Source organism: Acartia tonsa, chromosome 4, assembly GCF_053477335.1.
Source record: "Acartia tonsa isolate MP-2025a chromosome 4, ASM5347733v1, whole genome shotgun sequence".
NCBI lineage: Eukaryota > Metazoa > Arthropoda > Copepoda > Calanoida > Acartiidae > Acartia > Acartia tonsa.
The window spans coordinates 42,515,031-42,585,528 of NC_137263.1; the positions used below are offsets into that span (position 1 = coordinate 42,515,031).

General features: G+C 32.5%; 7 protein-coding genes across 8 annotated transcripts; 2 read left to right on the forward strand and 5 right to left on the reverse strand.

Annotated features, from left to right (window-relative positions):
* Positions 1-853: 853 nt before the first annotated feature.
* Positions 854-4,273, reverse strand: LOC145317298 (uncharacterized). Its single transcript, XM_080158314.1, has 3 exons — positions 4,125-4,273; positions 3,386-3,491; positions 854-1,471 (listed from the first exon to the last, which is right to left on the reverse strand). Exons 1-3 carry the CDS (start codon positions 4,187-4,189, stop codon positions 1,169-1,171), a joined length of 474 nt encoding a protein of 157 aa, XP_080014440.1. The 5' UTR covers positions 4,190-4,273; the 3' UTR covers positions 854-1,168.
* Positions 4,274-4,438: 165 nt separating this feature from the next.
* On the reverse strand, positions 4,439-9,347 carry LOC145317300 (uncharacterized). The gene is made up of 10 exons (XM_080158317.1): positions 9,189-9,347; positions 8,599-8,719; positions 8,084-8,254; positions 7,669-7,797; positions 7,197-7,396; positions 6,638-6,788; positions 6,159-6,364; positions 5,754-5,847; positions 4,901-5,018; positions 4,439-4,557 (listed from the first exon to the last, which is right to left on the reverse strand). Exons 1-10 carry the CDS (start codon positions 9,316-9,318, stop codon positions 4,510-4,512), a joined length of 1,368 nt encoding a protein of 455 aa, XP_080014443.1. The 5' UTR covers positions 9,319-9,347; the 3' UTR covers positions 4,439-4,509.
* A 1,537-nt stretch (positions 9,348-10,884) lies between these two features.
* Positions 10,885-15,016, reverse strand: LOC145317299 (serine hydroxymethyltransferase, mitochondrial-like). Of its 2 annotated transcripts, none has more exons than XM_080158316.1 (7): positions 14,890-15,016; positions 13,608-13,816; positions 12,851-13,299; positions 12,386-12,540; positions 11,891-12,234; positions 11,486-11,580; positions 10,885-11,143 (listed from the first exon to the last, which is right to left on the reverse strand). In XM_080158316.1, the coding sequence occupies exons 2-7, from the start codon at positions 13,803-13,805 to the stop codon at positions 10,930-10,932; spliced, it is 1,455 nt and encodes a 484-aa protein (XP_080014442.1). In that variant the 5' UTR covers positions 13,806-13,816; positions 14,890-15,016; the 3' UTR covers positions 10,885-10,929. The 2 variants fall into 2 exon arrangements, with proteins under 2 accessions (XP_080014442.1, XP_080014441.1); XM_080158315.1 differs by lacking the exon at positions 14,890-15,016 and adding an exon at positions 14,273-14,440.
* LOC145317301 (uncharacterized) lies at positions 14,988-20,146 on the reverse strand. The gene is made up of 7 exons (XM_080158318.1): positions 20,024-20,146; positions 19,805-19,929; positions 19,356-19,541; positions 19,127-19,272; positions 18,825-18,951; positions 18,414-18,537; positions 14,988-18,146 (listed from the first exon to the last, which is right to left on the reverse strand). Exons 1-7 carry the CDS (start codon positions 20,039-20,041, stop codon positions 17,598-17,600), a joined length of 1,275 nt encoding a protein of 424 aa, XP_080014444.1. The 5' UTR covers positions 20,042-20,146; the 3' UTR covers positions 14,988-17,597.
* On the reverse strand, positions 20,067-21,765 carry LOC145317302 (sodium/calcium exchanger regulatory protein 1-like). Its single transcript, XM_080158319.1, has 2 exons — positions 20,724-21,765; positions 20,067-20,347 (listed from the first exon to the last, which is right to left on the reverse strand). The coding sequence occupies exons 1-2, from the start codon at positions 21,037-21,039 to the stop codon at positions 20,241-20,243; spliced, it is 423 nt and encodes a 140-aa protein (XP_080014445.1). The 5' UTR covers positions 21,040-21,765; the 3' UTR covers positions 20,067-20,240.
* Positions 21,766-22,623: 858 nt separating this feature from the next.
* Hel89B (histone acetyltransferase 1) lies at positions 22,624-37,111 on the forward strand. The gene is made up of 28 exons (XM_080158321.1): positions 22,624-22,722; positions 23,825-23,923; positions 24,117-24,237; positions 24,416-24,549; positions 24,661-24,732; positions 25,041-25,217; positions 25,377-25,481; positions 25,558-25,649; positions 26,080-26,236; positions 26,383-26,491; positions 26,596-28,065; positions 28,265-28,466; positions 28,575-28,935; positions 29,054-29,173; positions 29,416-29,520; positions 29,611-29,824; positions 29,991-30,127; positions 31,159-31,472; positions 31,611-31,773; positions 32,079-32,255; positions 32,518-32,580; positions 33,328-33,430; positions 33,593-33,783; positions 33,897-34,018; positions 34,181-34,387; positions 34,493-34,544; positions 35,081-35,157; positions 35,830-37,111. The coding sequence occupies exons 1-28, from the start codon at positions 22,636-22,638 to the stop codon at positions 35,921-35,923; spliced, it is 5,325 nt and encodes a 1,774-aa protein (XP_080014447.1). The 5' UTR covers positions 22,624-22,635; the 3' UTR covers positions 35,924-37,111.
* On the forward strand, positions 37,080-53,275 carry chm (lysine acetyltransferase chameau). Its single transcript, XM_080158322.1, has 23 exons — positions 37,080-37,217; positions 37,433-37,479; positions 42,225-42,306; positions 42,633-42,686; positions 42,793-42,993; positions 43,210-43,348; positions 43,848-43,920; positions 45,148-45,222; positions 45,579-45,665; positions 45,932-46,010; positions 46,147-46,335; positions 46,478-46,547; positions 47,017-47,121; positions 47,459-47,630; positions 47,843-48,012; positions 48,893-48,980; positions 49,420-49,552; positions 49,859-49,949; positions 50,558-50,605; positions 51,016-51,091; positions 51,716-51,800; positions 52,202-52,316; positions 52,890-53,275. Exons 1-23 carry the CDS (start codon positions 37,121-37,123, stop codon positions 53,023-53,025), a joined length of 2,412 nt encoding a protein of 803 aa, XP_080014448.1. The 5' UTR covers positions 37,080-37,120; the 3' UTR covers positions 53,026-53,275.
* The last annotated feature ends 17,223 nt before the right edge of the window (positions 53,276-70,498 follow it).

A 70,498-nucleotide genomic window follows, 5' to 3' on the forward strand; every position in this document is an offset into this window, starting at 1 on the left:
TGCCGTTTTTCGGCGATGATCAGAAAAAGTATTTTTTTTGTTATGAAAAATAAAAGTTCGTCCTAAAATTTTGTCATCCTAGCTGCAAAATTGGCCGCTGTACAGCTGTTTTAAAATTTAGCGGCTGGCCGCTAAAAAGCGGCTAAGGAGCGGTCTGACTGCTATGACTAGAAAAAGTAATTTTCTCTAAAAATTCACATGAACCACCAGAAAAAAAATTACGTCTTTATCTGTACCAGGAGCCGAGATAGAGGGGGGGGTTCTTGGAGCCCCCCCCCCCCCCCCCCCCCCGATCTATTAAGGTGGGAATTGGGGCCCGATCTGTAAGGGTTAACATTATGTTTATACCTTTGATATCATATTTATACTATTTTTAACATAATATTGTATTTTTTAATAATATAAACAAAAATAGAATCTCATTTAACACATGCATTTCATTATGTTCATGAAATATAAATTTCATAATCACCATGAAGTATTAGACAAAGTGTAAAGTACCAAAAAAATATGTCTGCAATAGAACTTTTTATCTGGGTATAAAGCAAGGTTTCTTTCATAATATACAAAAAATATGCGCCAAATAGTCTTCATAAAACCATCCTTTTCAATACACTCAATAAATTCAATAACTAAAAATTATCATTTAGTTGCCAAATTATTACTATCATATTTTTTTCAATATTTTTTCCTTTATTTGTTGCTATTAATTTTTATTTAAGGAAAGTTGGTATAACTTCAATTGCCTAGAGGTACTAACAGTTGCAAATGAATTACTAATTTGGCTTGTCAATCAAAATGTCATAGAAAAGTATCTAAGATATTCCGAAAATTGAAGTTATCCCAAAGCTACCTCAGTTGATTGTATCCATTAAAGTTGGTTATAAATAAACACAGAACAGAAAAGATTAAATAGTGTTAGATTAGATAGTTAATTATCTTGTCTTTTCTTTTAATTGCTTTTATTATACAGTTTTGATAATCTTATAATAAACTTTCCTGGTTTTGTAATTAGACTATAAATTCCTATAGTTACCTGGGTAATTTGGGTATCCTGGTGGTTAAACAGAAAATTTAAGTATTCTTCTATTCGTTTCCTTCATAATATTTCCTTTTACTTACAAATACAAAAAAAAATACAATTAATGTTAAAGTTGTGATGACTAGTTTAAGCTCTTAACTTTCTAGTTAAAAGCAAATTGTAATTATTTTCACTGACAAACTTGACAAGATTATTGAACTCTTCGCCGCTGATGTTCCAGTCCGACATCCTGAACTCTGCCAGGCTGGAGCACTTGTCTATGAAGGCCTGCACTGTGACGAGGGACAGGGGGACCCTGCCCTGGACGCCACCGTGGTCGTTCACCGAGATGTCGAGAATGCGGAGACAGGGGAAGGTGTTCTCTCGGAGGATGGATCTCATGTAGTCGTCCGTGATGAATGTACCGAAATTTCCCTCCATGTTAAGAACCTAGGGATTGATAGAAAATGTAACAAGTCTTTCATAAGCCTTATGATTAATAACACATTAAAAAGCCAAGGAATATATCTAATGAAATAGGAAAAAATGTATTTTGCCACCATTTTTTCGCTAGTCGAAAATTTAAAAGTAAAATTTTTCTCTTACTTTGTTGATTACAATGACAATATGAGCAGAGCACGTGATTAAATATACAAAGAAAAATACAATAAGTTTTTTGTCAAGAATGATACACCCTGTGTTATATTTATTCTGTAAAGTTTGAAAGCAACAAAAGGGGGGGGGGGTAAAATGTGGTGACTCGTGCCACGACATACCAGCAATTTTATTTTGGGTGCTACTCCCTTAGTTTTAGAGATAATTGGATGAAATCTTTTGGGCTGGGTCACTAATTACCCCAACTATTGGTATCTTTAAAAAAAAACGGCGGCGGGACCGCCGCCCGCCGCCGTTTTCCGCCGACACCAAAAAAAAATTTTTTATTGCATTTCTCGCCGAATTAGGCAATTTGGAATCATTTAAGACAATGTTATTTTTTTCAAAAATTTTTCCCATTACAAGCACCCCTTTTTCAAATTCTCGCTTATCAAGGCATATCTTAAATTCAGTGCTACTCCTGTGCTTTTAAAGATATTGAAACAAAATCTTTTTAGGTAGGTCAGTAAAAAAATATTTGAAAATATTTGAATAAAAAATGGCGGCGGGACCGCCGCACCCGCCGTCCGCCGCCACCAAAAAAAATTTTTTTATTGCATTTCTTGCCGAATTAGGCAATTTAGAATCATTTGAGACCATGTTATTTTTTTCAAAAATTTTCCCCTTACAAGCACCCCTTTTTTCAAATTCTCGTTTATCAATGTATATTCTGAGCTACTCCTATGCTTTTAAAGATATTCAAACAAAATCTCTTTAGGTTGGTAAGTAAAAAATATTTGAATTAAATTTTTCATTTCTCGCCGAATTAGGCAATTTAGAATAATATGAGACCAAGTTATTTTTTTCAAAAATTTCCCCTTACAAGCAACCTTGCTCCCGCCATCCGCCGCCGCCGTTTTCCGCCACCGCCCCCCAAAAAATTTGAAAAAATAACATGGTCTCATATGATTCAAAATTGCCTAATTCGGCGAGAAATGCAATAAAAAAATTTTTTTTTGGTGGCGGCGGAAAACGGCGGCGGACGGCGGTGCTGCTGCCGTTTTTTTTTGAAAGATACCAAAACTTGGGGTAATTAGTGACACAATCAAAAAGATTTCATCCAATTATCTCTAAAACTAAAACTAAAAAAAATTGAAAAAATAACATGGTCTCATATGATTCAAAATTGCCTAATTCGGCGAGAAATGCAATAAAAAAAATTTTTTTGGTGGCGGCGGAAAACGGCGGCGGACGGCGGGAGCGGCGGTCCCGCCGCCATTTTTTATTCAAATATTTTTTTACTGACCTACCTAAAAAGATTTTTTTTCAATATCTTTAAAAGCACAGGAGTAGCACTAAATTTAAGATATACCTTGATAAGCGAGAATTTTAAAAAAATGACTAAGTCCTCCGCAGGGGTGCTTGTAAGGGGAAAAATTTTTGGTGGCGGCGGAAAACGGCGGCGGGCGGCGGGAGCGGCGGTCCCTCCGCCGTTTTTTTTAAAGATACCATGCAATAGTTGGGGTAATTAGTGACCCAGCCCAAAAGATTTCATCCAATTATCTCTAAAACTAAGGGAGTAGCACCCAAAATAAAATTGCTGGTATGTCGTGGCACGAGTCACCACATTTTACCCCCCCCCCCCCTTTTCATTAAGATGAAATATCTCTATTGTGAATTTGAAATCGTTATAAATTTTGGCTTGTCTCTCCTGCAAACAACTTACTGTTGAAGGAGGGGTTACATTTCTGAGAAATAAAACATCCAAACCTGAAGAAGAGGAAGGTTGCGTAGCACATGCTGCAATAGCACCGAGTGGATGGTCATTGACGGCATCGTGTCCTCGTACGACATCAGCATCAGGTGGGTTAGTTGCCTACAAACAGTTTTCTTAGAATTATTATCCCAAGACTTTAGCATAGTGTTAATTAGCCAGATTTTTGTTTTATAGTTTAAATATTAAATTAATAATCATTATGCCCTGCTGCCGTGTCCGACGCGTGACCAATAATTTGATATGATTTTATAATTTTACCTCTAAAAAATATTTGACAAGGAAATTTTTAACATTATATATGTAAGTTTTCTTAGAATCTGTAGGTATGTCTCTTAAAAAAAAAAATTAAATTTAAAACGAATTTTTGTTTTTAAAACTAATACAGATTTGTGTAACTGAGGTTTGAATTAATAAGATTTTCTTTGTTTCACTCTTTACTAAAAAATCAACTAACTACAATTTCACTAATATGCCTAAAGTTTATTTTGTAAAATACACATCAATTAATAAATGATTGATGAATGTTCCATTTTTATTTCATAGCAATAAATCACAAAAAAATATTATTAAAGTAGGTGAAAGATCCTTTTTGTTTTAAGGTTTTATACCTACATTTATAATGGGGCTAGATTTGAAATAAATTTTAAAGTTTAGTTCGATAAGCTTATACAAAAAAAGAACAAAGAAATAAAAAAGAGAAGCTACTGTACGTCAATATGTGTACCACTGTACCTGAACCAAGATTGTGCGTTGTTTTTGATCCAGCTAGTTGAATTCAGCCTAAATGTGAGTTGCATGTCATCATTCGCCTCCTAGAGTCAATAAACAACAATTTCTTACAAAGTTCTGTTTACACGTTTATTTTTTCAAACTAGATTGAAACCATACTAGATTATAACATTTATATGAAATTGATTAATAAAAATGCGCCAGTGTGTGCGTTCGCTGGTTACTTCAGATTAAAAAACAGCTAAGTCATTGGGCTATGTTGTGTGCGTTTTTTTATTGGTGGGGGGGGGGGGGGTATTAGAATGTATATTTCTATGATGAAATAACCAATCCTCAAATATTCTAATTGAGAATAGTGTTAAAGTCATTTAAATAATAATTTCGTTGTTTATTCCTTAGATACTAAACCACATCCTGATACTGATAACTTCTTCAACTAAAATAATAAATAATGTTTTCAATTTGATTATGTGCCATCTCATTCATAATATAATAATTCTTTTAGGTAATATTCGAATTAAAATTTAAATGTAAACATATTACATATTAATATTACATATAATAAAAGGAACATTTGACTGTAAATTATAAACATACCCAAAGTTATAAAAGTTTTCTTTAAAACTTTGGTAAGTTTTATTAAAACTAACAGAGTCCAAACTCTTGAAACAGTAGTAATTTAAATCTACATAAGGGTTAATTTTGTTTATTATATTTGGACGTGTAGATCAATTCATCGCCCATTGTCTTATCCCTCTAAATTCCTGCCAATGACTAACCTTAGTACAAAACATGCCGGCAGCAACTGTGACAATATTAAATAATTGACCCTGGTGTCCTCCTTCCACTGTACTCAGAGTACTCTCGGGGTCTGTACTACACGAGACATACAGTTCACTAAAATATATAATATCTGTTAGCATCTTGTACTTTACACTGTACTCAGTGTACTTTCTGAGTCTATAGTACACGAGACATTCAACTAAGTTACCTTTTTTTCTATCTGAACTAAAAAAGCTATTAAAAGAGCAGAAATTTGGAAGGTTCCACGCCAAACGTAGGAGTCCAAAACGTAGGAGTGGACAAACGCAGGAGTCCCAAACGTCGGAGTGGGACAAGCGTCAGAGTGGACAAACGCAGGATTTTTGGGACAAACGTCGGAGTGGACAAACACAGGAGTCCTAAATTTTTTTTTGAATTTTGAATTTTTTTATACAACCCACCCCCTCCCCTCTCGGTCCCGTTATTTTTCTTAGTTAGGTTAGGTTATAGGCCAGGGGGCCGAGCGCTGCGGCCATAGTCATTAATAATTATTTTGTAGACAGGGGTATAAAAAATTTCAAAATTGTCATATTATTAAAATAGCTGACACTCCTAGGTTTTACTTAAGCAATGTCCACTCCGACGTTTGTCCACTCCGAGGTTTGTCCCACTCCTACGTTTGTCCACTCCGACGTTTGGGACTCCTGCGTTTGTCCGCTTCGACGTTTGGGACTCCTACGTTTGGGGTAGGAACATTTGGAACCATTATGAAGAACCTAGCCTCTGGAGAGATATGTGATCTATCAGTCATACATACTAGCTATTACTATAAGTAGGTAGAATATTTGAAAGCACAAAACTTAAGTTTACCTTAGTTCAGAACCTTTTTGTTTGAGAAATGAAATAAATCCTTCACCGATACAATCTTCAAGCTCGACAGTTAGGGTCGTCAAATTACAAAATCCTTAAGAAAAAATGTATAAAAATTAACATTCACAGAACAACTAAGATTTTTGTTGTTGCATTTCTCGTATAATAAAACTAATGGGTATGCATAAATCATTCTTTTACCAAAACAACAGTTTTCTGTTTTGATAGGTATTAATTAGGGGTTTTTAATTCTATTGATGTTAATAATTAATCAGTCAATTATTTCGTATAAACACACTCTTTAATATCACTTAAATTACTTTCCGAATGTGTGATACTTGTAGACCAAATAACCAACAAGCGAATTTAAAAATCTGCTATGCATCCAAAATCTAACAAACTCACCAACTAAATGAGGTAGGACAAAGTCTTCAGTAACAATATTAATAGTTGTGACTTTGGGACAAATAATACGGAGGGTAGTCAGCTGTTCAGAGAATGGTGCAATACTGTAGGGAAAGGCGTGCTCCAGGTGTTCCAGCCTCAGCTCTGGCGTCTTCTCAGAGTCGTTGTGCTCCGTCAACCATTTCAATAAGATCTCAAGAACAGACCTGAGATCAAAATTGATTATGTTACAACAGTTGCCAGGACAGGTTTTATCATCAATTACAAACTTTTTTTTATTAAATGACTATGTATAGGTAAGTAATTGCAGAATTTGGCAACCGCCTTATGTCATCGTTAATAAATCGTTAATTAATATGGCCATAATGACGGCTCCAGGACCCCAACAAACCTGTCGGGGTAATTAAGGTAGAAAAGGTCAAAAAGGATTAAAAAGGATCCATGTAAAGTTTAGACTATTTGAAATAACAAATACGTACCTACGCTGGTGGTAAATAAGAACTTTAAGGTTAGAGAAATGTTCCAGAATAAATCTGACTCCAGAGTCTGTCACAGAGTCACAGGATTCCAGCTTCAATGTTTCTAGCTGTTTGGCCAAACACTTGTCGCTACGTGGCTCAAGTGATAATCCTGTATAAACAAACAATTCTCTGGTTAGAAAATTTAAATATATTTAAAATTTAAATGTATCTATCTAAAAATAAACACATGTAGCCTGGTGCAATATTTATATTAGAAGTCAAATATTTTAAGAATTGCACAGCTAAATAAATACCTTCAGAATAGTGGCCAATAAACTGTTCAAAAACTCATTATGCTATTTGTTGACTAAAAACTTTGGAAGGCAAATATTTCTATGTAACAGACTTTTCTATCCTAATTTATACTGAAGTTTTTAAGGTTTTTAAGTTTTTAAGCTTCTCATGTCCAAGGATTGTTATAGGCTATTTTTAAAGTCTTGGGATGTAACATATTCCTCCCGCTCCTTTATGTACTGTACCCCCCTAGATGCTTGTATTTAAAAAACCATACACTTACTAAAATTTGAAGAATAAACTCTTTCTGGTGAATCCAGGAAAGATGTGAGGTTTCTAATTATATTTGGGTTAGGTTGATCAGGTCTGTGAAGGACGCACAGGGGGCTCATCAGGTGTCTCAACCCCTTGTCTGTGATGCAGCTGTGAGAGACGTCCAGATTGGTCAGACAGGGTAAATACTTTCTTATCACGTTCATTATTCTGAAATAGCACATTTTATTTGCAAATTTCAATTTACATATCATTAATCAAAGCACAGGTTTAACTGCAGTATGCGTTGGCACTATTAAAATATTGTGGGTGAAGGTAATCATGTGAGAAAACGAGTGGAATTTTTTTTTAATAACAGAAACTTTAAAGTCTTCAAAGGTTAGATATATATGGTTAAAGTCTAACTAAAACATCACAAAGATAAAATGCAATGAATTCTTTGCAAGCCTTTCTGTTATTTTTTAAAATTTAAATATACATACCTATCATCAGCCAAATATGGAAGACTGAGTGAAGAAATAGAAGCAAAATGCGGCAGTGCTTCTGAAATAGCTTCTTTTAAAAGGCCCTGGTGCAATATTTCTTCATATTCCCATAAAATCAACCACAGCCTATGAAAAAAATATCTATTCTAAATATGTTAAAACAAAGACAATCAATTTTAACTTAAGAAGCTAATATTTGCCTTTAAAAAAAAATATTTATTTGTAAAAATGGTAGGTAAAAAAAGCTTATTATCTCAGACATTGTTTACATGAGTGTCTTTTTTAAATCAGAAGATAGTATTATTAGTATCGATCGCTATATTCTGATTTAATTATAACCAATGCATTTTTAGATATGTAATGTATTTAATTATTGGTTTTTATTCAGAGCTGTTTTAAAAACATTCATTACCTTTTAGAAATGTTGAGATCAGTAATGGAAAAACCTCTTAATATTTTAAGCAGAGAATGGACGCCAAACAAGAAATCACTCATCTTGATGGACTCGATGTTGATGAGAGTGAGGATCAACTTCTTGTCCTTGTCGATCATGAGCTGTGACTCAAGCTGTAGCATGGCCAGTCTACATAATATGATTATTATATCAATTTATAAATCTAAAAGGCTACGCGCCTAAAGCCTCAAGGTACAATTGACATAAAAATTGATCTTACCTACATAATATTAAATAGTTCAAAATTCTGCCCTTTGAAGCTCTATTTGCCTCTAATTTATCATTTACTTATTATTTATAGTTTTCTTCTAAAAAAACAGGGGACTTTACATGAAAAAAAAAGTTAATATTGCCTCAAAAATGTCAAAGCTGAGTAGGTACATAAATTAGAAATTTGTACATTGTATTTATTTTGATGGTAGGACAAATACATATGATATTTTATTGACCTATCCCTAACAAATGTCACCCACCTGAAAACATCCTGAACGACAGTGTCAGGCAGGTTGCCCACCCACACCTTCAACACCCGTTGCTCCGCGTTAAGGTCTAGGTCCTCTACCTCTCGGGATGGTGAGATCTTCAGCGGTGAGTCTACAACGATTTATAGCAAGTTAAAACTTATGTCAGTATAGAGAGGGAGGGGATATTGACTGTAAATAATACTGGTACTCAAAGGTTTACAAACATGCTCATTCATTCAAAACCTTTAAGTACATTAATTAAATCCGGATTGGCTGGTTCAGAATCAATGTCCAAGCAATTAAACCTATAATGTTAACTTATAGATAGGGTAATTTTTTTTAACAAATGGATGTGAACACCAATTAATTGTCCATCGTCTTATTCCTTTAGATCGCTCGGTCTATAGTAATAAGAATCTTATTCTATGACAATAGTATAACTTATATTAGATAGACCATACCAAGCAATAGACATATATGAATTTTGGGCAGAATTGGTTGTCTCTAATGGTTGAAATGAATAGTCAATTGGATCTTTAACGTTGGCTGTTCATGAGTTGATGTTTGATTAATAAGTTTATTCTAAAACAAAAGTTTACCTCTCAACTTATTATATTGGCTAAAAGGTTCTGTTTTTGAATCAATAAATTGACATCCTTTCAATAATTGTTTCGCTGTTTCTTTTAAGCTTAACGAATATAAACAAACACACTTTTTCCTTCTTGGCATTTTTAATCATATGTCATTAATTCATATCTGAAAGTTTTAAAAAATATTTTTACTTATACACTGTTTTAGCTTGAATATAATATACATATATGCAGCTGCACTTTTGATATTTTCGTATGAATAGAAAGTTCTCAAAAATATATATGTTTTCTTTTTAGAAAACCCAAATAAAAAGAGGTGGGGGGGAGGGGGGGAATAGGATATAAACCCTAAAGAGCTATATGGTCCCCTAAAAAAATATTTCCTTTTTTTCATTTTTTAAAACAAGCAAGCTTTTATAAGGGTGTACCTATCTTAATTGAAGATATGAATAAAATTTTAAAAAATAAGACATCTTTAAAAAGCTTCAATTAAAAAATGCATGAAAATAAATAAAAGAAAACTGAAGAATAGACACAACAAAGAATAGAAAGTTAACGTAAATAAAAATAGTTTACAAACATTGATCAGCTGTGCAGTGTTGTTTACCAAATTACGCAGAAGGCGAAAGCGTCAAAATATGGTTTGGTGCGGCAAATAATTGAATAAGGATTTAAGGACCTTTTTCATTAATTAAAAAAAATATTTTTATTACAGAATGTTCCTTTTTTACTTTAGAATTATCCCAAATAGAAGTTAAAGTATCAATTAATTAAAGGCTTTTCATAAATTAAATATACTTTAAAGCTATATTGCGTATTAGAATCATTTTCAAGGTTTTTTAACGTTGAATTCAAGATTAAAAGCGTGCGCGTTATTTTAAGGCCTATTTTACAAGCAAGCGTTTCAGGGCATTTTTTCAATAGGCTTGTCCTATTATATTCAGTAGTAAGGAATTTTTGTCAAAAGCTTAAGATTTCAACTACTGAATTGATTTGAGTTCTCCCTTTAAAGTTGTAAATTAGATTCCAACACTTTAAGGAGAGCATCACAAAGGCTCCGGAATAATTTTGGGCTATACATATGTATAGAAGGCCATATGATTGAATCGTTTATGCTATACTTTATGTTCAACCGCTTAACTAGCTAAGAAAAATTGCCCTTTAACTCCTCCCCTTAAAGATTTATATTCATGCATGCCGAATATGATATTTTAAAAATAATCCACTAAACTAAATTTGCAGGGTGTATGTATTTTTAAAAATATTTTTGAACTGATAGATCAGGTTTTCGGCTATTTTATCCAAGGAAGCGATCTTGAGTCTTTCGATCGTTGACACAGAATAAAATTAATCAATCCCTACCCTACCACAGAAGGCTTAGTTGAAATAAATAAAGATAACATATATATTTATACTCTTTTATTACATAGTAAAAAAGGTAGATACATTAAAAAATATATTTTTTATTATTTATATATCTATTTCTAATAGCAAATATTAACTATTTTGATTAATTTTATTTAAACAAAAAAGGCACTTTACTTTTTGCAAAACGATTTTTTTATCTTTTGAGAATTTATGAATTTTTGTTAAGTTAAATAATTATGATTATTTTAAGATCTAATTGAAGCTCCCAAATTTTTACAAAATTATCTACTCGTTTCATAATACAAAAAGACATGGTCAGCATCAAATTCTTAATAACCGGTTTGCTGTCAAATGACTATAAAACGAGTGGACGACTATTTAATTAGATATCACTGTGTCCCGGCATGGGATATTGAGCCGCCATAGCGTTCACTCGACTCTTCAGATCTTCACACTTTGCCTTAATACCCGCGTCATTGTCAAGGTACTCCTTGAAATCTTTCAATTTTGATGTCTTGGATTTGATTTCTCTTGCAATTTCCACAGCCTCGTCAATGAATGCGACAACTTTGACAAAGTCAGCCTCGGTGAAACCTCTGAAAAATATAAAAAGAATTTTAGCAATAAGATTAGCTATCTATGAAATCTTAAACTTGAGCTAAACTGTTTTTTTATTCCAAAGTGCATTAGAGGCACAGAATAATTTTTATAATGAATTGAAAATAAGCCCTTCGGTTCTTCCCTGTACTTAATATAACCTAACCTGATAAGATCTCCAATAAAAAAAAAAACACGAAAAACTACCGAGGGAAAATGTAATATTTTTCTAAGTATTAGTTTTACTAGACTATAGCTTTTTTTCTACTTTGTATAATATTTTTTGCTATTCATCATCCGTGTTTCTCAGAAAGGCATGTTAAGAATGAAACATATCTTACCTGGAAGTTAATGCCGGAGCTCCAAGCCTGATACCTCCAGGTACCAGAGCAGAGGTATCACTGGGAACACTGTTCTTGTTTAGTGTAATGGACACCTGTAATATCACATTAAATTAAAATTAATCATTTCGCAGCTCTGATTTATCAAAAATCTTTTAAAATCACTCATTATAAATATCTTAAAAACACAAACTGACTCAATAAGATAGAAGAAAAATATTAATATACAGGCAAACAAAAGATTCGTTGTTGTCAAAAAAAAAACATTCCCCGTGATCGAGCTCACACCTGAAAAATCAATTTACACTTTCCCACAATTCTATATTTCAAAAATAGACTACGAAAATCTTTTTTAACTGTTGTACAATCATGTGATCTCTTGTAGATTTGGCTATAATTGTTTACCTTATTACAAACAGTTTCAACCCTGGCACCATCAATACTCTTGCTTGCCTTCAGGTTGACCAGCACCAGGTGATTCTCTGTTCCTCCAGACACAAGAGCATAATTTCTTTTCAACAGCTCATCTGCCATAGTCGCAGCGTTGGCCATGACCTGTTTCTGGTAAGCTACAAAGTCCGGCGACTGTGCTTGCCTTAGCGCGACGGCTACGCCACCTATGGCGTGGTTGTGGGGTCCGCCCTGCAGGCCAGGGAACAGAGCAAAGTTGATTCTGTTCTCCAGGTCATACATGATGGGGTTCCCCTTCTTGTCCTTCCCCTTCTCTCCCTTTCTGTAGAAAATAAGACCTGAAAAAATAAATGTAAAAAATATTGTCGTCATAAATATCTTTTTTCTTTTCATTCTGTAGCAAAATAATTTCAGATAGTAACTGAGAAATGTTTATCTGTTAATGGAAATTTTTTCTACAAATGAACACAAAGCCAAAAAAGCGTAAACCTGATCTAACTCCACGCAAGCTCTTGTGTGTTGTTGATGTGACGACATCAGAATGTTGGAATGGTCCAGGTATAACCTTGGCCGCCACCAGGCCGCTTATATGCGCCATGTCTGACAACAGATGCGCGTTTACAGCGTCACAAATCTTGCGGAATCTAAATTTTACAATATTATCAAATTAAATAAAAAAATGTACCAGTATTTACTGCTGGATTACTTTAAGAATTTAACACTTTTAATTAAACAATTTACTTATCTTTCTTATAAAACAGGTTTTGCTCGGTTGTTACTTAAAAATCTACAAAACAGCTGGACCAAGAGTTAAGAACTTTGCCTACAGAAAAGCTTTACAATGAAAATGGAAGTTTTAAGCTTTTGCATCTTTGAAGTTAAGAGAAATTGACCGACAAAAAAACATTCTTATCACAAACAAAAAATCTAAATAAAAGGAAACAAATATCATACCTGGCATAATCAATAAGCCTGCTGTAGGCAGAAAATCCCGCAATAATTATCCTGGGCCGAAACAGAGCCGCCGTCTTCTCCAGCGTGTCATAATCTATCAACCCTGTCTTCTCATCCAACCTGTAGGGCATGGACTCGAAATAAATACTGGTGGCGGAAATTCTCTTGGTATCGGTCATAAAACCATGTGTAAGATGACCGCCATGCGGCAGATCTAACCCCATAATACGGTCGTGTGGATTGAGCAAGCCTGTGTAGACGGCAAAATTAGCGGGTGAACCAGAGTAGGGCTGTACGTTGACCCCCCATTTTTCTGGATCCAGGTCGTACAGGTCCAGTGCCCGCTGCTGGCAGAGAAGCTCGATTTTGTCGACAGTTTCAGTGCCTCCATAATACCTTTGGCCAGGATAACCTTCACTGTATTTGTTGTTCAAACAAGAACCAAGAACCTAAATAATATTTCATTGAAAAGATATTTATTTTTTCTTCAAAAGCTATCATCCTTATTTCATTACGAGGCGCAAAAAACTAAAATATCCAAATACAAAAATCCCATGAAAAAATATATATACAAAAGAGGGTTGGTTGTCTGTTAGGGGATAGATAACCATATCTTCTGGATGTAAGAGAGGGATAGCTTTAAACAGAAACATTAAACTAGATAGGGACAATTAACAACAAATAATAGACCTCTTATGGTATTGATTGGAATTATCATATCTGTAATCAAATAGAGTACAGTGTATGATATACTAACCTGTAGAGCAGCTCTGCTGCAAAAATTTTCTGAAGCAATTAATTCCAACCCAGATTTCTGTCTCTCCTTTTCTTCTCTCAGCAGGCTCCACATCTCTGGGTCATCCTGATCCAGGTTTGCTTGGCCGTTCCATGCTGACCGCCAGGCAGTTTTCAGGCCGCTGGAATCGCGCAGCAATCTTGCGCAAGGCCGCAACATCTTTCTATGCACTAAAATAATAATATAGTTATTCTCAAAAGCGTGTCCTAGATTTGTATATATTTTTTATATCGAAGCTACTTTATTCGAATTGATCGTATGTCCGTTAGCGGGAAAACGTGACTTTCTCGGCTGCTATTTGATATACACGGATGAAATATGTAAATATTCCCTATACCAATAATCATCAAACTTATAATTTCCTTGGTCCTAACCGCTGGACCGATAGGGCTCTCCTTTACAGTGAAGCTTTGGATAGGTCGATGGTTTAAAAAACAGTTTATTTTAAAGTAACAAGATGTCATACTGTCTAACTGTCGGTATGTCTTTAGCTTAGGATCTCGTTAAACGCTGGACTGATATGGTTCTCCTTTGTCAGAAGCTTCTTATGGGTCTTATGAAGGTTTTTATGTTTTTTAGGGAGGTTGAGGGTTAGAGAGTAGCCGCTAGATTTAAATAAAAAGTACCTTTTTCGGATATTAACAAAAACAAATCAAATCAACAATAACAAATTAAATACGCTTATAACGAAAATTGTTTCACAACTGAAGAAATTAAATTTCGAAGTGAAATCTTGTTTTGAAATCAAGTTTCAGAGAATACATGTTATCTGATTTTATACAGGATTGGGACTTTGTACTATTATGTAGAGGGGGAGAGAGAGATATAGTTATGTTTGGCGGAGCAACTTCATAGCAATTTAAATAGAGAAGCTTCTAGACCTACTGTCCGTTCGTCCTAAGGTTATAATGTGATTTACTCGGCTGCTATAAGAGATAGACAGACTATTTTTATTTGATGAAATTCTGCTCATTAATGAGTATCTATTCTATTATTTTCTTAATTCGTCTGTCTGACTGTAACGCTCTGTTGGGACATATAAAATTTTAATAATAGGGAAAAGATGTTTTCTGAATTATGATTTTAATATTCAACTGCCGAATTGGACTTTGATCTATAAACCACTAGGTCTGTACGTCTGTCTATATTTACATAAAAAAAATTTCTACGGAATTGATTTATCACCATGATGAAGCACATTTCAATGCTGTTTATATGCTACGTCATCAGATAAGAAACAAACCTTATTTTCCGCGTAGTTCCAATCCTTCCTCTTATACACTTCACCATTATCTAGAATTCTTCAAACATTATACGCAGTCAAGCCCCCATTTTTACGCATCTTAAATATTATCATATGTGTATAGATTTATTCAGATAAAAAAACTGATGATAACATAACAATGTTTTTATATATAAATGCACAAGAACAATATGTGACAATATGATTTTTAAATTAGTGTGAAATCACTTCCGCAAACTACTTTGCATAATCAACAAAATACTATATTTATTCTACAGAGCAAATTTACCCTTACACATGGTTAATAAAAATAATAAACAATCGCATTTATTTTATCGCGAATATGAAACAAATTAGACAATATCCGGAAGTTGATAACGCACTTTTAAAAATTTATAGAATTGCATCATGAATAAAGAGATTATCAAATTTACAAAAATAATAATAAACTCAGGGAGGGCCTGGCTGTGCAGGGTGCCCAAATGGCGAGGAACTGGTTGATACCCCCCCCCCCCCAAAAAAAAAAAAAATAGTGGAGAAGGGGCTTGTGCACATTAGACTGTAAATTACACTGAATAGTTCCAAGTTTAATAAATACGAGCTCGCATTCGTTGGCTCAAAAATTACTAAATCTTGAAATCTTGATTGGGTTGTAAAAACTAGCAATGTTCAAACTTTTCCACAAATATTTAAGATCTACATAAAGTGGTAATTATCCTTTCTGTAGATTAAAATCAGTAGTTTAAAGGTTTGGACACTGTTAGTCTATAACAACCGATCAAGATTTAACAAAATCCCCTTAAGTTTAAAGGCTAGCGAATGACAGAACTTGATTATTTTGGTACCAGTAAAATATACATCAAATCCTTGATTCAGAAATTCTTTTCAAATCTTTTTTCAAGATCTTTTTTGATTAACAAAACAACGGCTAAAGATTTTGATTTGTTGCTTATTTTAAATATCTCTTTATCCCTTAAATATTTTTTATAATCCATAACTAGATGATACTAGTTTCATCTAAGATTAAAAATAACATAGTTGGAAAAACATAGCACTTAGTGTACAAATTTTATTATGAAATGTATACATTTTTTCAAACTACATATTTAACCTTTTTTCAGAGTAAAGTTTCAATATAAAAATTAAATAATTATTTGCTTAGCAACAACGCAACTGGTTCAAAACCAGTATTGGTAAAAAAATATACCGTCCACAATAAATGCTCAAAGTTTACATAATTATGAGAGAAAAGGGAAATGTTAGTGGCTTGTAATTTAAAAATTCTCTACAATTTAAGAAAAAACTCTCGAGAAACATCCCTTCCACATCCACTTAGTTTCAACATTGAAAATCATACATTGAAAATAATTTTAAATATTTCGTTTTATTCTTTTAAGATGGAGAGAAGGAATGGTTAAATTTTATTTTTCAAATCTGATTATAGATAGATGTTAAGAGGTTGGAAAATATAAAATAAGGGCTAATTTGAATTATTCCTTTTTTGAGGTAAAGAGGGAAGGGGTAGGGGGGTATTATATCATTTTACTTGATAGGATATCAAAAAAAAATATTTTATATACAAAAAGATGGATCATAAATGTAATCCATAAGCTCATAATAGATTAGTATACAATTACCTACAAAGTGTACAAATCTAACAATTTATGAGGGTGGATTATCTTGAAGGAAATGTTATATGAAGGTAGATCTTTAACAAGGATTGTGCTCGTAACTGCGCCAAGCCAGAGTATTTTTATCAATCCACCCGCATAACTTTAGACAATCTAAGTAGCAAGTACACAAATAATACATAGCTGCAGCCGTCTGCATATATTTGGAAAATATACAGCTCCAATCGCAAGATATAATGGTTATTTCTAAGTGTCAGCAGCAGCAGTATTTAGTAGAAAGTCAACAATATGTACATGCAGCCATGCTACTGAGCAAACCAAAATTCAATGTGCAACTACTGAGCCTAAGAAAAACATTTTAACTTTTTAAGATAGGCAAAATCTTTTACTCCGCCAGTGGAGAAACGTAGGAAGTACACCTTTTTCCATATTTATGTAAAAGAAAAAAAATTAGGGTTGGCAATCCGGATCCGGAATCCGCCCAATTTTTCGGCCAATTTTGGAATCCGAATCCGGAATCCGTTTTTAATAGCGGATTCCGGATTCTTAATTGGTATGCTAAAATTAGCGTCTTGAGTTTTTTCTTTCAACTCTCGCTTTTTGAAGGCAAAGATTATCATCATTATATATAAAATCTTTTAAAATCTGGCTCGATTCTCGGAAGTGAATTATAGAGAACACCAAGAACATTGATTTTTAGGACATATGTAGCACTTAATTTTTTTTTTTTTTAAGCCTTTTAAAATACTGCTAGAATCCGGAATCCGCCACTTTTTTTGACGGTTTCTTTTAGGAATCTTGAATCCGAATCCGGCCCAAAAATTCGACGAATTGCCATCACTAAAAAAAATACACTTAAACCTGAAATTAGTAGGACTTTATGGTTACTGCTCCCTTGTGCGGTTTTAAAATTTGAAAACTAAACATAGGGAGAGTTATTCTTTTGTACAATTACAAAAAAATAAATTGTACAACTAATGAAAACAATAAAAAAAATTATATTACAATTAATTTTGTGACTAAATAATAATAAAAAAGTATAATAAGTATAAAATAAAAATGCAGAAACGATAAATATTACAAGACAAAATATCCATAATTTTTCATAAATGCGGGCAGTGAACTGACAAATCTAAGAGCACTATTTTCATAAACAGCGGAGGGATCCTTCTCACTGAAATCATATCTATCACAGGAACCATATTCATTCACAAACAGTTCTTCAGTTTCATCTTTAGTTTCAGTCTTATCATTTGCAGTAGGTTTACTTTTACTTGATGCGGAGCGGTGGACTAGAGTAGCAGTTTGGCCTTCACTTAGGGTTTTGTGATAATAGGTAGATTGCAATAGAGCCACTGGCTTGGATAAATGGGAAGACTTTTTATCATTAGTGTACTCAGAACAGAACTTGCGAACCTGGATCTGATTAGGACCTTGCTCCAGTTTGGTTTGAAGCAAAGCTTCTTGGATTTTAGTTTCCTGTGTTGGCATCAGGATTTGGTTGGGCTGCAGCAGGATGTAATTCAGAGCATGGAGCTTGCTCTGCACATAGCAATCCTGCTCCAGAAGGCTTGTCTCCATCTGGTTGGTGACGCTACTTGCTGGCTGCCAGGAACGAACTTGTACCTGGAAACATTGTAGATAAACACTAATAAACAGGAAGAGGGCACTATAAAAATGTTAACAAACAATCAGACAAACTTTTGTACAGACCACTGTTTTGGAGTTTTCTTGGGCCATAAAGCACTTTGTTTTAATTGGTAGAAGAAGTAAAAACTATAAGACCTAGGTATCTTTGCCTTTTTTTATAAAAAGATATAAGAAAGTAAAAAAAGCTGGAAGCAAAAGAGGTTTGTCCAGACTAAATACATACCCCATTCAAATATTAAATACCTGAACTTGCGACTTCATCTGAAGGTTGACCGCAACTTGTTGCACAGCATGAGGCAGGGAGCTGGTGTAGAATATAAATCTGGTAACACCCAACAGGGAATGGTAAAGTAGAGATTCCATATAACTGTATCAATACATTATTTGTAATTTACTTATATACATTATAAGGAAAAATTTGTTGATTTTTGTTTAATTTGTATTTGCACATCGTGTCGTAATTAATAAATTCTCGATATAATAATCTAATTATACAAGGGAAACAAAGAATTCGTGAATAAAATTGCTGAATAAACTCTTTAAGTGTTAGTATGAAATATGAATCTCAATATTTTTATTATAATTTCAAATTATAATAAATACACTGCTACATGTTTTGGCCATCTGTTTTATGATCCTAACACAAATAAATTCCTGGAAGTTGCTGCAATATAGTCGATGCTGCTGGAGTTAGCTGGTCTGATGCAAATCAACAAGCTTGGAGCATCAGTTGGTAAATCAGGTTCTGGAGATACTGGTATCACAAAAGGTGACTGTTTACCTGTATAAAATAAAATTTAAACACTTAGAACAAAATATATATTTTATGACTTTCATTAAAATTAGCGGCTTCCCCCATGGGGGAGTGGTGAAAAGGCTGTCCATCCAGTGTCCACCAACCAATTTTATTTTCATCTAAGTAATCACTATGTACAATAAAATTTAAATGAACTTACTTTTTTCTCTGAAAAAGGAGATTCCAAAAGGCACTTTGGTTGTGTACTTCGATTGACACGTGAGCAAAGCAGATGTGTGTAACTTATCAGCTGTCAGAGTTCTCAGGCTAAATGTTCCAAGGATAGGTTGACTGGATCCTTCTATCCTAAAAATGTAATTTTATTCTAAAACATGAAAATTTAACTTACATAAAATTCTATAAAAATAATCGAAGAAAAAATAACTTACCAAAAATGGCACAGGAGATCAGATGGCTGAATACCAGTATCCAGCAGAGCAAGTACGTCCACCTGGGGACAGACACCGTCTTCTCCAGGTTGTTTGACACAGTGGCCGCTGTACACCTGGACTCCTGGCTCCAGAGTTGTCCAGGAGGGAGCTGCTATTTCCAGCACAGGATTTTTCTTCTCGCAGCTAAAAATTTGAATAGGTATTAAATTTATTTTGTTATATCAAATTAATTATATGAGGGAAAAAATCAATATAGGTAATATACCTAGGTATTTTTTCGGGGTTTAAGAGTTTTTTTTAATAATCTTAGCTTTTTCTTAATCGTATGGAATATCCTAATTTAATAATCAAGGTTAGCTACCTATTCCATATGCAAAAGATATAAATTGATAGATAACACTGAGAGAAACTTTTTAAAGTGGAACAAAAAATGACTAAAACTAAACCTGTGAAAGTCAGAGGGAGTTCCGAAAACCTCCAGAACCTGCATGACATGGTAGAGACGGTCATATTTTAATTTGTAAACTGCAAACAGAAATGTTGATATCACAGCCGCTACCATAAAAGCACACTGAAATGTAGAAATTAAAATAGACATTGTTTTTAGCGACATACAAGAAATTTTTATAATTATTACTGAAATTTTGTATTTTCGTTTTAATCACCTTTGTTAATTTCTTCATGTTTTCTCGTCATGACATTTCTAAATCTGTAAATATACCTTTATTAATACATATAATATATAAATAATACTCAGCTATAGTATATAAGACTGACAAATTAAGAAAAGCTCTTTATACACCTGCTTTTTGATACAATCAATATCACATTATCTTGCGTCGTGGTTTCTATTTAAATAAAGTATTTTAGACATTTTTTGTATTAAGTCTTCTTTGCATAGGTAGAGTTACAAATAATGTCTTTACATCTCAGGGTGACATTCAACTTGCCATCAACAACTTTGTGCGTGATTGTTGCCGCATTTTCTCCTAAAAAAGAAATAGGTAATATTTTTTCGTGTGTTTTTTATGACTTTAAAATTACTGTTATACTAAATCTTATTAACAAAGATGATGTATAAAGGTAAACTAGAAGAAGTTCTATTTCGTATCTTAAAGAGTTTTGAAATATAATAAAAAAAACTTGCCATAACTTTCCGTTTCTAATAAAACAAATGTTAATGCTAAAAAGAAACCTACATTATTGGAAGCCTAGGCAGTACGGTAAAAATTCATACAATTTATTTGGTTGTGCAATTTACATAGTTCATATACTTGTGTCTATTTCAGTATCGCAAGATTTCCTATTATTAAGGTAAGTTAGTCTGTATGTCAACAATTCTTAATGCTATTTCTTGTTCAATACCTGAATCGACATAGTTCATTTCAAGAACGACATTACCACTACTAGTCTCCATAATTCTGCCCACCTCCTGCTTCCCTGACAAGGTTTTCAACGGACAAAACTCTCCTTCAGTCGGCATAGGGTACTCCCCTGTCTTAAAAATAGTCTTTGTGAACTTGGTAAAGGTGCCCTTGTCCTCTGAAAGTTTATACTCTACGTCGGCCTTGCCGGTTGTCATCATTTGTCTCAGGATCCAATGAACACCTCGGCATTCAAGAAACTGGCCAAAATTGTTGTCTCTTGACTCAAGCTTCCATTCTCCTACCATATCCTCCATTATTAATATTTTTTGATTTAAAACTCTAAAAATAGATTAACTACAATAACCTGGATTGTTATTAAGTAGGAACAAACTGTTTAAAACTGCATGGTGAAATGTAACAAGTCTTTGTTATGTATCATTTGCGAATGTGGTGGGTCTTCTACACCTGTTATTAATAAAATTAATATTAGTTTCTAGTTCTATAAAAGATTTTAATATTTTTTACAGATTTAAAGACTTTACAACAATACACGCGCGTTTAAATTGTACTACCTACATATATTTGATAATTTTCCTCATTGTTTATAGTTATATATCTTGTAAGATTTACTTTAAATTGCAACTATATCATGTCTTTTAAAAACAAATTAACCGAAATAGTCAAGTCAGGCAAATGGCAATTAAAATAATTTGATTAGGATAAGTTTAGTTTTCAGTTAGCGATAGTCTCGCCGATGTTGGGTACGTTGACACAAGATATACGATTAAGGAAGAATTGAATTGGAACCCAAAAATATAATAGTGATGTATTATATTTTAAGATACTAGGTTTGAAAATTCCATAAAATATTGCATCATCAGTCATATAACGAGGTACATAATAAATCTTGATAAAAACAAAATTAGGTAAATTTTATGTCATAACTGTTTATTTAACACATATGTTACTTACACTGTTACACATAAATGATATAATGTAAACAAAATGAATTTTTAACTTTACGTCGAAAAAAATGTTGTTACCTAAATATAAGACAATTATTCTCTATCGATGATTCCATATTGTGAATGATAATTTAAGTATTATGTTTTTAGATTATTCAAGCAAAATTTTATATTTAAAAAATAAATACATTTTTGGATAGTATTTTGATATTTAGCTCAACAGCTTTTAGAACTGAATTAGTTGAAAATTTTGAAATATGTGGGGAAATATTGTCTTGGAAGAAATGGCTTGCCTTGTTATGATTTTGAGTGCTTGTGCCGCTGATTATTTTTTATGGAATAAGGAAAGCTAATTTTTGTTATCATTTTTATATATTTAGTTTTGATTGGCAATAAAAAATTACTCATAAATGATAAAAAAAAAACTTATTGCTAATACATTTTTATTCTTCAAACAGCCTAAAATCTGCATCGAAACCAATATAAAACGAAAATTATGATCGGCCCGGTCGTTCTTAATATCTAAATGGACACACAAAGATACATCCCGATACTTTGATTCAAATAATATTAGTCAAAACTACATTAACAAGTAAAAAAAGAATTTTAATATTTAAAATTCCATAAAATGGGTAAAATTATTATTTTTATTTACATTTAAAAGACGACATTTATTTAGAGGTAGTAAAGTTTGGCATTAATAATTGATTGCGCATGTAAACAACTTTTACTTCAAAATGTACCAAAATTTAAGATTTGACGTTTATAAATACCCAAAAGCTACAAATAATAAGTTATTGTAACTTCATTATGCATTCCATAAGTAAAAAATACAAAATAAATTTAATGTTTTATCTTGAAAAGTATATTTTAACCTTCTGTAATTTTATCAACTGAATAAATACCGGTTTGTTGTTAAACTCTAATTTAATTTACAGACTCAAAATGTCTCGGTTAGAAAAAATATTCATACTTCTTGAAACTGGGTCTAACCCACAAACTAGAAAACTAGCTGCAACACAAATTGGAGAAGTAAGTACTTATTAAATTACGTGTAATAGATTATTACTTTTCAAAGACGTATTTCGCACAGTGGCCCTAGCGTATCTTTGGCTTAAAAATCTTGACCTTAACAGTTGAAACTGTCATAACTTTTTTATTTTTAGGAGTTATGACTTAATTTTTTCCTTTTTCGAAATGGGATTGCATGTATTTTAATAGGAAAATTTAAAAATATAATTTATTTCATCAATTCTACTGTTGTTTTACCAAGATATGCAAATTTTTGATGAAAAAATCGTATTGTTTTACTCAACGTAGGGAGGGAGAAATTCAGACACATTGCTCAAAAATTTGAAGTGCAAATAATACTTGAGTCACAAGAAATCTAAGATATGTTTTGGAAAGGTCTTAAAAATGTCTAAAACATTTGGTTTAAATTTTAAAAATATTGCCCACCCCCAAGCCGCCAGGGGGGAAAACCCGAAACGGTAAGAAAAAGTATGCCTCATACGGGGTGAAATGGGGTGAACTTCCCACGGATAAAATGTAATGAAATTTTGCACACTCATTATTTAGCATGTCTTGTTGCCGCGTTTTGCTGCGTATAATGGTAGCACCATTTTTGGGCTAATAGTAACCGCTCAAAAATACCTTATATTTAAGGACTTCCAATTGCCCTAAAAAAAATTAAATATTATTTTTTTTAATAAATAACAATAAATAAGGCCATAATTAAATTATTTATGCAAAAAAAATTATTAATTTATCTTAAATTAGACCAAAGATATGATGTTTTTAACACCTACTAAAAGGATTAATTTTGTCGGGATTTGGGCAAAATATCGTGTTGACTAAAGTTGTTTACAAAAGATACACTACATTACGCTGCAGGGCCACAGTGTTCGTTTCTCATATTTTCCACCTTACCCTAAGAATATTGAATAATTTATTCTATTCTAAACCTTTTAAATTTTTATATAGGCGTTTTCTGAGATAGGCATTTTTTAAGATGACCCCTCTTACAAACGGTTCATTAACGTACCTATTTTACTTCTCGTTTTCTGCATATATGTGTACTAGTATTTTTTTATTTAAAGGTGTCAGTTTTATGAATCTGATATTGTTTTAATAGGTTGTTAAAAACATACCCGATGATCTGTTTTTGGTGCTAAACAAATTATATCCATTTCTCTCCAACTCAAGTTGGGATACGCGAGTTGCTGCTGGACAGGTAGGTTCAATTTGAACGAAATAGTTAAGTTGCACACAGTTCATCATACTTATCTTTAATAAAATTTCATTTCTTCCTCTTTTCACGTCTAAAAGAGTCTCATGAACATACAAGGCTGGTACTATTTTACATTTTAAATAAAATTCTAAATACGTAATACAAATCTTTAGCACATTATGTTTTATTATTTTAGGCATTGGAAAATATATTAAAAAATGTTAGTTCCTGGAAACCACCCGACTTGCCGGCGGAACAAGAAAAGGCTGAATCAGAAGTTTTACCCGAGGAATTATCTACAGTTAATTTATTCCCAGGTACGATCTTTATATAAATAAAATGTTTGTTTTATACTTAAGTACGTGATCGCTAACAAAGGATACGTCCAGTTTTTTTTACTAAATTATGAGGGATGTTAAAAAATGTAATAGGATTCAACTACATACTAGATTTTTTGTTTTATATTTAACATTGACAATTTGCTTAACTGTTTAGGAACCTTAAATTTTGAAACATTCAATTTATCTGAAATTCTTGCAAGAGGAGAATCTTTATTATCCTGTGACAGCCAGGAATATGCTAAAACATCCAAAATTCAAATCAGTGACCAGAGAAAAGCATTAAATAAGGTGAGAATTATCTGATCTCCTTTATTTCATTACAATAAAATCAAAAATGGATTTTCAGCACTGAACCCTAGATTACACTTATATACAAATAGGTGACGTTTTTTATTTCAGAAACTTGGACTAGAAGAAGCAAGTGCCCTGGGGTTAGATACATCTACCTTATTTTCAAATGAAGATTTGATGGTAAGAAATATGTATTTGCCATTATATGACTTATTTTTGGTTATGAATATGTGTATTTGATTTAATTTATTAAAAATTAATTTTATTCACTAGTTGATCAATAAATGCTCATTAGGCGTTGCCCAACTGTAGGATGAATCGTTTGACGTAATTTTTAAATTATAGACAAATGTCTTGAAATATAGCATGTTTTTCAGTATGAGCCACAACTCTTGCTATCAGATGATTAAAAAACTTGATATATCAGAACTAAACTTTTCATGTATATAAAATGTTTCTTTAGAATGATATTACTTTATGCTCCACAGGATGAAGATGATGACTCCAATGATTCTAAAGGCGAGTCGGATCCTGGAGGTGCTTCAGGTTCTACTGGTGGTACTAAGCGTCATGCTTCAGAGATGCTCGATGAACAATCAGATGGACTTAGCGCCAGAGAAATTAATAGGCTTAAAAGAAAAACCAAATTAGAATCGAAATCTAAGGTAATCTATTCACAATAACTATTCTATATCATATGTGTTTCCACCCTGAAAGCAATATTACTGTAAATAAATATACATACCTAATATTTTATGTACGTTCATGTATTTATATTAAGTCAATATTTTACCAAGAAGTTTGTCTTTAAACGTCTATATTAGGATGAACCAGAGGAGAAAGAAGGGACAAAGGTTAGAAAAGTGGAGACAGACAAACAGAAAGATTTTTCACCAAGAAGCCAACAACAGCCATGGATCGATTCACAGGTTTTAAACTTTTTAAACCCTTAAAATATATTTATCAAAGTAATATGTATGTATATTTTAATATTTTATTTTACAGGTTTGGCCTTTTCAAAATTTCTTAAGTCAGTTACTGAAGGATATATTTGCTCTGGAATGGGAGAAACGGCATGGAAGTGTCATTGGAATTAGGTAAACATGTATTTTAATCTTAGAAATTTACCTAAGCCCTGAAAGTTCTTTAATGCACTTGTTCAAATATATCATTGAACTGCCTATTTTATGTCATACATAGTATTTCCTGGAAAACCATTTTTATTTAAATTAAATTACTTTAACCATAAAAACACTGATATGTTTCAGTCTTTCTTTTAGTCATTTACCCCCCTCCCACATATTTTTTCTGTTTTTTCCCCCCAAGGTCGGAAAAATATCATATGGAAAAAATGTTTTTAGTACTCTTTATTTTTTAATTTTTCCCCCCTCTGGCATATTTTTTAATTTTTTCCCTCCGTTATCAGGGTTTTCCAAGCAGAATATACACCCCTGGTCTTCCTTTTAGGAGATTAAATGAATAGGCGTTAATTCTTACATAATATTTGACTGAATTCTATATATATAGAGAACTAATGAAGTACCATGGCTCAACTGGCGGGAAGAAATCAGGGCTGAGTGAACTAGAAAATAAGAAGGGACACAAAGAATGGATTGTTGATGTTCTGCTCAGATTAATTTGTGTCTTGTCTCTGGATAGATTTGGAGATTTTGTCTCGGATCAGGTACATTTTTTGTATTGGCTATTACCATCAACTAATTTGCACCAAAAAATGATTAGGTAGTTTTCTTTCGAAGAAAGCCACGATTTAGTAAATAACGTTATAGAACCGTCATTTGTAGTCTAATATTCCTTTTTTTATTTCACAAGGTTGTAGCTCCTGTAAGAGAGTCAGCTTCTCAAGCCCTTGGACCAATTCTTAAACATCTGGATGAACAAGATATTAAAAATCTTGTTCAGATTTTGTTCAAATTAGAAGGTACTTCCAAGATTTTTTATTATATTCGAAAACAAATATCAAAGTGTGTTTACATTCTAATGAACTGAAAACTTTTTTTTCTGTTACTATTTTGTTTTGTATAGATGAAAAGGCATGGGAGAGTCGACATGGAGGCATGCTTGGTCTGAAAAATATTCTTGCTGTTCGTTCTGACCTGCACAATAGTCTTGTTCCCCTGGTATTCTCCACTATACTGAAGAGCCTGCAGGATGAGTCCGACGATGTTGTGTCTGTGGCCGCTTCTGCCCTCCTTCCCGTCATCTCCACCCTTCTCACATGTACACCCCAAGAGGTGCCCCAACTCACCAAAATTTTATGGGATTCATTGCTTGATTTGGATGATTTGACAAGTTCAACTCATTCCATAATGGAGTTGTTGGCGGGTATCATATCCCAACCTTGTGGCTTACATGTTTCAATGTCCCAATCTGGAGCTCTGAAAGGCCTAGTGCCACGAGTGTTTCCATTTATGTCTCATTCTTCAATTCATGTTAGAAAGGCTGCCCTAGAAACAATGTTAGTTTTATCCTCAAGCAAGACTGCCTGCCATTGGCTGCCGGATTGTATTCTTGATGCGCTAAGATATGTTTACCAACGAGCTTTGTTAGAACACAATAGCAGTTGCATTGCATTGATACCCAAACTATGGAATTCTTTATGTGATAACACGCCTCTTGAACCCCTACTAATGGCTGGTTGTCCGTGGTTCGGCCCCTGGATTCATTTAATATCTGGACCTTGGAACCAACCCCTAGACGCCTCCTCAATGATTCTATCAAAATCTGGAGATAGTGTATTTTATCTTGGAGGAAAAGAGGTTCTTCCGATTGTAGATCCTGTAGAGAAAAAGAAATATATTGAACGGGCCAGAAATCTTGCAGCAAAGTTGTTAGGTAAACTAGCAACCTTTATAGTCCTTCCCATGCCAGGTATTGTGTACACAGAAAATATGGAAACCCCATTTCAAATGCTTCTGTCCAAAGTACTGATCCCTCAGTTGGGGACAAATTTAGCCTATCAGAAGATTTCCATATCAAGTATTATAATTCAGTGGGCACAAGAAAGAGAAATAGGGTCTGGTCCTGGCATTCAAAATTTGTCCGAGATGTTGGTTAGAAACCTCACTGTCCAACAAAACTATGTCGAGCTTGCACAAGCTAAAGCAAAACTTTTTAGTGATGCTTCTGATTATATATCAACTCTAAAGCATTATCACTGTAATGTAGATGAATCATTTATACCCCCCAACACAACAGTAGCAAAAATACAAGAATTAGTCGGGGAAATGTCAGATAACTTTCTTGACAACACAAAAATCCGCCAGAAAGCTGTTGAGACAATCAAAACTCGAAGATCTGGAGTTGTATCCGCCCTGGAAACATATCAGATAGCAGAGCAGGAGATTCAGCTTGCCACCCTGTCCCAGCTGGCGGCTGCTCTGTCCTGCCTTGGCCCGGAAGCTCTGCCAGATAAACTGAATCCGGTTATCAAGCCACTCATGGAATCAATCAAACGAGAAAAGAATGAGGAATTACAAAACATTGCAGTCAAAGGTGATGAATTATTTTTGTATCGATATTTTTTTTTTAAATGATAATATCTTCCTATACATAAAGTAGTAAGTAAGATCTAGCTAAGACTGGATCGTTTGAGTTCTCATTAAATGACTTCCTTATTTATTAAATATTAATTTGGTTAATAGGTAAAGGAAATGTTTTTAATTGTAAGTTTAGCAATAATAATATTATCTAGGTTTGGTCCGAGTGTTGCATCACTGTCTATCACGAGAGAGCTCTCCTCTAGACAAAGTGATCATAAACCTGGCAACATTCCTATGCGCCAACCCAGAGGAAACTCCACAGGTTGACATGTTCAGGTTTGAGGACAAGGTGGATGCCAGGCATGGAATTATGTCGCTGTATCTCAGTGAAAGAGAAGCAGAAAAAGCACAAAGGTTGGTACTTTATTCTGATTAAATATTCTTAAAAAAAATCATGATAGTTTTATTTTACACTTCTCTTTTTGTGATGTAATTAAAACAAATTGTGTAATTGTGCTTTAGGTTGAAAAATATGAAAGGTAAAACAGAATCCTACAAAGCAAGCAAGCTCATGCTACAAACTACTGTTGATCTGGAATCTGAAGAGGATCTGCGACTCATGGAAATCCAGGTACGCGGCGCCAGAACAGCCATCCAGGAGCTGGTCCGCTTTTTCAAAGCAGAAGCCTTTAGCAAGTTGACAAAGCTGGAAGAATTGGCCTTCCAGGTGGTCACCTGTCAGAACTTCCAGTTGGAGGATATTGTGAATTGTCTGAAGATTCTGGAAGTGATTATACCTGTCCTGCCAGAACAACTGCATCCAAAGCTGCGAGACTGTATTCCTTTTCTGGTAGCACATTGTACCAATGAATATACGGCAATTAGGAAAGTTCATACAAAATTCTTAACACCTTCTTATATAGAATATAGCTTTTAAGTTTCTTTGTAATTTCGCAACGATGAAAAGCTCTCAATTGTATTATTTTATGAACATCTGAATCAGGTTTGGAGCAGCCAACTGTATTGTAGCAGTAGCCAATGTTCTTACCAATGATACAATCACAAGTGTAATTGAAAATCTTGTGCCTAAACTTGAATCCAAATTTTTAGAGGAAAGACTGGTAAGATTTTTATAAATATGTTAATTAAGGAAGGTATAGTTTATCTAAAGTTAATATAAATTGCCTCTCATTTTTCCGCCATTACATTATAAGAACAAAAAGTACCGCCAGAAATCCTTCCTGTAAAAATCATGCTAATCATTATTCTTTTTATATACAGGGTCCTATAGTCAATACTGGGGAATAATCTAAAAATTGTTTTAACTATTAAAATCATACCTCAAATAGATATTTTTTTACAGGGTGCTATAGAGTCAATTTACCGTCTTTCCGAGAGCCTAGCTGTTAAGATCATACCTTATATTGTTCTGCTGGTGGTGCCTGTACTTGGATGTATGTCAGATCAGGTACAAAATCACCCGATGTTAATGTCCATATATTTATAACATTTTAATATTTTTAATACATACTTTTTAATAAGTTTTTATCAATATTAGAACAAGTTTGTACGTATGATGGCAACTAATGCCTTCGCCACCCTGGTCAAACTGTTGCCACTGGAGGGGGGTGTCCCCGACCCCCCTGATATGCCAGAAAAGTTAATGATCAAAAAGGAACAACAAAAAACTTTTCTCAGTCAGCTGTTAAGCTCTAAATGTGCGAAAAAATATCCTATGCAAGTGGATATTGAGGCAGATTTAAGAAGCTATCAGGAATGATTTTACAATTAAAAAAAGTATTTCTTGTAATAAAAAAATTCCTAAAAATCATGGTTCAAAATCATACCTAATTAGGTAAATTTTAGAATTACACTTTCTGTGTTTATTTACCTTTTTATACTTTGTTTAATAGAAATTGTAAACATCCAACTACTTAAAGGAAGAGGGAGTAAACTGGTTAGGATTTCTGAATATCTACAAACTCCACGGGATACTGTGTGATGATATGGGTCTGGGCAAAACCCTGCAAACTATTTGTTTACTTGCAAATCATCATCATTTACAGAATAAAAAGGTATGTTTTGTTTACATATACACCTCAAAAACAATACAAAATTTAAAATAAGTTTGGCTTACAAGAATGAATAGTTTATTTTTTATAAACGTTTGTTTCAATAAGGATTTATTCGTTGTCCACGTTGTTTTTTAATTTGTTAAAAAATTTCTTCGTTTCAAAGGATGGTCAATGGTCATTATGAAATTATAGAAATAATTAAAACTAAGGGTTTGATTCTGGTAATATAAAGTAACTAGAGGCGGCGTTCTAAAATTATCTCGCTATTGGCTAGATGGAATCTTAATCTTTTTCTTCCATTGGCCTATCTCTGAATATTAATCATTTTCTTCCATTGTCCAATCACTGAATATCAATCAAAATATCTTCCCTTTCCCTCCATCTTTTTTTTTATTTTATTATTTTTATTTAAAACCGTATTTATAATTTTGTCTCTCTTTCTTTAGAATATTTTAGGATCCTAGAATTTTTTTGTTTCAAATTATCGTCCTCAAAGGGTTAAAATATTTTGTTAAATGTTAAATTTTAGTTTAATATCTGAACACATTACAGACGCAGCGCTAGTATCTAATTATTTTAAAACTAAGTTTTCTTTGATTTACTATTTTATAAATTTAAATTTTCTATTTTATGAATAGAAATTTAATACTTTAGTATAATTCAAATAGCAACATGAAATTTAAAAAAAGAATTTATTCTTTATAGAGTAAAATAATGGGTCTTATAGTTCTGGTCAATGAGAGTTTATTATGGATTTTTGGAGCACTATGAGTATTAAAGACTCTACTATTGGAAGACTCGAGCTCATATATAGACGTTTATTTCCTATATAGATCTGTCATGGATCTTGATGCAATAAAGCAAGCCGTTTTATAAAAATCTGTCAAAAATAATTCATAAGGTAAAAAACAGAAAAAGTAATCGCTCATATAGGTATAGAATATTAACAAACGCTAATTGTCACTATTGAAAATGATATAATTAGGTATAAGCATATTTGTATTTGTATAGCTCTGAATTCCTGATTTTAGGAAGATTCTCAGGACCACAAATCTTTAGTCGTGTGTCCCGCCACTATAGGCGGACACTGGCTGGATGAAATCCGCAAATTTGCCCCCTCCCTGCAGCCCTTCCTGTACATGGGCCCTGCCAGCGTGAGAACTCCCATGAGACCAGACATATTCAACAACAACATTATCATCTCCTCCTACGACATTGTAAGGAATGATGTTGACTTTCTGAAAACTATTACCTGGGATTACGTGGTGCTGGACGAAGGTCACGTGATCAAAAATACAAAATCTAAAACTGCTATTGCCATTAGAAAGCTTCCATCTCAACACAGGTTTCTAATTTTTATATCTTTGTTGTTTTTCTGCAAAAATCTTAAATTATTTTTATGAAATAATACAAAAAGTACCTGAAGAAAAAAATATTTTGACATTAGAGCTAAAAAGAATTTAAACATTAATTTTGTTTCTAGATTGATACTTTCTGGAACGCCAATTCAAAACGGTGTGTCCGAACTGTGGGCCTTGTTTGACTTCCTGATGCCGGGTTACCTGGGCACAGAAAAACAGTTTAACCACAGATATGCTCGCCCAATTCTCAACAGCAGGGATGCCAAGTGTTCAGTCAAGGAGCAGGTAATTTTTTGTATTATAGACAAATGAAAGGTTTTGCAGATTAGGAATAAAAAGGAAAGCTTTTTATCTTAATGTTACCAGCTGTTAGTGTATAAAAGCTAAAGAATAGTGCTTCTATGAGTCTTTTGGCTGTAAATTTGGCTGTAATCTATAAATCTTAAAGCTAAATTGAAAATTGTCATTGGTTTTCCTTTTCATTTAAGCTTTATAAATTTTAAGTGCTTTGGTCACTTAATTAAATTTCAACCATTTTGCAAATGGTGCGCATCCGCTAGTTATAAAATATTCAAATCTTACTTTAACAGGAGCTTGGAGTACTTGCAATGGAGGCGCTACATCGTCAGACACTTCCTTTCATTCTACGACGAGTTAAAGAAGATGTTTTGAAAGAGTTGCCACCAAAAATAACTCAAGACTATGATTGTGATCTCTCTCCATTGCAAGTCTTACTTTATGAAGACTTTGCTAATTCTCGAAATAAGGTAGACAATTTTGATTAGATATAAAAACTTTAGTATTGCTGATTCCTGAACTACAATTGAAATATTTTGGGTTCTAGTGATAATTGAAGATTGAAGATTGATTAATCCTAAGAACAAAGGCATATTTTTCCATTGAAAAAATACAGTTTATAACGTTTTGCGTATTACGCTTATTTTGAAATACTCATTCAGAATTATTTAATCTAAAATGTATGTATACTTTTTCTCCAATTGACATATCCTTGTATCGAATTTTTTTTAGGATGAAAGTGCCAACAAAATGGGAACAAGTCATGTTTTTCATGCGCTCCAGTATCTTAAAAAGGTACCAATGTGCTAACATAGTTTCTTCTTCTTAATCGTATCACTAAATACTTTTTGGCTAAATATACACACTGAAAAATATTTTAAGTACTGCAGAAGATATTATTTTTATCCACAGTTTTGCCCTTCTTATAAGAAAAATTTTAGCCAACTTAATGTTATGATAAATTCTCATATTTTCGAGCTTGATGTAACATGCAATGCATAGTGTATACTACTTATAGTAATTCACTTACAAATCATATATTATATTTACATAAAAAAATAGTACTTATCTCTGTTATGGTTTACTTATTTTCTATTTATGTATACCTCACTTTAATTTGATTCTGTATGTTAATAGTTATGTTAACAATATATACCCGCGACCGTGGCTCAACACGTAGCGCATACGCTCGTCGTCGGGAAGGTGATAGGTTCGAATCTCGGTCCGACACCGCGTCATAACTAAAGACGTTAAAAATGGTTCCCACTGCTACTATGTCAGATGCGCGACGTAAATAGTTAGAGTGGGGGGAATGCCTTGGCCCAAAACAGGCGCAACTCGCTACCATGCACAGTTTGGACTTCTCAGACAAAGGTCGTGCATCTCAGAGAGTTGGTTGTCTGATGGGTGAATGGACGCTTTACAACGCAATCATAAGTATTGCATGTATGTTTCAAGGTGCGTGGAGGTCTAGTACCCGAAGCGACACCTAGCCCCTAGAGTCTTAACTCTTATGTTAACAATATCCAATGTTTTGTCTAGGTATGTAACCATCCTAAACTTGTATTGAAGAAGGATCATCCACTCTATGATACAATTCTCACAGATTATCTCAACGGAAACCCTAAAAATCTTCTAAATATTGGTAAGTTTTAAAAAATTTATAGATTTTCATGGAAATTGTTGGAAATTAGAAAAAAATAGATGTTTTACTGTGGCATACGGGAATAAATTAAGCATTTTTATTAAAGAATTTATGTTCTATATAAACTACCTAACTCCTTTATTTTTATCTATTTTCATTTAGCTCACTCAGCAAAGTTAACCGCCCTGAAACAGCTGCTTACTGACCTCGGCTTTGGCGTTGGGGGAGCCGCTGACACAGGCGATACTTTTGGCGGCCTGCTGGCAGCTGCACCTGTTGTTAGCCAGCACAGGGCACTTGTATTTTTCCAGCAGAAATCAATGTTGGACACTGTCGAGAATGATTTGTTAAAGGTAACTTGGAACATTAGTTTTACAGAAGAAAAAACATTTATAACTTCTTAGTCTTACAGTATTGAGTTTAAGTTTTGAAAGCTGTATTAAATAGTCAGTTATAATCTTTTTAGGTGCACCTGCCAGGTGTGACGTACCTGCGGCTGGACGGATCTGTACCTGCCAGCCAGAGACATGGCATTGTCACAACATTTAACAGTGATCCCTCCATTGATTTGCTTCTTCTGACAACAAGGTAAAGACGCTACATAGCTATTTATTGGGGAAATCAAGATTTATCATTGTTGCTGCTTGATTTTTATTGATTGAAATTTCTGATTTAATAAAAGCATTTGACATCTGGAAAATAATTCCTTTCACTTTATGATATATTTATGTACCTAATATTTTTCTTTAGTGTTGGAGGTCTTGGTTTAAATCTGACAGGTGCCGACACGGTCATATTCATAGAGCACGACTGGAACCCCATGAAGGACCTGCAGGCCATGGACAGAGCCCACAGGATCGGGCAGAAAAGGGTGGTGAATGTGTACAGACTCATCACTAGGAATACTCTAGAGGAGAAGATTATGTCCTTGCAGAAATTTAAAATTCATACTGCCAAGTAAGATTTTAGATTAAATTGAAGGAATAAAATTTCTATTTTAGCGGATTTTGTTTTACTGAATATATTATATTTTTTCATTTAAAAACTTTTATTATAAAATAGGTCTGTGATAACAGCTGATAATACTTGCCTCCAGAATATGGAAACTGATCAGGTTAATTACTTTTTGAAACCAAAACGAATTATTTATATTTAAAAAATTTTAGTAGACATAATAAGATATTTAATTAAATTCATCGAAAATTCTAGCACCCCACAAACTTTATTTAGCTACAAAAGTCCAAATAAAATTTCACATATAGAAATTGAGTAAAGAATAATATATCCTTCATTTTCCAATTTTTTAATCACTGCAATGAAATATAAAGGGGCGGAAAGCATTTTCTTACAAGTTTTTCATGACCAACGGTCAAAAAGTTTGACAATATTTATATCATAGTTCTTTATTCATAGATCTAAAGTCACTGAACTTATCGCCTAATATTTATTAAAGATTATAATAGCTGTTTTAATATGCATGATAAAACTTTGTTGATGGTTGGTATATTTTTGAGTTACAGTTGTTATTAAAGTATTCTGGAAATGCTTGCTGCACCCTTTCAATAACTATAATTTTTCATTTACAGTACCCGTCTCTATCTATAAGAAAGTATAATTCAAAAACAAAATTTAATTGACTTGTATATTTAGGTGCTGAACCTATTCAGCTTGGATAAAGTGGACTCAAACTCAAAGGATTCCAAAGATACTTCATCAACAAGCATAAGGTAAGGAGATAATGCGTATATTTTTTAAAACGTGGTATCTATTGTACATACCTAGATACTTTATAATAATTTATCTAACTGATATATTTTTGCATTGCACAACTGAAACTTAAATTTTATTATTTGAGGGAGGGTTGGGGAACAATAGCAGTTGTATTAATTGACAACTTAATGTTAGATTTTAATAACCCCTCCCCCCTCCACCCAAAAAAAAACAAACAAAAGACAAGTGCCCACAAAAGACTTTGAGATTCGGGGGAAATGATTTCCCGTAATATGTAAATCCAATTCATGGTAGGTATTTTAAAAAATCTCTTTTATGTAATATTTACTACTAGCGGCTTCGCCCCTAGCCTCTAGGAGCTTTGCCCCAAGAGGTATAATTACATCTTTTATCACCTGGAGATCCCCCACTCCACCACTTTTTTAAATAGTTAAAAAAAAATGGCAAGGGGATTTTTTGTTTTTGGGGGGTTGGCCCGTTGGGGGTGTCCCACCCCCCAAGAAAATAGCCTAAAACCACCACAGTAGGTATATTCCCTGAAGAATAGAATCCGATCGGTTCAGTGGTAACCGAGATCTTAAGGGACAGACGGACAGACATCATAGATAAAAAAAATTCAAACCATTGATCCTATCTTCTTGTTATAAAGTCTTCCTAATTATTTTCAGATCCCTGATTGAGTCGATGCCAGAGTTATGGGAGGAGGAACAATATGAAGAGGAATACAACATGTCAAATTATGTGGCCAGTCTTAATAGTTAATATTCATAGTATTTCATTCCTATACATGAGGAACAATATAAAGAGGAATACAACATGTCAAATTATGTGGCCAGTCTTAATAGTTAATATTTACAGTATACATACCTATACATGAGGAACAATATAAAGAGGAATTCAACATGTCAAATTATGTGGCCAGTCTTTAATAGTTGATATTTACAGTATCTAATTCCTATACATGAGGAACAATATAAAGATGAATACAACATGTCAAAGTGTGTGGCCAGTCTTAATTCCTATACATGAGGAACTATGTAAAGAGGAATATAACATGTCAAATTATGAGGCCAGTCTTAATAGTTAATATTTATAGTATCTAATTCCTATACATGAGAAACAATATAAAGAAGAATATAACATGTCAAATTATGTGGCCAGTCTTAATAGTTGATATTTACAGTATCTAATTCCTATACATGAGGAACAATATAAAGAGGAATACAACATGTCAAATTATGTGGCCAGTCTTAATAGTTAATATTTACAGTATCTAATCCCTATACATGAGGGACAATGTAAAGATGAATACAACATGTCAAATTATGTGGCCAGTCTTAATAATTAATATTTATAGTATCTAATTCCTTTACATGAGGAACAATATAAAGAGGAATATAACATGTCAAATTATGTGGCCAGTCTTAGTAGTTAATATATATACAGTATACATACCTATACATGAGGAACAATATAAAGAGGAATACAACATGTCAAATTATGTGGCCAGTCTTTAATAGTTGATATTTAAGTATCTAATTCCTACACACGAGGAACAATATAAAGAGGAATACAACATGTCTAATTATATGGCCAGTCTTAATAGTTGATATTTACAGTATACATACCTATACATGAGGAACAATATAAAGAGGAATACAACATGTCAAATTATGTGGCCAGTCTTAATAGTTGATATTTACAGTATCTAATTCCATTACATGAGGGACAATATTGAAGCATAATATGCGAAGGAAATCAAATCAAGCATACCTACCTACTTTTTGCGGCTCCTAACAATTTTTTGTAGACTGAAATCTAAGTGATATTTATTGTGATATTGTTATTTAAAAGTCTTAAATAGGATGTTTCTTTTCATCATTATTTAGATTTTAAAACAAACCTTGTTTTTTAATCCAGTCTTATTTTTATATTTTTTTCTTTCAGAAAGTTATTAAAATGCCGCCTAAGGGTCCTGGAGGCCGGCCTGGGGCTCTGACCTCTGGAAGTTCAACCTCCGGATCTTCTAGTTCTAGTAGCTCATCATCATCTACAGGTTAGGAAGCTGATTAAGATTTATCTTGTATTCATAAGTAGTTGGATGTTTGTATATTGGATTCAGTGTTTTCGTTTTATAACTACATAAGGAGTAACATTAGATTATCATAATTCAGAGGGGGGATCCATAATTGACTTCACAAGATCTCTATGTTTTTGTTTACAAAATGTTTACCTACCTACCTACTCTTTTAAAAATTTGATTATATTTAGATTCCGATTCCTCAAGTGATTCTGACGCATCCTCAGCAACTAATAAGGTAAACTATAATTTACAGGGGAGGGAAAAAGTGCACTTTTTTGAAAATTCTGAAAGGAATCCAGTCTAAAGAAGAGAGCAATTGTTTTCTAGGTGTAATACACCCCCATTAGAATGGTCTTATACCATCCTAGGTCCATTGACTAGGTCCAAAGACTGTAGTAAATAGAACTAGGAGTAGTAGTTCATCTATTTATATTTAGACTAGTGCTAGTAGCTCTGATGATAAGAAAAGAAAGACTGTAGCAAATAGGACTAGGAGTAGGAGTTCATCTATTTATATTTAGACTAGTGCTAGTAGCTCTGATGATAAGAAAAGAAAGACTATAGCAAATAGAACTAGGAGTAGTAGTTCATCTCTTTATATTTAGACTAGTGCTAGTAGCTCTGATGATAAGAAAAGAAAGACTGTAGCAAATAAAACTAGGAGTAGGAGTTTATCTATTTTATTTATATTTAGACTAGTGCTAGTAGCTCTGATGAGAAGAAAAGAAAGACTGTAGCATATAGAACTAGGAGTAGAAGTTAAAGTTCATCTATTTATATTTAGACTAGTGCTAGTAGCTCTGATGATAAAAAAAGAAAGACTGTAGCAAATAGAACTAGGAGTAGAAGTTCATCTTATTATATTTAGACTAGTGCTAGTAGCTCTGATGATAAGAAAAGAAAGACTGTTGCAAATAGAACTAGGAGTAGTAGTTCATCTATTTATATTTAGACTAGTGCTAGTAGCTCTGATGGTAAGAAAAGAAAGACTGTAGCAAATAGAACTAGGAGTAGGAGTTAAAGTTCATCTATTTATATTTAGACTAGTGCTAGTAGCTCTGATGATAAAAAAAAGAAAGACTGTAGCAAATAGAACTAGGAGTAGAAGTTCATCTTATTATATTTAGACTAGTGCTAGTAGCTCTGATGATAAAAAAAAGAAAGACTGTAGCAAATAGAACTAGGAGTAGAAGTTCATCTTATTATATTTAGACTAGTGCTAGTAGCTCTGATGATAAGAAAAGAAAGACTGTAGCAAATAGAACTAGGAGTAGTAGTTCATCTATTTATATTTAGACTAGTGCTAGTAGCTCTGATGATAAGAAAAGAAAGACTGTAGCAAATAGAACTAGGAGTAGTAGTTCATCTATTTATATTTAGACTAGTGCTAGTAGCTCTGATGATAAGAAAAGAAAGACTATAGCAAATAGAACTAGGAGTAGGAGTTCATCTATTTATATTTAGACTAGTGCTAGTAGCTCTGATGATAAGAAAAGAAAGACTATAGCAAATAGAACTAGGAGTAGTAGTTCATCTATTTATATTTAGACTAGTGCTAGTAGCTCTGATGAGAAGAAAAGAAAGACTGTAGCAAATAGGACTAGGAGTAGTAGTTCATCTCTTTATGTTTAGACTAGTGCTAGTAGCTCTGATGATAAGAAAAGAAAGACTGTAGCAAATAGAACTAGGAGTAGTAGTTCATCTATTTATATTTAGACTAGTGCTAGTAGCTCCGATGATCAGAAAAGAAAGACTGTAGCAAATAGAACTAGGAGTAGGAGTTTATCTATTTATATAGACTAGTGCTAGTAGCTCTGATGATAAGAAAAGAAAGACTGTAGCAAATAGAACTAGGAGTAGAAGTTTATCTATTTATATAGACTAGTGCTAGTAGCTCTGATGATAAGAAAAGAAAGACTGTAGCAAATAGAACTAGGAGTAGGAGTTCATCAATTTATATTTAGACTAGTGCTAGTAGCTCTGATGATAAGAAAAGAAAGACTGTAGCAAATAGAACTAGGAGTAGGAGTTCATCTATTTATATTTAGACTAGTGCTAGTAGCTCTGATGATAAGAAAAGAAAGACTGTAGCAAATAGAACTAGGAGTAGGAGTTCATCTATTTATATTTAGACTAGTGCTAGTAGCTCTGATGAGAAGAAAAGAAAGACTGTAGCAAATAGAACTAGGAGTAGGAGTTCATCTATTTATATTTAGACTAGTGCTAGTAGCTCTGATGAGAAGAAAAGAAAGACTGTAGCAAATAGAACTAGGAGTAGGAGTTCATCTATTTATATTTAGACTAGTGCTAGTAGCTCTGATGAGAAGAAAAGAAAGACTGTAGCAAATAGAACTAGGAGTAGGAGTTCATCTATTTATAATTAGACTAGTGCTAGTAGCTCTGATGAGAAGAAAAGAAAGACTGTAGCAAATAGAACTAGGAGTAGGAGTTCATCTATTTATATTTAGACTAGTGCTAGTAGCTCTGATGAGAAGAAAAGAAAGACTGTAGCAAATAGGACTAGGAGTAGTAGTTCATCTCTTTATGTTTAGACTAGTGCTAGTAGCTCTGATGATAAGAAAAGAAAGACTGTAGCAAATAGAACTAGGAGTAGTAGTTCATCTATTTATATTTAGACTAGTGCTAGTAGCTCCGATGATCAGAAAAGAAAGACTGTAGCAAATAGAACTAGGAGTAGGAGTTTATCTATTTATATAGACTAGTGCTAGTAGCTCTGATGATAAGAAAAGAAAGACTGTAGCAAATAGAACTAGGAGTAGAAGTTTATCTATTTATATAGACTAGTGCTAGTAGCTCTGATGATAAGAAAAGAAAGACTGTAGCAAATAGAACTAGGAGTAGGAGTTCATCTATTTATATTTAGACTAGTGCTAGTAGCTCTGATGATAAGAAAAGAAAGACTGTAGCAAATAGAACTAGGAGTAGGAGTTCATCTATTTATATTTAGACTAGTGCTAGTAGCTCTGATGATAAGAAAAGAAAGACTGTAGCAAATAGAACTAGGAGTAGGAGTTCATCTATTTATATTTAGACTAGTGCTAGTAGCTCTGATGAGAAGAAAAGAAAGACTGTAGCAAATAGAACTAGGAGTAGGAGTTCATCTATTTATATTTAGACTAGTGCTAGTAGCTCTGATGAGAAGAAAAGAAAGACTGTAGCAAATAGAACTAGGAGTAGGAGTTCATCTATTTATATTTAGACTAGTGCTAGTAGCTCTGATGATAAGAAAAGAAAGACTGTAGCAAATAGAACTAGGAGTAGGAGTTCATCTATTTATATTTAGACTAGTGCTAGTAGCTCTGATGAGAAGAAAAGAAAGACTGTAGCAAATAGAACTAGGAGTAGGAGTTCATCTATTTATATTTAGACTAGTGCTAGTAGCTCTGATGAGAAGAAAAGAAAGACTGTAGCAAATAGAACTAGGAGTAGGAGTTCATCTATTTATATTTAGACTAGTGCTAGTAGCTCTGATGAGAAGAAAAGAAAGACTGTAGCAAATAGAACTAGGAGTAGGAGTTCATCTATTTATAATTAGACTAGTGCTAGTAGCTCTGATGAGAAGAAAAGAAAGACTGTAGCAAATAGAACTAGGAGTAGGAGTTCATCTATTTATATTTAGACTAGTGCTAGTAGCTCTGATGAGAAGAAAAGAAAGACTGTAGCAAATAGGACTAGGAGTAGTAGTTCATCTCTTTATGTTTAGACTAGTGCTAGTAGCTCTGATGATAAGAAAAGAAAGACTGTAGCAAATAGAACTAGGAGTAGTAGTTCATCTATTTATATTTAGACTAGTGCTAGTAGCTCCGATGATCAGAAAAGAAAGACTGTAGCAAATAGAACTAGGAGTAGGAGTTTATCTATTTATATAGACTAGTGCTAGTAGCTCTGATGATAAGAAAAGAAAGACTGTAGCAAATAGAACTAGGAGTAGAAGTTTATCTATTTATATAGACTAGTGCTAGTAGCTCTGATGATAAGAAAAGAAAGACTGTAGCAAATAGAACTAGGAGTAGGAGTTCATCTATTTATATTTAGACTAGTGCTAGTAGCTCTGATGATAAGAAAAGAAAGACTGTAGCAAATAGAACTAGGAGTAGGAGTTCATCTATTTATATTTAGACTAGTGCTAGTAGCTCTGATGATAAGAAAAGAAAGACTGTAGCAAATAGAACTAGGAGTAGGAGTTCATCTATTTATATTTAGACTAGTGCTAGTAGCTCTGATGAGAAGAAAAGAAAGACTGTAGCAAATAGAACTAGGAGTAGGAGTTCATCTATTTATATTTAGACTAGTGCTAGTAGCTCTGATGAGAAGAAAAGAAAGACTGTAGCAAATAGAACTAGGAGTAGGAGTTCATCTATTTATATTTAGACTAGTGCTAGTAGCTCTGATGAGAAGAAAAGAAAGACTGTAGCAAATAGAACTAGGAGTAGGAGTTCATCTATTTATAATTAGACTAGTGCTAGTAGCTCTGATGAGAAGAAAAGAAAGACTGTAGCAAATAGAACTAGGAGTAGGAGTTCATCTATTTATATTTAGACTAGTGCTAGTAGCTCTGATGAGAAGAAAAGAAAGACTGTAGCAAATAGAACTAGGAGTAGGAGTTTATCTATTTATATTTAGACTAGTGCTAGTAGCTCTGATGATAAGAAAAGAAAGACTGTAGCAAATAGAACTAGGAGTAGGAGTTCATCTATTTATATTTAGACTAGTGCTAGTAGCTCTGATGAGAAGAAAAGAAAGACTGTAGCAAATAGAACTAGGAGTAGGAGTTCATCTATTTATATTTAGACTAGTGCTAGTAGCTCTGATGAGAAGAAAAGAAAGACTGTAGCAAATAGAACTAGGAGTAGGAGTTCATCTATTTATATTTAGACTAGTGCTAGTAGCTCTGATGAGAAGAAAAGAAAGACTGTAGCAAATAGAACTAGGAGTAGGAGTTCATCTATTTATATTTAGACTAGTGCTAGTAGCTCTGATGAGAAGAAAAGAAAGACTGTAGCAAATAGAACTAGGAGTAGGAGTTCATCTATTTCATCAGGTACACAATTTTTACTTTTTAGGACAACCAAACATAGCTAATTTTACATTTATACTTGCATTAGGGAGTTTAGTGGTTTAATTGGACTCTTGCTTACTCCAACATTTTTTTAATTACACTTTATACAATCTATTGAGATGGATTAAATACCTAGGTGAAAATAAGTAGGCTATATTTAGGAATTACAATCTAAGAACCAAGGTCCTCTTAAATCTATACACTTTTTGATTAACATGACCTTTTGTCTGTATAGTAAAACGTCAACAATGATTTGTTTTTGTTTTGTAGAAAAGGCTTTTTAAACATTGATCATTCTTATATTTTAGCTGCTCTATCAGAAAATGAAGGAAAGAAAAAATCTTCCAGTAAAAAATCATCAGGTTAGTTGGCACCGTTTCATGTATTTTTATAAAGAATTGAAAATCATATTAGTTATGCTTTGAACGGTATACTATTTAATTGTGAGATTTTATATTTCATATATAGGTAGCAAAGGAAGCGCCCCGAAGGTTGTACCCAAAAAATCTGCCACAGCCAAACCTGTACCCAAATCTTCTCTCAAGAATAAGAAGCCCCAACCGCTGGACTCAGAATCTGACTTAGACGACTTCAATAAATACTCTGTGTCAAAACTGAAAGAAAAGTCAGAGAAATCCAAGAAGAAAGCTATTGAAAAGACCAAGTCAAAGGAATGCTTTATGATTTGTATTTTCTTTGTTATTTTAAAGCTATTAAAATTGAGCGCCTAAACTGAAGTAAAGGTAATAAAAAGGAGAGACATTATCAATTAATCCAGTGGGATGGGGGAATTGTTTTATATTTTTGGCATAATGTTCTATGCTCTATAGATATAAAGGCGTAAATATCTATTGTGCCTGATCCTATCATAAAGAAACGCATTATAGAAGGAGGAGGTGAAGCAGAAACCGTCGCCATCGGCGCCCAAGGCCTCGTTGACGGCGTCCACGACCAAGAGGAAGGGCGGGGCCAGGAGCGAGGACGATGTGTCACTCATGGATACAGACTCAGAAGATGATTTAAGGTAACACAAAATATTGTTTGGTCTGTACTGTATTTAACAATACCTAGCGGATACGCCCCTAGGCTCTTGGAGCGGAAGTCAAAGTTCCACTTTCAATTTTAGTTACGAAAAAAGGTTTTGGGGTTTCTTTTTTACTCTTTAGAGGGTGAAATAGTTATAAAAACTCCCTGGGACATTTGAGAAGCAGTATTGCAAAGAATATACATTCTTTTAATTTTAATTAAACTAGCGGCTGCGCCCCTAGCATCTAGGGGCTCTATATTCGAAGAAAAGGAAAAAGCCTAAAACCATACTCATTACTCAGACTAATTTTTAAAAAAATAAATAGCCTAAAACCATCTCATAGCCTGTAAGAGACTTTACTGTAAAGAAGAACCATATCGGTTCAGCTGTTAGCGAGATCCTTAGCTACAGACAAAAAAATTATTTATTATTTTATATTATAGGATACCTATTAAAAATAGAATCTAGATCTAAAGTAAAATGTAATCTATTTCAGAGACAAGAAAAAAGTTTCAAAGAGTCCTAAGAAAACCCCGGATACGAAAAAGGATGGCAGTAAGAAGACTCAGGTATTCTTATGTTGCAGTAAATTGACCGTCAAATGTCCTTGCATTTCATTTAAATAATATATCCTAACAGCTACTTTTAAAATTTATCTGACCTCAAAATTTCAAAAATAAAATTGTTTGAACAATAAATTTATAGTATAGATGTATAAAGAGCTTACTATTTGATTTCCAATTGCAAAGACCTAGAGCGTTGCAGACGAAAAATAATTTCATTAAACTTTGCTTTCTGATTTCAGCTGTTTAATGCTTTCCTCTGCTTTTTGAAAAAGAAAGGGACAATTTTTGTGTAAAATTGCCATTTCTGTGTAAACTTAAGTGAAGTATTTAAAACTGCCATTATCAATTTTTCACAACTAGGCTCCTGACTATACAATTATATTCATAATTATCTTTTCCGATTTACAATACTGCATTTTAAAACCTAGTTATTTGTGATTAATAAGACATTTTTCCTAATGATGTGAATACTTTGTTGCAAATCAAAATTATCAAGTTTTTAGTGACATCTAGCGACAAATGTAGAACTAATATATTGCAGATGTTCCCAAATTTATTTTTTGCCTGAATTTACGTTGTTTTCAATTATTTTTTCAATAAAGGGTTGAGCTCTCTCTCAGGTGATGGCAAATTAACTATGTCCTTATTTTAAGTAATTGGGTTATTGTCAGTTTTTTGAGATCAGTAGATATTTTTCAAAATATTTTTCAACAATTGAACAGTATTTAGACAATGCAAAACGAATTTAACTAGGATGAATGCAAATATCATTGCAAGCTCTCATACATAGACGTCCAAGAAAAGGGGTAAAGGGGTGTTCACCCCTTTAGACTTTGAAATCTCCTATTTTACACCCCACAAGTTTTTTAAAAATACGTTAGATTACTCCCCTTAAACGTATGGAACCCCTCATTCAAAGTAAAAAGCTTGGGTGTCCTTGTGTTCATATTAGTTTCCAATTTGCTTTTTGTTCTTTTGCCAGCACCCGGTTGTATTTACATTTTTGAAAGATTCAGCTGATTTGAAAGACCCAACCCACAGACGGTACAAGGCCTTTGAGAAAGGAACAGGGTTACAAATACTATTTATCACTCTATATATATTACTTTAATGTTTGAACGTTACCTAGAATACTTTTATAATTGCAAAACAAAAATTTGAACCGGAAATAGTAAAAGTTTTCTTCCTCTTTTTCTCATACATGTAAGATTTATCAATGTATTTTATCAGGACAAAAGACGAACAAGGTTGTCCAGTGCCGATAGTGACCTGGAGGCTGCTGGTAGGAACAGTATTCTTACTCAGGTAATCTTTATTGTCCAGTGCTGATAGTGACCTGGAGGCTGCTGATAGGAACAGTATTCTTACTCAGGTAATCTTTATTGTCCTGTGCTGATAGTGACCTGGAGGCTGCTGGTAGGAACAGTATTCTTACTTAGGTAATCTTTATTGTCCATGCTGCTGGCAAGAAGAAATATTTTTTTTTACACAGGTAATCTTTGTTGTCCAGAGCTGGATCTTTAAATCATTTCAATGGTGATCTAAACCACCCCGCGCGAAATTTCAGCCAATCACAGCGGCACATTCTTAAATTTATTGGTTATATAACATCCTACAAACAATCTATAGATGTAAATATTAAATGGAATTTTTTTTTGTAGGAGACTGAACTATCAAGTGCAGAATCAGAGAAAGAAGAGAAAGAGGTGAAAAAGAAAACTAAACCAAATAAACCCAGTCCAAAACAGGTGACCTTTGTTAATTTTTTAGTAATATAGAGTAAAGCAAGGGATAATTTTATCTAGGTATATATGAAGAGTATGAATTTTCCTCTTATGTAGCCTCTATGCTTTACATTATCGCTGAGAATTTTTAAAAAGTTAGACTTGATGAGAGAAAATGGATGATAAAAGATACAGAATGTCCAGTGTTTTTTTTAAATAAGCTTTAACTTTTAAGGTTTTTATTTTTATTACATTTTTTAAATATCTATGCAATTTGTTTAAATACTTAGGCAACCAAAGTAGACACGCGACCCAATACAAGAAAACAAACAAGGGGACAAGTTGTCAAGAAATCAGTTCACATCACAGGTTAATATTTACAATTTTTCATGAATGATACCAGAAAATTCTCAATGAACCTTTACAAGGTGTTATATTAATTTGTGACTCTAAGAATGTTTGATTCTAAAAAAACATCATATTTGACCAATAAATTTTTTTTTAGGTAAAAAGGATGAATCCGAATCAGAAAGCGAAGCCGAGGATCGTGGGCGGACAAGTCCAACTAAGCGAGGACCAGCAGGATCCAGGTTGCCAGCGGTTCTAAAGACAACAAAGCCCCGACCGAACTACAGACCTCTGGAGGAGAGGAAATGTCCTGTGCCAGGATGTGATTCTAAAGGACATCTTTCAGGTAAGGAGTTTCCAGAATTTAAGTTCATGTCAATTAGAAAACGTGTTTTCCTTTCATCTGTCTTAAAAATACTTTTGAAATTTAATTTCAGTTCGTTTTATTGTAGTTCACATTTGTAATTTAATTTTTTAATTATTTTTAGGAAAGAGAGAGCGTCACTTTACGCATGACGCCTGTCCTCTGTATCACAACAGAACTGCGCAAGATTGCAGGTAGTAATAGTTTATTTTAACGGATTTTTAAAAACTATTTATGTTAGAAAAAAGGACAAATTTGCCCATATGAAGCGTAGCATTAAAACATTAAAAATGGACATTCGGACTTTCTGGTACATACCTTATAGTTATAGAATTGATATTTCTAATTTTATTTTTATCTAAAAGTTATAGTAATCATAATGCAAAATTTGAAATCGATAGAATAAATCTTAACATGCTTAAATTAACGATAAGAGCTATCCATAGGGGGAAGTTTTTAGAGGAACCGAGAAAAAAGGGTTAATTTTTCTAGGTGAGGATTTTTCATTTGATAGTGGATATACCCTTCCCCAAATTAGTTTTAAACCTTTCCTGGACCTATAAGAAGATTCACTGTAAAGGGGAAGCATAACGGTTAGTGTGATACTTCGCTACAGACAAAAAAAAACCTTACTACTTTATGTAATAGGATATATTTCTTTAGGGAAAGTGTAAAGGATATGAAGAAGAAAGAAGAGAAAAGACAGAAGTTTATAAATATGAACAAAACTAGAAATGATCTTCTATCCCCTACCTCGGAACAAAAAAGGTTTCTTTAATTATCCAATTTTTATCAACTCGGTCATTATTAAAAGCTGAAAGCATTAACATATTTAAGATCTCCATAATACATCAGTTTATACATCAAATAGACAAATAGGAGAAGTAAGCGCCATCCTGATATGTAGGTTTTGCGTGTGTCTCTCATTTGCAGATAGTTTTTGTGAGTCTTTGTAAAGTTTTGTGACTTATTCACATATTATCCATTTATTGTTACTTTGACTTTCTCGAGGCCTTTGATAGTCAGTTTTGATTCTTATCGGTTATCTAAACAAGAGAGCATTAGATATTGATTAGCGTCAAATAACCTTGTATGTATTTTACAGATATTATGATCGAGTGAAAGAAGAGCGTCGGCCTCCGTCAGAGTTTCCAACAGTCGACACAGAGGACGACGAAGATGACCTGCCCATTACGGAGAGAGAGCGCAACCTCGAGGGTCTGACCTCCGCGTTTGACCTCGCACTCTTCCGTGAGGCACAAGCACAAGCCAGTGAGGTAAGGATGGAATCATGCAGTCCTACTGTTATTGTTTGTATCATTTGATTAATGTAATATAGACCTAATATTTATAAAGTTAATATTTGATAATCTGAAACTTCTTCACTGTAAATTTATTTGTAAATGCAAGGGATAAGACAATGGACGGTAAATTTATTTACTACCCCAATTATAATCATTAAAATTAATAATGATGCATTTTTTTTTAGAAAATTGAGGACCAGTTAAAGGGTCTCCCCGACGCGAAGGGCACCAAGCTGCTGGAGATGGGACACTTCGAGATGGAGGTGTGGTACCAGAGCCCCTATCCGGAGGACTACACTGTCCTACCCAAGATCTACATCTGCGAATTCTGTCTTAAGTATATGAAAGCGTACAGGTGAGTGTTCTGACACTGATAAACATTGGGAGATGGGCTTTCTGGACGTTTTTTTTAGTCTGAAGAAAATTTTAAATGATCTGATTTTTTTCAAATTTTTTTTTGGCGGTATATAGCTTTTTTCTGAGGCAACAGCGGTCTCGCCGTCGTTTCTCCAAAGTTCCACATTAACAACGCAATGCCTTTCTTTTGCGTTCTATTTCTGTTTTAAATTCTTAGAACTTCACGGAATCTTCTCAAATGAAAACACCCCCTTTAGATATAAAGATAGACATAGATATAAAGCTAGGATAGATAGATAAATATTGTTTATATTTCAGTGTAATGAAGAGACATGCAGCTAAATGTGTATGGAAACATAGATAGATAGATATAAAGTTAGGATAGATAGATAAAATATTGTTTATAATTCAGTGTAATGAAGAGACATGCAGCTAAATGTGTTTGGAAACATAGATGGATAGATATAAGGCTAGGATAGATAGATAAATATTGTTTATAATTCAGTGTAATGAAGAGACATGCAGCTAAATGTGTTTGGAAACATAGATAGGTAGATATAAAGCTAGGATAGATAGATAAAATATTGTTTATAATTCAGTGTAATGAAGAGACATGCAGCTAAATGTGTATGGAAACATAGATAGGTAGATATAAAGCTAGGATAGATAGATAAATATTGTTTATAATTCAGTGTAATGAAGAGACATGCAGCTAAATGTGTTTGGAAACATAGATAGGTAGATATAAAGCTAGGATAGATAGATAAATATTGTTTATAATTCAGTGTAATGAAGAGACATGCAGCTAAATGTGTATGGAAACATAGATAGGTAGATATAAAGCTAGGATAGATAGATAAATATTGTTTATAATTCAGTGTAATGAAGAGACATGCAGCTAAATGTGTTTGGAAACATCCCCCTGGTGACGAAATATATAGAAAAGAAAAACTTTCTGTTTTCGAGGTAATATAATTTTGTTAATATTAAAAGAGGTTTAATAAAAGTTTTTTTTTGCCTTCATAACCTTTATAGATCTCTCTGATTATGACATATTAGATGCTAACAAAGCAGTTAAATAGTTTACAGTATTATAGAAAAAAATGTAGCAACATAATTTGCAAATTTTTTTGATATATCCATATTGAAGGAAGATAAAGTCATGGGTCTTAATGATTTTTTTTAGCATCCGTTGTTTGCATTAAAAATATTAATACTTTGCTCATTAGAAGATTTTTAAATTTGTTCTTCTCTGCTCGAGCTATGTCTCTTAAAAAATACTTATGGCTTCTGATTTAGTAATGATGCTAATAAAGAATATAACATTTTTAGATTTTATGTGGAAAAATAATTCATAGAACTTAAGGTATATTTCGATTTTAATACAAATAATTCGTTTGCCTAGGTGTGTGGAAAGAAATACAAGCAATACTGTCAAAATCTGTGTCTAATAGCAAAATGTTTTCTTGACCATAAAACTTTATACGATGATGTTGAACCTTTCCTTTTCTATGTTATGACGACTGCAGACTCGGAAGGTAAATTTTTGTCTTCGCTTTATTGTTTATTTTTTATCTTGTTGAGCAAATCGTTACTGAAACTGAAGCTTGTATATTATAAGCATGCAGAAAGGGGGGGTTTTCAACACCCCACTTAACAAATAAAATTGTGTAGGCATACCTTACCCTTTTTGAACCCCCTAAAAAACACATTCCCTGGCAAAACCCTGTACACGCCACTGTCTGCATATTATTTAGATTGCCTTAAAGATAAATTTCACATGACCATTTTAAAGGCATTTTCATTAAACTTACTAAATTGTTAAACATATTTTGTTTGTTTAGGATGTCACATAGTGGGATACTTTAGCAAAGAGAAGAATAGTTTATTAAATTATAATGTTTCCTGTATTCTAACACTTCCACCTTATCAAAGGTATTTTTAGTTTTAGTTCCTTTCTTTTTTGTTAGCGAAGCTACGCTATAACCACCTTTGTATATCCGTACGGTTCGTCTCTTCGTTCTTAAGTGGAAATATGAATTAGATTTTGAGATATGAGGTGGCTGATTTTTTGTGAAGATTTTGCAGAATCACAAGCATCTTTCCTATACCTAACTCATTTTTTCGTCTTTTTTGTAATGTTCTACTGGACATATATACTTCATCGGATAAATTTGTTTTTTCTCTATCGATATTTAAGATGTTTATAGCTGAATTTTTTGTGAAGATTTTGCGCTTCTACTCAATAAATCACTTGGTTTGAGAATCTCTTTCTACTGCTCTAGAAAAATGTGTGTTTTTAATATGTTAATAAAGATATTTCTTATTTAGTGTAAAGATTTTTATGGACAAAGCGAATCTACTATTTAACTTACTTTTTCTTTCCGTCTGCTTGGCTGGTCTTCCTATTTTTATAGAAGCTTTGCTACTTGTGGATGTTAATATATTTTTTTTATATTGAATCATTATAACAAAAGCCTGAAAGTTAGCTGACCCTTTGTTTTGTTTCAGTGACTGTCATTAAACAAACTTTATTTGTTTAGGCAAGGATATGGACGATTATTAATAGACTTCTCATATCTTTTATCAAGGTAATTTTGTTTTATAATATACTAGCGGCTACGTCCCTATAGAAGCCTCTTGGGGGCACTTTAAATGAAGAGGAGGGGAAAAATCGACCCATTTCTTTTGACTTGAAAGGAAATTTTTATAAAAACTTCTTGTACTTAGAAATTTTTCTTTGGAGGGTGATTATATACTCCGGTAAAAAAATTATGAACCTTCCCTGGACCTTTTCTGCAAAGGAGAACCATATAAGTTCTGTGTTAAGCGAGATCCTTCGTTATATACAAACAGACAAACGGAAATCATGTTTTTATTGTAATAATAAAAAAAACAGTAGAAAATCTTTTTTTTGAAGGATCGGAAATATTTCTTATATATTTTAACATTTACTTAAAGTTTAATTTAAATTTCTAAAAACTTAATAAATTTAATTTAGAAATGAGGGAAAAATAGGCAGCCCTGAAAAGCCTTTATCCGATCTGGGTCTTTTGTCATACAGAGCATATTGGAAGGTAAATATTTTATGATTAGCGGCTGTATTACTATGATTTTAAATGTCATTAATGATTTATATGCCTCTTCGACTTAATAAGGCCTTTGATGCTAATCTTAAAATTGGGATGGCCTACATTCCCTTTTTTTATCCCCTAATAGTTTCATACCCCCCTTGTGAATCGATGTACACGTCATTAGTTGTTTTGTTCCAAGCATTCATCTTAAACTTTATCTATTTGTATGGTATCTTTAACTTTAGCAAGATATTTTATGTGTAACTGACACTAATAAAATAAGTGCTTGTTTGACTTAAGAAAGACCTTTGATATTAATCCTAACAATATTTTAGGATTTAATTCTAGAGTACTTAACAATAGTCTAGTCTTGTTTTTAGTGGCGTGCGGTAGAGAGGTGTCAACAGTAACACCCCACTTAAAATTGAAATTGCATTCCTCTTTTACTCCCCTAATAGTTTTATACCCCCCTGGTGAATCGCAACGCACGCCACTGTTTGTTTTGAGCTAATATTATCTATTTGTACAGTATCTCTACGGGTTGATACAATACTGATATTAACAAAATATATTTGCTTCTTTGACTTAATCAAAGCTTTTGACTACCCAATTCTAAATTTATTTCAGGATGTATTATTAGAGTACCTGACAAAAGACTCGTGGCTTGTCACGGATAGAGAGATCAGTGTCAAAGCTATTAGCGAAGAAATGGGTAAGACTATTGATCATGATTATCATAATTAGTATGTTACATAAAGCTTAGTTTTCCTTATTCTGTTTTTAATGTTATTTGTGTTCTACATTTTTCTGTTGCTCTTATTTATTAAACTTAAAATTATATTGGATGATTAGGTACTTGATTTGCTCATATGGAACTCGACTTTTTATAGATTTTTTGTGGTTAGTTAAAAATTTCTTCGGAAATAATCGGCGCTGAATTGAAATTTAACAATAGCGTGGATAAATAAAGAGCAATAAACAATTCTAAAAATACAGGGAAATATATTTATACTTTCTAACGTACAAACGTACGGAAAAAAATCATAGTAGCTGCGATACTATAAAATAATATTTGAATTCTGTAATTCTCCTTAATGGTTTACTTTTTTGTAGGTATCCATTCTTATGATATAATATCCACGCTACAGTTTATGGAGATGATTAAATATTGGAGAGGAAAACATATAATTCTCAAGAAAGAAGATGTCATCAATGAATTCATTGAGAGGTACAAAAGTTATTTATCATATCATATTATAGTCAGCTTTCCGCGGCGTGGATGTCAATATGAAAAATTAATGTCAAAAAGGTTAAAACCAGTTTTCTTAGTTCCGCGTAGCCAAAGCCCCGGCTAAGAAAACTGGTTTAATTTTATAATTTTTATTTTGATATTCGTGGAAAATTGTATGTAAAACGATACTATACATAATGTTTTAGTATGGCTGTGAACCGGTTCTTATCTCGCAGATATTAATCGGTTTCGAAGCCATACTGAAAATTATTTTGTTAATTGTTAATATTTCTGGGTTAGGAAAGTATCGTCTTGGACCTAATCTACACTTAGGGATCTTTTTAAATGTTACATCTTGTTCAAGAACAGTGAATTAGTATGAGTATTTTGCCGTAAGTTTATTTTATTTTTTAATATTTTATTGTTTTTAAAAGCCTTTTCAACGCAGTGGCGTACGCTAGAGGGTTTAGTTAAAATTTGAAAGTCCTGTCATTTCCGTTTTTCACCCCCTAATGGTTTTTCACCTTTCTGGTGGATTGCTTTGCCTTTCATCAATTTATTTTTTATCAGGCAAAAACGGCGTCCCCGAGACAAAGAAATCAGCGGCGAATACCTGAAATGGAAACCTTACGAGCCGACTGCGAAGGAGAAACGGCAGGCTGAACAGATCAAAAAGAAACAGGAGGAGAGACAGAAGGGCAGATGAGAGTAAGCTTAGAAAATATTTAGAAATAAAAGAATGGGATCACGGAAAGAAAACGAAGTAGCATGTTTCGTCGTATTTTTTACATTAGCTTTTCTCCTATTTCTGCGGGGCAATTATACCTAACCTAAAATAATCCATCAAAATACGACGAAATACGCTACTTCGTTTTCTTCTCACGATCTAAAAAATGTATACTTATCATTTGGTATTATTATTATCGACAGTTGCCCGTAGTTTAGAAAATGGAAAATTTAAGAATTGTTTCTTTTTCGTTTAAAAATATACAAATAAGTTAATTTCCGTTAGAATTAAAAACCGGTTTTTAGCTACATTAGAAAATCTTGTATCACATGACTCGATCAATTCCTGTTCTGTTTGTTCCTTTATTCTCTTACAATTTATATCTTTCTATCCACGGAAAACTGTCTGTATTACGAAGCGATAACTAACTGTTCTATAAATTGTAAATTCCCAGACAACAAATTTTGGTGCATGCCAATTTTTTAACGTTTGAATGTCCCTTATGTCACTGATTTTATTATTATCACAATTTAGAGGTCTCGATTTAAATTTGCATGAAACTTTATGCAAATGTTACTAAATCTTAAATCGAACAAAAAAAGGTTATGGTCCTTTTCGTGGCAACGTACCTTAAGTAGCTTTTCTTCTATTTCTAGCCCCTGCGATGGGCTCTAACCCTGCGGGGCCAATTGCCTAACCCTGTGGGGCAATCACCTAACCCAATATAACCTAACATAACCTATAAAAAGCCATTTTAAAAATACGACGCATCACCCCTTAAGGAGCGTTGCTACGAAAGAGACTATTCCCACCTCTTTTTATAAATACAGAAAAAATCACGCAACCTATCCTGAGCAAAAATTCAAAATGAAAAATGTATAAGATAATCCTTAGGTTATGGATTTTACAAAACTAACCTACAAATTTTTGAAAATAATATATGTTTAGGTTAGGAATTTAAACATTAGGAAAACACAAAAACAAGTAGGTATCATTTCTTAAACAAATCTCCTTAACACTAAAGTATTATTATACTGTTATAATAACTTTAAATACTCAAAAGTATTCTTGAAGCATAACTTTTCAATGATTTATTTAATTTATGAGCATGTCCTTAAAAATGGAGGCACGATCTTTGACACGTTCCCGAAACCAAGTGTTTATTATTTTTAATTTTTAAAAAATCTTTTATGAATGTTTCTAAAGGCACTAAATACTTGGTTTTACGGGAGCTTATTATAATTTAGGTTAATACAACTAAAATCTTTACATTTATCCTTTAACATAGGTTTTAGTAACCAAATAAATCAAATTAAATGTTATACTTTAATGCATGTTTTTATTTTTACTTGTTTACAATTGGTAGGTAATTATTGAAGGAAAAAAATATTGTTTGTATTAGAATTCTTGTGACCTGTTATTCATTTATTGATATTGTACACATTCTCTTTTATTATATACAGTTATTATTATTATATTTATTAATTTACTGTCATGACCGTTTTACATTTTTACGTAATAAACGTGTTTTCCGTTATTAGCCTGTTATTTATTGTAATTTTAATATGTGTAATAAGTCCCTAGAGGTTAAGGTAAAGCCACTACAAATAATAAGCAAAAATATCAAGAAAGGACAAACGGACAGAGTGAGTTATTTACTAAGTATATTTGCGGTTACTTTTATTTAATGAAATCTTCCAATTTTTAACATTTACAAAACAGCCTGCTTTATTGCATCAAGATCCATGACAGATCTATATAGGAAATAAACGTCTATAAATGAGCTCGAGTCTTCCAATGGTAAAGTGTTTAAAACTCATAATGCTCCAATAATCCTCATTAAACTCTCATTGACCAAAAGCGATAAGACCTTTATCCTATTTCTTTATGGAATGAATTAAGTTTTTCACTTCATGTAGATATTTGAATTACATTGAAGTATTTAATCCTTATTTCATAAATAAAAAATATACGTTCATAATAGAGTAAATCTAAGAAAACTGTATTTTAAAAGAAATCGATTGTGGCGACACTTCCTTTGTGTTAAAATATTAAAACTAAAATTTTAATCATATTAACCCTTTGGTGATGGTAATGTGAAAAAAATATAATTGAAAAAATCTTTTTAAAATCATTTAAATTAATAAATATTCACTTCTTTCTTTTAGATAGTAATGGCGGGGGAGGAAAATTTATATTTTGAGAAATAGATAAATAGATATGTACTTATAGAAAACTAGCAAATAGCGATATAGTTATATTGAGCCAACTCTAGTATAGTATATAGTTTATCAATTTATAAAGTCTTTTGTAGCATGTCCGACGGACTAAGAAAGTTGTATACTGGATGCTATTTGTTGGTAAGGAGTATTACGCAAAAATAATCAGAGCAGTGTATCTTAAATAGCAGCAGAAAAATCACATTTCCCCAAGAGCGTTGTGGACTGACAGCCAGACAAAATTAAAGAATAACTTCGTTAATAAAATTAAATGTTAATTTAATGTGTTAACGACCAGGGATCTAGAGGGATAAGACAATGCCCTACTAATTTATGTACTTTCACAATGTTAATACACAAAATTAACCCTTCTGTAAATTTCATTTAGTGGTTGAAATGTATGAAAACTCAATTTAGTAAACTAACCAATCAAATTTCATTAAAAGTTCTTAAGCCAAAAAATGAGTAAACGTTATTATAAAACTTTGGGGACTTAAATAATAAGCAGCCCATTGTCCACACACACTCTCTCTGTCTCTCTGTCTCTCTCTCTCGCTCGCTCTCTCTCTCTCTCTCTCTCTCTCTCTCTCTCTCTCTCTCTCTCTCTCTCTCTCTCTCTCTCTCTCTCTCTCTCTCTCTCTCTCTCTCTCTCTCTATCTATCTATCTATCTATCTATCTATCTATCTATCTCTCTCTCTCTCTCTCTATCTATCTATATATATATATATCTCTCTCTCCCCCCCCTCTCTCTCTCTCTCTCTCTCTCTCTCTCTCTCTCACTCTCTCACTCTCTCTCTCTCTCTATCTATATATATATATCTCTCTCTCCCCCTCTCTCTCTCTCTCTCTCTCTCTCTCTCACTCTCTCTCTCTCTCTATCTATCTCTCTCTATCTATCTATATATCTCGCTCTCACTCTCTCTCTATCTATATCTCGCTCTCTCTCTCTCTCTCTAACTCTCTCTCTCTTTCTATCTATCTCTCTTTCTCTCTCTCTATCTATTTATATCTCTCGCTCTCTCTCTCTCTATCTATATCTCTCGCTCTCTATCTATATCTCTCTCTAACTCTCTCTCGCTCTCTCTATCTCTCTCTCTCTCTCTCTCTCTCTCTCTCTCTCTCTCTCTCTCTCTCTCTCTCTCTTTCTCTGGATAACGATAACATGTGTTATTTCTTGGACAATTAGCTACAAATGTAAAATTGATAACAATGCTAATAAATATTATTAACCATTGTCACAAATTATGTTCCCCTCCCTCCCAGAGCTTAAAACAACAATCTCTTGAAATAATTTCCATGCCAGTGAATATTATTAGGTCCCATTTGTCTCATGAAATCAATTGTTTACGCTCTATTCAGTCAAAATTTGTGCGCCAACCCCCCCTCCCCCCCCCCTCCAACTTTACAATAAATTTCCCCCTCCCTTAAGAACAATCCCTCTCTGCCATTTTTAGAACATTTTCATCTTTTTATTTTCCCCGAGTTTTAGAGGCAAAGTTTCTACACATTTTGGCTGTGTCTGTAATAAATATCTATTATTGTTGATTCAGACATGTCCGAAGTTTAAACATAGAAACTCTATTGCAGTTATTAGAAAATATATACGAGTCAACATTTTCAAACCTATTTTTTTTGTTTAGTACTTGATTAAAAAAAAGTTATTCCTGTCATGATAAGTCACGATGCAATTCGCGTATTAATGTTAAGAAAGTCAATTTTAAGCATTTTTTAGATCAATATATAAACATAGGATTAAGATAAAAACCTGTTTGTTTTTTTCATCATATAAAGTCGTTTATTATAAAATTGTTAATGTTCACATATATGTTGTCATCCTTGTTATGTTGTTAATTCCCCCAATTTAGTATTGTCTCCCTATTACTCCCCCCCCCCCTCCCGCCTAAGCGTATCCTTGGTGTAAATGTACCTCTCGGAAGTTGACGGAGATTGCGGTGATGTACTCTGACGTCACAGATACTTCCGGATACCGCACAATGGAGTTTTAAGATGTGGATACATTGTCTTAAAATTAAAATCCTAGAACTTCTAGCTGATTAAGTATATTCCCAAATGATTACTCGAGGGTTGGCTGATAACGAACCTCGTATATGTAAGCCTTTTACTGTACCTTTCTTCTTTTTTAGACGTAATTATTTAACATCTTTCATCATGACGTGGGTTGTTTCGTCGCCAATCATTATCTCACAACAAGCTGTAAGGAGAAATATCCGACCTTTTAGACCTTTTTCTAATATTACAAGCAGTGACTGTCATTGATCTGAAGGGATTTATGTACATCCTCAATGCAATGATGGTACACAAAATTACCCCTTCTGTTGATTCAAATTAGTGGTTGAAACATCTGAACACTCAACTAAATAAACGAACCATTAAAAATTCACTGAAAGTTGTTAAACCAACGAATAAGAAACGTTATTATAAAACTTTGGGGACTAGTGTAATAAACAGCTGATTGTTCTCTCTCTCTCTCTCTCTTAGTAACTGTCAATGTTATTTCTATGTTAAATATCTCCTAATGTGTTTATTTTATTCACCTAGATTTAAATAAAGCATTTGAATAAAATGCGATTTTTACTGATAAATATGATGCATGGAAGGAACATTAGAAGATAATTTTACAGGTACCCAACGTTTTATAAATACGTACTCCCAATTGATGGGTTATAAACTTTGGGTGCTTTAATTTAATTGAAACAACTAGTATGGCTCTAACAATTAAACTAATATTCTCCCCCCCCCCTCTAAAATAACTATTCCAAAAAAAATATCCACAAATATTTAGTCCATTGTCTACCCGTAGCTAAATAAATAGGCATCAATTTTTATTGGGCAACCAAAATAGCAAAAAAATATATTCTTTACGCAATTATACGCAATCATAATAGGGAAAAGGGGAAGGGATTGATATGACGCATATGCACTGATTATTTGTTATTATATTAAACAACAAAGGATAAGTTTTTTTGTGTTTGTCTAACAGTACAAGAACAGTAAACTTACATCGCAAGATAATGAAGTTAAAGCTGTTAAAGCCGATATTGCTGGTTAAATTCAGTGGCTATTACAGAGAAGCTGTTAATCTCTTCTATGGTCCCTACAAAAGAAAGGGGCGGAGTGCCTAGTCTATTATAATTGAGCGTTTATATTAATTTGAATGATCTGTATCCTTTTTTAATGTAATGTTTTTTATAATCATTATTATCATGGATGGAGGGAACAATTTCTAATTTTACTTAACCCAGTATTTAAAAACACTTTCTGCCATTTGTCTCCGTAAAAGCTTTCGAGTTAAGCGTTCAAGTTTGAGTCGATACTTTTCCACCAATTATTTAATTTTACATAAGGGTTTTCACAGGGCCGGGTGCAAGAAGCGCACACGAAAACTTTGACACACCACTTGATCTAAAATTGAGGGAGGTGGAGAGGTATTACAGATAACAAAATGGGTGTACAATGTACATGTTTTTAATTATCATAATTTAGGGGTTAATTAATAAATCAACCATTGTCCTATCAGTTAAGACCCCGACTGACAGAAACGCACAATCAGTATCAAATATTTATGATATTAGGTGTTTGATATTGGCAGATACGCTTAACATACAGATTATATAAAAATAGATATTTATCATGTAAATAGGACACTCGTTTTTGTTGTTGTTTCATAGCAAAAATAATTATAGAAACGCAGCAACTCTATAATCATTTTGTACAAAAATACTATATAAACCCATTGGAAAGTATCTTTAGAAATATGGAGGAAGGGGGCAGGAATCATTTGATCCACCAAAATGAAAATTTTACATAATCTAAAAGTTACCGCGTTGTCAACCTTCCATAGTACTGGAGCTTTTTAAAACACTACCTTTCAATCTAATTTAATGTTTGATAATTCAAATTACTTCTTTTCTCAAAAACCTTCACAATCTACTGAAAGCAGAATTAATTTCACGCATTAACATTGGAATACATTTGACCCATTACTAAATGCATATATTTTTCAAGTTTCCAATTTAAAGTTCACAAACAAAAGATTTTGAAAAATGGTAACAAGACTTTTTTAAAAAAAATCTGCCTTATGTAGAATATTGCTATACCGGACAAACTCAGATAAATTTACTTCGTAGGTGGGGGGGGGGGGGGGGCAAGAACACAGATATGACTCCCGGAGAAAAACTATAATACATTAGCATGCCTTATTTTTATTAGGTAAAAAAGCTTTTGAAAAAAGTCATCTGTTATTATTAAAAAAATGCAAGTAATATTTTGATTGGCGGAAAAGATAAATGACATATCTTAGTCCCCCATAAAGAGATGAGTGGGAAAAGAATTTTTGATGTTGAATTTGTATCATTGTATATGTATGTATGTAATATGCTAATTATACAACACGAACAACTTGATACAAAGCTATTTACTACCATATTTTTGGAACTTAACAAAATTTAATTCAAAAGAAATTAGATAATTGTTGGAAGTAATCTTCTGATATTTAAACCAAACTTTCTATTTGTGTAACTTAAGATCTTAGAGACAAATAAAAAATAGGTTTCTAAGAAGCTTATTATTGTGCCTACAAAAAAATGACGTCATGCTGGCCTACCATTAGTAAATTAAAATGTACACCCCTGCCTTTGGTAATTTAGTCTGTGTATTGGCCTATCATGGTCATTTGTATTGTATGACGTCATTTTTTATATGCACTATAAAGAGCCTTTGCCTCTAACATGTTGATAAAATATCAAACAAGAACTTTGGCGACTAAAATTAAATGTTAAAATGTGTACAAGATGTATTTTTGAGTATATTAAAAACGTCTAAATTAGTGACAGCAGTGCTTAATAATTATTCCTCCTAACCTAGCACCTACAGTTGCATACGTAAAAATATGGTTATCTTTTAAAACAGAACATTTATAATTAACAAATAAAGCTAGGGATGGGGTGAAGTCGGAGGGGGGGGGGGGGGTGCATTAGCAGAAAAATTCTTCTGGTACCTAAAGTTTCATAAGAAAGTTTTTTCATTAGTTAGGTTCAAATTTTAAATTTTTAAAACATTTAATGGACATTTAAAGTGGTCATTGTTGACATATTATCAACATAATGTTATTCTAGTTACATTATATGATATTTAAGAAATATGTTTAACAGGTTTGTATGACGACCCCAAACTTTATATAATATAGATGTACCATCAACACGTTATCTGTTCAGAGATCTTAATCCTCAGTTCAATTGGAATTAGTTTTTCCCCTGGCGCTACTTGTCAAGTTTCAGATTGGTTCTACATATTATGTATTAACTAGCACAATTAACATTCAAAAATAGCGTAGCATTGTCTAAATTTTATCTTAATTTGAATCATAAGAATTTATATATACAACAGAGAAAAGACATGCTTACTGAATGATATTTGGATAAGTAACAAGAGACAACCAACCGTTTTTTTAAATCTTAAAAATCACGATAATGAGTTCTGCCAAGGCATTCCAACAATTGTCCCTGTTATGTCTATCTATCTATCTTATTATTTTTCTATTTATATAATTATTTATCTATCTATCTTATTATTTATCTATCTATCTATCTACCTCTGAGAGCCCTACTATTCTTCCATTAGCTGCCAATTTCCCCATGAACTGGAGGTGTAGAGGGCAGGGGGGCTGGGGGTGGTAGTGGTAGTGGTTTGTTTAAGAAATGGGGGAAAATCTTCTTAAAAGGGAAGAAGTTACTTTTGTAAGTAAGAAGTAGTTATCCTTAAAAGTAGTTAAGATTTTTAAGGCTATATTTGAAAAACATATGTTATTTTCATTCAGAGTTCTTTATTTTATAATTAGAGTCAACAGTAGAAAAGTTTCCAATGGCTTCAAATAGTTTGCCTTTTTCTATGCCTTTGCCTTTGGAAGCGGAATCAACACACTTTTACCAATTAATGTCACTTTACACTTTGTGTAAACACTTTCTGATTTGGGAAGGGGGAAATTTGTCCTTAAAATAGGAATTAGTATTCATGAAAACGATTTATACGCAACACAGAAAACTAATCCCCCCGCCACCGATGACATGACATTTGTCTGGAAGTCCCAAATGTTCGATGGAATTACAATTGGTTGGGCCTCAAACCTCGGCATTACTTAGATTTATTGCTGCTATGCCAGGTGCGCTACAATTATTCAAATCAGCAGTACATAATAACTATGCTCAATCTCATAGAGGACTTCAAGACAAACATCGTGCAATCAACGGGTAGAATGTCGGCTAACGAATATTATTGCTAATATTTATCCCCTGTTTATGTTTACCCAACCACAGCTAATTATTCAAAAGTATTACTAATTTATAAGTGGATATATATACAAATATATATATATGTTAGAAGGGTGTCCAACCATTCAAGTAAAAAAATTTGCAGCTCAGATAATCTTTAATTAGGGTATGAAAAAATTGAATTGACTGGGCCAATAAACGAGAATGGCCAGTTTGCATTCAATTACTAAAAAAATAGTCGGTAACTAGTTTTATCTTTGTTAAAAACCAGCTTTAAAAACTTACTAATATTAGTTATTTTTTAGCTTTCCGCGGATATTAAAATTAAAAATGATAAGGTTAAAACCAGCTTTGTTAGCCATGAGAGGAACTAATGCCCCGGGCTAACAAAACTGGTTTTATCTTATGATTTTTTAATTCAATATTCGTGTAAAATTGTCTAATACGATGCAATACATGATATTTTACTATGCCTGAGAACCGGTTCTAATCCACCGGATATTAATCGGTTTCGAAGCCATACTGGAAACTACTTTAATTATATTGGTTATTTTGCTGTTTGAGATAATTATTTGATCTAAAATTTTATTTAATTATTTTTTGCTAATATGACTAAAATATTATTAGCTAAAATCATTGGACACCAAATATTATATTTACTTTTAGTTACAAGTGTTGAATCAAAATTGGTTAAGATTTAATATTCCCTGTTAATTTGTAAGCCTTACTTTTGGTTGAATTTTATACTAAGTTCCCTGTCAAGAAGTAGTCTGAAGGGTCGGCGGTTACCGAGATCTTAAGCTTCAGACAGACGGACAGACATCATTATACTTTGTATAATAGATTAGTGAAGACTTAATATTCCCAGTTGATTTGTAAGCTTTACTTGTGATTGAAATTGATTAAGTCCCCTGTCAATTATATAGCTTTAATTTTGGTTCCAATTTGCTAGAGTGACATGAAAGAAACAGATATTAAATTGAAATCTGAATAAAACTTCGATTTATTTATAAAACATCTAAGAAAAAGTTTGTTTGATTGCTAAGAATAATAGTTTATTTATAGATATTTAATATCTATTCCATGTTTGGAAATTATATATATATATATTTCATGCAGACAACGAAACCAAAATCGGAAGAAAAACTTATTCTTTCCATTAAAGATAAAGTTGCAAATAGTAGCGTGGATACTCTATATATACCTCATACTATTCATTCATTATATATTATATTTTATTTTTTAAATAAACTAATTTTAATATTTGATATTGATATGATATTTTCAAAGACAAATGCAACTCCCCAATAAAAGTTTGAGTCTGGAAAAGGTCTCAGGGCAATGGAATTTTAACTTTTTTGACGACCAACCCTTAGATTTCACAACATTTGTCCATACGAACTAGCATTTCTGACGATGAAGGGTAACAGTATGTTTTACTCGTCTGAAGAAGGTCATTTACCACCACCAAAAGTACTGTTAAAAATGAGTGAAAAAAATAAGGAGGGTTAAAAATATTACCCCACCCCCTCTCAAAAAGTCTAGATTATATTTATTTTAATATCTACGTATAACTCCTGTAAAATAGCCTTAAACCATTCCAATTTCTAAAAAATATCTTGTACATTAAAAGAAACTAACAAACATTTTATCATGATGTATGTACATATTTTTGCTTCGCTACAAAGCGTAAAATTATCCTTTTCTCCATATAAAAGTTGTTAATGTAAATTGAATATTTTCATTATTGTTCTTAATTAAGTTCGAAATATATAAAAGTAAGGGAATTATTTACTTTCCAGTAAGTCTCCGGCTTTGATTTTTTTCCAGGCGGATTAAAACCGGTTCTGGGTCACCTTGAAAAACTATTATCGTAATGTATTATAGATAATTTGTTATGTTAAATAAAATTAATGTTATAATTCCGAGGTATCCAACGACCACTAAAACTTTGGTTTTATAGTAGGATGTATTAAAAATTAATTATAAAAACACTAGTATTTGAAACATTGTACTTTGGACTTTAAAATAGCCTTTGATACCAATTATATATATTTCAAGAAACCTATCTCAGGAATTCATTCAAAAAGCAATGGGACATCTTTCAGCCTGGCACTTACTTAAATTTAAAATTTATTATTCGGGTAACTATCAAGGAGAAATGGGACATTGGACTGTAAAATATATTGATATCCTAAGTTCTGTAAGATCTGTTTCTCATTTATTGGCTTAGAACTTAAAAAAGGTAATTATATTAAAACATGCATAACAGTGTCTAAATTTTTCAACCAAAAAACTTTATAATTATTTTGATCATCATCACTTGGGATATAAATCTATTTATAGTCCATTGTCTTATCCCTTAAGATCTGTGGATGTTAATAGAATGAGGAGGGTGTAAATTAGGGAGGTAAAATCATTGATGACGGGTAAAAAAAAATTCCGAAAATAGAAACTTTTATCTTTTATCTTATTAGGATAACAATTAAATAAGAAAAATATGTTTATCATATGCAATTCGTGATCAAACACCTAATTGAAAAAAAAATGCAAGACATAGCTTTTATTTTAATTAAGAAAGACTAGAGGCAACGCCCACTAGAAGCCTCTAGGTGTTCTTAAGGTGGGAGGGGTATAGGTCAACCGCCCTTCTACTTTTTAATTTGAGTTTTAATAAGGAATATTAAAAAAAAATTGGAGGGGGGGGGATTTTAAATTAGGAGGGTTGAGATACGCTCTCCCAAAATAGTTAGAAACCTTCCCTGTACCTAAAAAAGCTTAATTGCACTAGAAAACCAAACAGATGTCTTTTTTTTATAAAAACAAATTATAAAAAAATGGCGCTTTTGTATAAACACTTATAGATTACAAGAATGACGACAAGAAAGGGGGAAGGAAAAAGAGAGGGGGAGAACAAGTTTTAAGAATTCCAAGATATATAATAACCCAAACTTCTGTCATCAAAATCATTAGGTGTGGGTGTTATGTTGGGAGGGGAATACTATATGGAGTATATTTGAGGTGTGAGATTTGATTGTGAAACCATTAAAAATCAACACATGTCACTTCAACAACCAGGGATACAAGGGTAGAGCACTTAGAAATATATTTAAACAAGATGGGTTTTTATGAAAACTGATGCTTTTAAAAAAAGATAACTTGTGCTTTCATGTAAAGACATACAAACTCTTTAACATCTTAAACAGACAGAAAAACTTTTTTGACCATTGTTTTGGAGGTCCAAAGGGCAATACAAATGACTAGAATACAATAAAAATTTGTATTGGTGAAAACTATATGCCTTTTTTCCCAAAAACCCCTAAAAATTCATCATTTCAAAAAGTCTTTAAGGAATTTTTTTCTTGATTAAAAATTATTCCTTTTTTTCGTGTAGAAAATCTAAAAGTGAATGGTAAAACGAAGGGGAGATTTTAGGGGGAAAATATAACCAAGTCAACTTTTGTGCTGTATTATGTCAACTTATAAGCTTGTATTGGGATGCGATGCTGTAACACCCAAGGTTATTAGGTTAAATAACATTCAACAGACAACCAGCCAAGGCTTTACCTCTACTCTAACTATTTATGTCGCGAACCTTACATGGCAGCAGTAGTAAACATATTTTAACGTCTGTACAATGCACTAGGTAGACACAACCCAATCTTTCCAGATTTTGTATAATTTTTGAGGAACACGACGTCCAGTGTTGTCATATTTTTCTTTTCCGAAAAAGGGAAGGGGGGAAGAAAAAAAGAGATGAGAGAAAAGGGGGTTTTCCCCATCTCATTTGAAGAGATTTTCTTCCCCCCTTCCCTTTTTCGGGAAAGAAAAATTTGACGTCACTGGACGTCGTGTTCCTCAAAAATTATACAAAATCTGGAAAGATTGGGTTGTGTCACTAGGTATTTAGTGGCACTATATAGACCTTCCTCTTGAATTTTTTTATTTTAATGAAAAAAGATTTGTTTATTTTTTAGGGACCCTCTTCCATAACTAAAAGCTCCCAAGGACCTTAAAGAAGTTCTATCACTTTATACATTTTTGTATTTCGACATGATGATAACAAGTTAGATAGGATTATAGCACATATATCTAATTCAACATGTATATGTACAAATAATAAAACTCAAATAGAATTTGTAATAATGTTGGCTGGAAAATGGGGGAAAATTATCTTAATTTCGCACTTTCAATTGCTAGTTAGTTGTTTTAATTTGTTTTCAGTAAAACGTAGCTACATTTTAATTGTCCTGAGGTGAATTCTTAAAAAAAAATTGCCTCACTAAAATCAGTTTACCCCACTAAAATCAGTGAGGCTCGCTAAACATTAGAAGGGGATAATTTTGCCTCACTAAAATTTTAGTGAGGCAAAAGTCTTTTTAAGAATTCTCCTCTGGTCTTAAATTAACCTTTAAACCGTTAAACCGTTCTTATTGAAAAGATAAACTATATTAAACTCATAACATACTCACATAAGCGAAATTCACTCTTTTTGCCTTTTAGAACATTTCTAAATATATACCTAAAGGTGTTTTTTATTTATTGCTAACCTTGCGGGCTTTCAATCTGCTGGTCATCTTTCTAACCTTCAGATTAAAATTTCTGTAATTAGCGCGTCAACTTTTTTATGATGAATACTAGTTGAAATTAGTGGTTGAAAAGTTTGGAAAATGCAGGTTTGTTCCACCCAATAAGTCCCCATAAGAACGTGTTTATAAAACATTGGCCTGTAAGCAATTTTCTCGGTTCTTTTAAGAGATAGACGATAGACGTTTGACATTCTTTGAGTAGATTCTCCTCAATAATTTACGTTGTTCGTCTGCCTAACAATTTTATTGTTTTATATATTAAAATTGATTAAAATTTTTAAGCTTCTTTACTTAGGGATGTTGTCATTCTTGTCTGACTATTATTACTATTTAACATGAGGGAGGGGAGGCGGGCTTCTATGCCTAATCTTACCCTAATAAATACACAATAAAATGTTATTGACTCTTTATTTAGTGGTGGGGGGGGGGGGGGATGATTTGATAGTATAAAATTTATTCAAATTATGAATAGAGAGTTTATGTAGTGTACTCAATTAATAATAAAGGAATATGTAAGTTAAAAAGAAGTTAAAATAATTTAATATTCTTTAATTGCAAAGAAATTAAAATAGTAGTTATTTGTCGCATCGTATTATAGACAGCTTTTATCGGGGCGAACAAAACTTTAATTTCTTGATATTCATGGAGAATTGCCTGTAATACGTTGCTATACATGATTTTACAGTATGGCCGAGAATGGCAGATATTAATCGGTTTCAAAGCAAAAACCTTTGAAATTACATTTTGAACGGGATGCCCATATTTAAAAGGAAAAAAACCATAACCTATATTAAAAAAAAAATTTCCCCTTATCTCTGATTTTCACAGTATCCGGATTATATGGGGGAGGGAGGTTGGATAAAAACCTACATTAAACATAATTTACATATATACATCTACATACATACATCCACTACTTGGCATTATCCATAAAGAAAATATGTCATAACCTGAAGCCCTCCCCCCCCCCTCATACATATGATTTATAAATTTAAAAATCTAGAAATATATTCTTGTATATTGACCGGACAGCAAACAAGCCATTGGTCGATTATTCGATTAATTTTAAAATCTTGATTTGTCTTAACTGCAGCACAATCAATATAAAACAAGAAAATAATTTTACATTTTTAGATGGTCAGGTTGACTTAGTTAAAGTGTTTCCTTAAATATATTGGATATTACGATTTATTTCTTATATATTTTGTTAGAGTAAATAAAAAAAGTTAGTTTATATAAAGTATAGATATTTTTTTGGCTTAGCTTCTCTTTTGGGAGAAGGGGGAAGAGAGTTAAAAGATCCAAAAATACCTATGGGGAAGGGAGTTTAATGTTATTTTTAGGTGGGAAGGGAGGAGGGATCATAGACCAAAAGTCCTAATAAAATTATTTTAAATGTTTTCATCGGAAAAACTATTAATATTTTAATACCAATTAATTTCCTTTTTTTAAAACTATTTAAATATTTTGCAATCAATAAAAAAATTCTTATTATTAATTTTTTAAGTCTTTTTTTACAGTTTTAAAATGATCGCCTTTAAAGTAGCTGCCCTCCATAAATTATGAAGAGTTCTAATCTAATTAGGAACATAATTACATAATTGTGCCTTTTTTATTAAAAGATACATACTAACACTTTAAGGATCCTTTTAATGTTTTATCTCATTTCATCTCATTTGTGTATTTTAAACCAATTTGTCTAGTTGTTACTCAATCTAAAAATAGTGTTCACACAAAAACAACTAATTTAATTCTTTTTGGAATGAAAAACAAAAAGAAATTCCAAGATACTTTTTGTCAAGGACTATTTGGGGATTTGAAGGGGAAAGCGGGTATACCAAGATCACCCAAAATCAAATTAACCCTGGCTGTTAAAATGATTCATAAGATGATCATTTTACCTTAATTACATATAAAATAAATGTAAAGATAGCCTTCAATTTTTGTTACTGTTTTGCTTGTTTGATATCTATAAATTACTAATAGACCTAACAACACACATGTTACAAATAGAGCTTAGCTTCGCTTTTTTAAAACTTTTTCGTACAAACATTTAAAATAAGTAAGAAAAAGGGGAATGATATATAAAAATAGTAATAAACAGGGATAGAGAGATAACGAAAATAAACCTTTGCATAAAAGAGATGAGAGGTTTGTCTGTGTGTCTAATTGTACTTAAAGATTTCAAAAACAAATTGACTGATTTGGCACTCTTTACAATGAAGGTTCTTGTAAGTCCATGGAGCTTTTTCTAATTTTGGAAGGTACCTCCACCCTGTCAACAATTATTGACCCTCTGAGTTAGAAAATATCAAAGTCTTAAAGTGATAAAAACTAGTAAATTATTAGTAAATGTAATATCTAGGTAAAGTGATGTAAACTAGTAAATTATTAGTAAATATGTTATTAACTATCCCTCTATCTCTAATAGTAAATATCTAAGTAAAGTGATGTAAACTAGTAAATTATTAGTAAATATCTTATCAACTTTCCCTCTATCTCTAATAGTAAATATCTAAGTAAAGTGATGTAAACTAGTAAATTATTAGTAAATATCTTATCAACTATCCCTCTATCTCTAATAGTAAATATCTAAGTAAAGTGATGTAAACTAGTAAATTATTAGTAAATATCTTATCAACTTTCCCTCTATCTCTAATAGTAAATATCTAAGTAAAGTGATGTAAACTAGTAAATTATTAGTAAATATCTTATCAACTATCCCTCTATCTCTAATAGTAAATATCTAAGTAAAGTGATGTAAACTAGTAAAACATTAGTGAAGCTCTCAGATCTTTTTATTAGGTTTGCACACATCTCTTATTTTCCCTCTCCCCCACACTTCTCCAAATGAAGCACCATAGAAAATTTATGTAAAAGCAAAAAATTATCACTGTACTTACACTCGCAAAGGTATAAAAGGACGACTATAACCATTAGTAACGAAGCAATAAAAATCTTTCAACATTTTATAAAGAATAAAAAATGTATTTTATAGGAAAACTGAAATTTTGTTGACTATTTATAATAGAAATTACATAATACCTTATAAACACAGGCTTATATGTAAACATTGGAGGAATCAAAGAAAGGGGAAGACAGTCCTTTACAAATTGAATTCTTAAGGAGTGTTGACATTCTCATTTTTCCCTCCCCTGTGGGTCCCTGTTTAATTCAATGGAGAAAAAATTATTCATATATATATACAACATTTCAGAAAATAAAACTTAAATAATGATATTTAATTTTTCAATATTTTTCCCATTGTGCTTTATTTCCACTTAAAAAGCCTAACCCTCTTATACTTATTGTAGAATTGAGCTAAAATAACTCTTTCAATTAATTTTCTTTGATATAAACTAAAGTTTTCATTTTATTTTATTACAATAACATTATTCTAAAAAAAATATTTTAAAATTAAATTTGTTTTATCTTGCTCTATCATTTGTTTAAAAATATTTTGATATTAAAAAATGTTAATTTATGTAAAATGGATATAAGAAAGGCATTTGACACTATACAGTATTCAAATTTATTACCTTTCTAAATTGAATAGTTTTATGTTGGGCTAAATAAATGAACTTTCATTGACCACAATTATTTTTCTACAGCATGTTAGTAGCACAGGTACTCTTCAACTATAATATGTCCGTCCGTCTGTACTTGAATCCTTTACCAAGTTAAGAAAATTTACATTTTATTCTTAGTTATTGAAGGGTTTTAAAAATTTAAGACTTCTTCTTGGTTTCATTAAATATATCATATTCTGCGATTTAAAATTTTTTTTTTAATCTTAAAATATTTATTTATTAAAATATTTTTTCTACCCTAACTATATAATTGTTACTGCTATACTATTTATGGAAAAAATTATCCTAGTTTATTTATATTTATTCCCGTAGCACAAATTAATGTACATTAATAGATATCTCCCCCTACCCCTCCCCTTTTAACAATTTGATGGTCGTAATAAGGGGGTAAGGGAGGTATAGTGTAATGGTTACAAAACTGATACCCTAACCTCAGAATTAAGTTGTTCTGAATGTTTATCTGTCTGTCTGTCTGTTTATAAGATCTCTATAACCTTTGATAAGTTTAAGATAAGTTTTATTTTAGTCGTTGAACCTAAATATTGTGCTTTCCCTCAAAAGTATCTGTCGTGCAATAAAAACACTCCAAATCCATTTATTAAATGAAATCTATGAAGTTCTAAATAAAAATCCCCTAAAATAAATTCTGAGTACGACTGTTTCCCTCCTGATAACAGCAATAAAAGCAGGGTTTACATGCTTATCATAAAAATAGAATTATATTTTCTTTCTCATGATATATTATTATAAATGCTAATGCCTTCTT

Excerpts from the sequence above, each read along its gene's own strand:
- LOC145317299 (XM_080158316.1), bottom strand. The coding sequence starts at position 13,805 with ATGTTGCGGCCTTGCGCAAGATTGCTGCGCGATTCCAGCGGCCTGAAA. Across the intron at positions 12,235-12,385 it reads CTTGCGTGGAGTTAGATCAG|GTCTTATTTTCTACAGAAAG; the intron begins GTTTACGCTTTT and ends TTATTTTTTCAG. Across the intron at positions 11,581-11,890 it reads TTGAAACTGTTTGTAATAAG|GTGTCCATTACACTAAACAA; the intron begins GTAAACAATTAT and ends GTGATATTACAG.
- Hel89B (XM_080158321.1), top strand. The coding sequence starts at position 22,636 with ATGTCTCGGTTAGAAAAAATATTCATACTTCTTGAAACTGGGTCTAAC. Across the intron at positions 23,924-24,116 it reads CGCGAGTTGCTGCTGGACAG|GCATTGGAAAATATATTAAA; the intron begins GTAGGTTCAATT and ends TTATTATTTTAG. Across the intron at positions 33,784-33,896 it reads TCGAGAATGATTTGTTAAAG|GTGCACCTGCCAGGTGTGAC; the intron begins GTAACTTGGAAC and ends TAATCTTTTTAG.
- LOC145317300 (XM_080158317.1), bottom strand. The coding sequence starts at position 9,318 with ATGCCAAGAAGGAAAAAGTGTGTTTGTTTATATTCGTTAAGCTTAAAA. Across the intron at positions 6,365-6,637 it reads CTTATTTACCACCAGCGTAG|GTCTGTTCTTGAGATCTTAT; the intron begins GTACGTATTTGT and ends TTTTGATCTCAG. Across the intron at positions 4,558-4,900 it reads CCGGCATGTTTTGTACTAAG|TTGAAGAAGTTATCAGTATC; the intron begins GTTAGTCATTGG and ends TTATTATTTTAG.
- LOC145317302 (XM_080158319.1), bottom strand. The coding sequence starts at position 21,039 with ATGGAGGATATGGTAGGAGAATGGAAGCTTGAGTCAAGAGACAACAAT. Across the intron at positions 20,348-20,723 it reads AATGAACTATGTCGATTCAG|GAGAAAATGCGGCAACAATC; the intron begins GTATTGAACAAG and ends TTTCTTTTTTAG.
- chm (XM_080158322.1), top strand. The coding sequence starts at position 37,121 with ATGCCGCCTAAGGGTCCTGGAGGCCGGCCTGGGGCTCTGACCTCTGGA. Across the intron at positions 42,687-42,792 it reads TTCCAGTAAAAAATCATCAG|GTAGCAAAGGAAGCGCCCCG; the intron begins GTTAGTTGGCAC and ends TTTCATATATAG. Across the intron at positions 52,317-52,889 it reads ATCAATGAATTCATTGAGAG|GCAAAAACGGCGTCCCCGAG; the intron begins GTACAAAAGTTA and ends ATTTTTTATCAG.
- LOC145317301 (XM_080158318.1), bottom strand. Across the intron at positions 19,273-19,355 it reads GATCTCCTGTGCCATTTTTG|GATAGAAGGATCCAGTCAAC; the intron begins GTAAGTTATTTT and ends TTACATTTTTAG. Across the intron at positions 18,147-18,413 it reads AGATGAAGTCGCAAGTTCAG|GTACAAGTTCGTTCCTGGCA; the intron begins GTATTTAATATT and ends CAATGTTTCCAG.
- LOC145317298 (XM_080158314.1), bottom strand. The coding sequence starts at position 4,189 with ATGCAACTCACATTTAGGCTGAATTCAACTAGCTGGATCAAAAACAAC. Across the intron at positions 3,492-4,124 it reads AACGCACAATCTTGGTTCAG|GCAACTAACCCACCTGATGC; the intron begins GTACAGTGGTAC and ends AACTGTTTGTAG. Across the intron at positions 1,472-3,385 it reads GCAACCTTCCTCTTCTTCAG|GTTCTTAACATGGAGGGAAA; the intron begins GTTTGGATGTTT and ends ATCAATCCCTAG.